The sequence below is a fragment of the Opisthocomus hoazin genome, chromosome 34, assembly GCF_030867145.1.
Source record: "Opisthocomus hoazin isolate bOpiHoa1 chromosome 34, bOpiHoa1.hap1, whole genome shotgun sequence".
NCBI lineage: Eukaryota > Metazoa > Chordata > Aves > Opisthocomiformes > Opisthocomidae > Opisthocomus > Opisthocomus hoazin.
Genome location: NC_134447.1, coordinates 3,256,104 through 3,326,534, shown reverse-complemented (window position 1 = coordinate 3,326,534; position 70,431 = coordinate 3,256,104). Strand labels below are relative to the sequence as shown.

The following is a 70,431-nucleotide window of genomic DNA, read 5'->3' as shown; positions in this document are numbered from 1 at the left end:
CCCTCCGTGTCTGTCCTGTGTCCAGCCCCGGGCCCGCGGTGTTTCTGGCGGGTGTCTGGCGGAGGTGTGGAGCGCCCGCCTGCTCCCAGCTGTGCTGGGCACTGGGGTTTCCTTGCCACGGGCAGATCCGTTCGCAGCTGAGTTTTGGTTTTCCTCACAGGTGTCTTGTTCGGGGCTGGAGAGGAGGAGCCGGCCCGGGCTGTCTGCACTGTCGAGTCTTTACGTGTCACCAACTGCGGAGCCGGCGGGGATTTTTTTTTGTTAATAATGTTGTACAGGGGAATTCAGAAGTCTTATTTTTTTATGTGGTTTTAAATAAAAACAAACTACTTGATGTGATGGAGTCATTCTTGGTCAGAATCGAAAGTTGCCAGAGATCCTGGGCTCGCTCTGCAGATCCTGGGCTCGCTGCCACGGTCCTGGGCTCGCTGTGCCCCCCGAAGCACCCCCCTGTCCCTCGGCAGCGGGGGATGCAGAGGGAAGCAGCAGCCACAGGCCGGGTCAGGGCAGAGCAGCCGGGGCCAGGCCGGGCGCCAGGGACGAGCCGGTGCCACCCTCTGCCGTCACCCCGTCCCCCCGAACGCGCTCTTTTTGCAGCCAGGAGCCTGCTTTTGGCATTTTCCTGCCCTTGTTCGAGGGCTCCCGGCCCTCCCGACGGGCTCTCCGAGCCTCTCCCCGACCCCTCAGCGGGAGCCATCCGCCCGCCGAGCCAGGCACCAGCGCTGAGGGGCCGGCCAGAGCCCTGCGTGGCCGGGGCTGAGCTGGGGGGTGACAGCTGTCCCTTTCCCCATGTCCCCAGTGCCCGAGACGCCCCGAGGGACGCCCAGCTCCCCTCCTGCCATTGCCCGGCCCTTTGCAAATGGGGAAACTGAGGCGCCGCGTGAGGCACGGGCTCACGGGCCATGGCCACACCGGCCACCCGACTGTGACAGAGGCGGCTGCGAAGTCACCGGGGGCCATCGCACGCTTCCCCCGGGAGCAGCAGGTCCCCATGTCCCCACGACGCCGGTGACAGCGGGGCCTGTCCCGCTCGGCCAGCCCGGCGCCATCGAGGCCCGGCGGCTGCCGGCCACCCCCGCCGCGGGGCTTCTCCTCAGGGCGTGCGAGGGACGGCAGCGCCCGCGGCGTTCCCGCCTCACCCGCGAGGTTCGGGGGCAGGGGGGGTGACATCTGTGGTTTGGGGTTTTTTTTCCCCAGTTTAGTCAGGGGCTAACGGGGTCCAGACACCGGTTTGCCCGCGATGAAGTAGCGGCAGCGCGGGATGAGGCGGCGGTGAAGGAAGGGGTTAAAGGGATTTTAACAGAAGTGGCATTACCTAATAGTTGCAGTCCATTTAAAGAGAGTTGATAGTGCCTATCTATTGTCTAAATTAACTGAAGCAGAGACTCCACAGCCTCCCTGGGCAGCCTGGGCCAGGGCTCCGTCACCCTCAGAGGGAAGAAGTTCTTCCTCATGTTCAGACGGAACTTCCTGTGCCTCACTTTGTGCCCATTGCCCCTTGTCCTGTCGCTGGGCACCACTGAAAAGAGCTTGGCCCCATCCTCCTGACACCCACCCTGCAGATATTTATAAGCATTTATTAGGTCCCCTCGCAGCCTTCTCTTCTTCAGGCTGAACAAGCCCAGCTCCCTCAGCCTCTCCTCGTAGGAGAGATGTTCCAGTCCCCTCATCATCCTTTTAGCCCTCCTCTGGACTCTCTCCAGGAGCTCCTCATCTTTCTTGAACTGGGGAGCCCAGAACTGGACACAGTACTCCAGATGGGGCCTCACTAGGGCAGTGTAGAGGGGAAGGAGAACCTCCCTCGACCTGCTGGCCCACACTCTTCTTGATGCACCCCAGGATGCCACTGGCCTTCTTGGCAGCCAGGGCACGCTGCTGGGTCATGGTCAGCCTGTCGTCCACCAGGACACCCAGGTCCCTCTCCGCAGAGCTGCTCTCCAGCAGGGCCGCCCCAGCCTGTACTGGTGCCTGGGGTTGTTCCTCCCCAGCTGCAGGACCCTGCATTTGCCTTTGTTGAACCTCATCAGGTTCCTCTCTGGCCACCTCTCCAGCCTGTCCAGGTCTCGCTGAATGGCAGCACAGCCTGCTGGTGTATCCACCACTCCTCCCAGTTTGGTGTCATCAGCAAACTTGCTGAGGGTACACTCTAACTCTTCATCCGGGTCACTGATGAAGAAGTTAAACAAGGCCGGGCCCAGTGCTGACCCCTGGGGCACCCCACTGGTTACATGTTTGGTACAGAAGGGGAAGCGGACCTCCGCACAGCTGCGTTCGGGCGGGTTTTATAATGCTGACTTCTGCACAGCTGCGTTCGGGCGGGTTTTGCACAGAAGCAGCAGGAGAAGGTAAGCGGACCTGCACGCAATTGTGTTTGAGTGGTTTTTGTATGAATGCTAACTGTAATTGTGTTTGGGTGGTTTTTATACGAATGTTAACTGAAGTGATAATATTATAATTTGAATACCCGGGGATTTTATGTGAAAAGTTTTGCCTTTGTGCGTGTGTATGTGTGGCTGAGACACAGCACTGCGGTGAAGTGAGTGGGAGTCCCGATCTGCGGTTCCGTAACTCCGCGAGGAGCACGGCCAGAGACGGACAAAGTGCTTGGAATAATTATAAAGCCTGTAAATCTTCTGATGTGCAACTTGGGCTGCGGTAGTGCCTAATCACTCTCCTAAGTGACAGGGAGTGGGAACTGGTTAATTATTAAAGTGGCAGAGCAAAAGAAATCACTCCTTAGGTGGTTTGGGCTCAAACCTTGGGAGTATTTGAATGAGGGGGGGAACTGGATACAAAGGGGAGAAGAGAGATTTTATTGGAAAGGGGCATACGTGACTCCCGCCGGGTGGCAGGTAGCCTTAGATTGGGAACAACCTCCAGAAATCCTTACAAGTCCTGGGGTTGGGGGGCAAGCAGGAATAATTCCCTGCTTCGCACGTGGGCTAGCTCCTAGATTATATCAGAATTGGCACCAAGCTTGGGTCCTGTTGAAGTGTAAATCTTGTGATAAAAAGAGGTCCTGTGTATCTAGGAGGCGAGGAGCGCAGTGTCCTAAGTGCCTTCCCCGGACCCCACGGTTTTATAGCTGGGAAAGGTAGTGAAGCTGGTGCGTGGAAGGGAAAATTTGATTCCGGAAATTTGGGACGTGGGGGAGAAAGATTGGGAAGAAACTATAGTGAATTGTAAGAAGCGATTCGCGTGGAAACTTATTAAAAGAATAGCAAAAGGCAAGTTAAAGGGGCAATAAGTCGCGAAATGGGTAACAATCAGGGAGGAGTTTTGAAAAAGAGTCCTTTAGGCTGTGTGCTCACTCACCGGAAAGACATTGCTGGGACCGGAGGCACAGAAAGTAAAAGGACCCTTATCAAATATTGCAATTAATAGTGGCCTCTACATAAATTGGAAGATGGGGCCAAGTGGCCATTAAACGGGTCAATAGATTATAATACTCTCTTGCAATTAATGCTGTTTTGAAGGAGAGAAGGAAAACGGGATGAGGTTTCATACGCAGATACGGAAACCATCCGGAGTGGCAAAGGGACTGTGGAATGATACCACCACAGGACCCCACGGTACTCGCACTCGAGCAAGAAAATAATAAAGAACTCGGGGGAAAACTGAGGCGGTGTTGTTCGGCATGTAGCATTCGGCAAAGATGTACTAAAGCTGACAAAATTCACCAGGCACCAGAACAAGATCTGACTGACTTGTTTAAGCCTCCTCCTCAACCACAGGAACCGGATGCGAACTCGGATGAAATTCCCACTCCTTCAGACAGCCCTGTATCTTCCCGGACTAGGAAGAAATTCGCTACAATGGTCTTACAAGCACCTCTCCAAGAGGCAGTAGGACTTGATGGTGGAACTATGCTAATCAAAATACCTTTTTCCACCACCGATTTAGACGCCTGGAAAAAGGTAGCCCGGGAACATCGGGTCGACCCAGTGGGTGTCGCTAAACACTTTCAATTCATAATGAAACAACATAATCCAGATTGGAATGATATGCAATTACCATTAGAATATGTAACCGATACAGAGAAACAGTTAATTCTAAAAACTGCAGGTGATCTGGCTGAAGATCACTATAAGACTGCGGAAGGTGATGTTAAGGATTATTTCCCCCTCCAAGACCCAAAGTGGGATGCTAACAGGTCTGCTCATACGGAGAGACTGCAGGTATACCAAGAGTGGATTTTTAAAGGAATGGAAAGGGCCATTCCCAGAACTATAAAGCGGTCAGCTTTATATGCAGTTAAACAGGGTCCTTCCAAGTCCCCATCCCAATTCCTGGATCGACTGAGGGATGTAATGGGCCGCAACACACCGCTGGACCCTGGGTCAGAGGCAGGGATACAACAACTAGTCTCCCTATTTTTGGGTCAGTCTACGGGAGACATTAGGTGCAAACTCCAGAAGTTGCATCCTACAAAAAGGAGGAACTTGAAAGTCCTGCTGGATGAAGCATGGAGAGTGTTTAGCAATAGAGAAGAGGGATGCAGGCAAGGCCAGAGAATAGTGACAGTTGTTAGGGAAGAGGAAGGAAGAAGGCCTAGACAGGAATTGTCCCGGTTGGGTAAAGACCAACGTGCGCTGTGTAAAAGATTTGGTCATTGGAAAAGGGAATGTCCAAAAAATAAGGAAAAGGGACGAGGCCGCCAGATAGAAAAAATAGCCCATGTAAAGGAAGATTGACGGGGACCTGTGGAATCCACCCTAGCGGATCCACTGGTTATAATGAAGCTAGGGAAGGAACGAGAGGTAGAATTTTTGGTTGACATGGGGGCAACATACTCACTTTTGAATCAAGCCTTGATGCCCCTGGGGAGTGACTATATCGTGGTAAAAGGGGCAACTGGCCACAGTGAAAAGGCATACTTTTGTAAACCTTTGAAGTATAAATTAGGAAAACAATGGGGCATCCACAAATTCTTGTATATGCCCAACTCCCCAAAGGCACTTCTGGGAAGGGATTTGTTGGAACAACTGGGTGCAAAAATTACATTTGAAAAAGGAGGAATTACTCTGGAGGTAAAGGATCCACAATATATTCAGGTACTGAGTCTATTTCTAACCAGTCCTCCCACAGAAGGAAAAATTCCCGAGGAGATCCTAAACCAGGTGTACCCTGGGGTATGGGCCACTGATGTCCCTGGAAGAGCAAAGAATGCTCCACCCGTTGAAGTCAGACTCAAAGAAGGCCGGCAACTGGTAAGAGTTAAGCAATATCCCCTAAGACAGGAAGATAAAGAAGGAATCCAGCCAGAGATAGAAAGATTTTTACAATTAGGATTATTCAAAGAGTGCAAGTCGGATTTTAACACCCCTATACTACCTGTCTGTAAATCTGACGGGTCGTATCGGGTGGTCCAGGATTTGCAAGCCATAAACAAAATAACAGAGGACCTCTACCCAGTAGTAGCAAACCCATATACTTTGTTGACCGTATTGGCTCCCAAATTAACCTGGTTTACTGTTTTAGATTTGAAAGATGCCTTCTTTTGCCTCCCTCTCCATGAAGCCGGTCAGAAATTATTTGCATTTGAATGGGAGAACCCCAAAAGTGGTCGAAAGACTCAGCTCACTTGGACGGTGCTGCCACAAGGATTTAAGAACAGTCCTACCATCTTCGGTAATCAACTTGCAAAAGACTTGGAGTCCTGGGAAATCCCGTCTGAAGAAGGGAAATTGCTACAGTGTGGTTGTATCACTTGGACGGTGAGTCTACTAAATTTCTTGGGCTCCAAGGGTACCGGGTATCTAAAAAGAAGGCCCAGATAATGCAGCGTGAGGTGATTTACGTGGGCTATGAGATTAGTGCTGGACAAAGAACTCTGGGACAGGCCCGTAAAGAGGCAATATGCCAAACTCCGAGACCTCAGACAGTGACAGAGCTACGGACTTTCTTGGGAATGACCGGCTGGTGCCGGCTGTGGATTTATAATTATGGGCTACTTGTTAAACCACCGTATGCACTAACAGCTGCTGGACAAAATCACCTTGAATGGAACAAGGAGACCACGCAAGCCTTTGAACTACTGAAAAAGGCTCTGATGTCGGCCCTTGCCCTAGGGCTCCCAGATGTGAGTAAGCCGTTTTTCCTTTTCTCTCACGAAAAGCAGGGGATTGCTCTGGGGATATCAGCACAAGATCTGGGTCCGTATCGACGAGCAGTTGCCTATCTCTCCAAACAACTGGATGCAACTGCGAAGGGTTGGCCTGGATGCCTGCAAGCAGTTGCAGCTGTAATATTAAATATACAGGAAGCCCGAAAATTTACCTTGGGCCAGAAAATGACTGTCTTGGTGTCCCACACGGTATCCACAGTATTGGAAGCAAAAGGAGGACACTGGCTTTCTCCACAAAGATTCCTGAGATATCAGGCTATACTGGCAGAGCAGGATGATGTGGAGATTACAGTTACTAACAATGTCAATCCAGCTGCCTTTCTCAGTGGAAACACAGGAGAACCAGTGCATCATGACTGCTTGGAGACCACTGAAACAACCTATGCAAGTCGCCCGGATTTGAGAGACAGCCCTATGGAAAACGGAGAAAACTGCTTCACAGATGGAAGCAGCTATGTTCTGAGTGGCAGGAGACACGCGGGGCACGCTGTTACCACCAGTCAAGAAATCACAGAGTCAGGACCTTTGCCCATAAACACCTCCATGCAAAAGGCAGAGATAATTGCTTTAACCCGTGCCTTGGAATTGGCCCAAGGCAAAGTGGTGAATATCTACACAGACTCGAAGTGTGCCTTCGGAGCTGTGCATGCGCACGGAGCGATCTGGAAGGAAAGAGGACTATTGAACTCTCAAGGGAAAAACATCAAACATGCAGAAGAAATTCTGAAACTACTGGAGGCAGTTCAACTCCCCGAGAAAGTGGCAATCATGCATATTAAGGCGCACCAGAAAGTGAGCTCAGAATTCACAGAATCACAGAATCAGAGAATAGTTGGTGTTGGAAGGGACCTCTGTGGGTCATCTAGTCCAACCCCCCTGCCGAAGCAGGGTCACCTACAGTAGGCTGCACAGGATCTTGTCCAGGCGGGTCTTGAATATCTCCAGAGAAGGAGACTCTACAACCTCCCTGGGCAGCCTGGGCCAGGGCTCCGTCACCCTCAGAGAGAAGAAGTTCCTCCTCATGTTCAGACAGAACTTCCTGTGCCTCACTTTGTGCCCATTGCCCCTTGTCCTGTCACTGGGCACCACTGAAAAGAGCTTGGCCCCATCCTCCTGACACCCACCCTTCAGATATTTGTAGGCATTTATAAGGTCCCCTCGCAGCCTTCTCTTCTTCAGGCTGAACAAGCCCAGTTCCCTCAACCTCTCCTCGTAGTGGAGATGCTCCAGTCCCCTCCTCATCCTTGCAGCCCTCCGCTGGACTCTCTCCAGTAGCTCTTCATCCTTCTTGAACTGGGGAGCCCAGAACTGGACACAGTACTCCAGATGAGGCCTCACCAGGGCAGTGTAGAGGGGAAGGAGAACCTCCTTTGTCCTGCTGGCCACACTCTTCTTGATGCACCCCAGGATCCCATTGGCTTTCTTGGCAGCCAGGGCACACTGCTGGCTCATGGTTAACCTGTCATCCACCAGGACACCCAGGTCCCTCTCCGCAGAGCTGCTCTCCAGCAGGTCCACCCCAAGCCTGTACTGGTGCATGAGGTTGTTCCTCCCCAGGTGCAGGACCCTGCACTTGCCCTTGTTGAACCTCATCAAATTGGAAAAACGAAACGAGCTGGCGGACAGAGAGGCAAAACAGGTGGCTAAAACGGAGGGAAGAACTGAAGGGGCTTTAATCCCTGATGGACGAGTCTCCCTAGAAGGTAAGCCAGAATATACTAAGGAAGATCAGAAACTTATTACAGATTTAGAAGGGTCATAGAATGAGGAGGGGTGGGCTCAAACCCCATAGGGAAAACTAATCATTCCCTCCTGTCTGATATGGCATCTGGTAAGGGAAGAACATAGGAAAAGGCACTGGGGGACAGAGGCTCTGTATAAACATCTAATTAGAGAGATTGTGGCCAGAAACCTATACACCACGGTGAGACAGCTGACTCAGCAGTGCGATCTTTGCCTCCAGACTCATCCAAAAAATAACCCTAAACCAGAAATGGGTCAGACTGGAAAAGGTAATGGGCCTGGACAACAATGGCAAATTGATTTCACGGAACTCCCAAGAAAAGCGGGGTACCGATATCCACTGGTATTAACCGATACCTTTTCAGGTTGGCCGGAGGCATTCCCAACCAGGACAGCTAAAGCTCGGCAAGTAACTAAAGTATTAATACAAGAGATAATATCACATTTTGGGGTTCCAGCAACTATGTCTTCTGATAGGGGACCACATTTTGTTTCAAAAATACTACAACAAACTAGCCGTCACCTGGGTATAGATTGGCAACTCCACACCCCATACCGCCCTCAGTTGAGCGGCCAAGTGGAGAAAATGAACCACTTCATCAAGCAACAAATTGTGAAATTAGGGCAAGAAGCAAATTTGGCATGGCCTCAGTCCCTCCCTCTAGCCCTCCTGTGTATACGGACAAGGCCAAGGGCAAGGGAGGGACTGAGCCCCTTTGAGATCCTGTATGCACGACCCTACGGGATACAGAAGGGGATATCCACGCAAATTGGGGATGAAATTATGACTTCTTATTTGGTGGCATTGAGCAAACAATTAAGCAAAATCAGGAAACATGTGGTTGGAACCCGGGGGAGGGGTCTAGATGGACCTGTACTTAATATACACCCTGGAGATTATGTATATATAAAGTCTCTTGCAGAAAAAACTTCAGAGCCACAGTGGGAAGGACCATACCAAGTACTGCTCACCTCCTTCACGGCCATCAGGATCAAGGAACAGAACGCCTGGATTCATCACACCAGAATCAAAAGGGCACCTAAACAGCCACGGGCATCGCGAGAAATTGGACCCTTGAAGCTCAAAGTATCAAGGCATTGATAAAAATTGTATTTTTAGGATGGACATTACCTAGAGGGGAAGCCTGGAGCCAAAACACCTATTTACAAATAACTGAAAATATGTCAAGAATACTGAACTTATCCGATTGTTGGATATGCAATACTCTCCCTCGGGGTGGGCTACAACTCCCTTTAATAGGAATATCGACTAGAAATTGGGCCATTTACACTAATGGAATGAACAGGAATGGATCACGTGTGTATGGGAAGGGGAATACAAGAGAAGGACCAAGTTTTGACCTAGACCTCCCGCTCTCAGAAAAGGTAGTGATTTTGGGTCGTTGTTTAGGATTCGAAGACAAAACATGGATAGATATGAAAGACTGTCCTGCTGCCAAAGATTTAGGCACTTTTGATGCGGAAAGATTGAAACAGATTAAACTTGACTTCAAGTTTATACCTCATTCAAACACCAAGAAAGGAAAAAGGTAGGGAAGATGGTAGAGAACAGAACAAGGGTCCAAGATGCAACATGGGACCTGGATATTGGTGGCTTTGCGGTGACGGAAGGGCTAGAAAGAGCTTACCTTTAAGCTGGAAAGGACATTGTACTAGAGCGTACCTTACGCCTGGAGCAAGCATTCACAAAGGTACCTCCCCTCTTACGGGACTTTTAAGAACCCCCTGGATTCGTTTTAAGAGAGCGGAGAATCCGTTGGTAATTCGAGGCACCGGCTTTCATAGCTTTGTGCGATGGTTAATCCCCTCTTTGGGAGTAAGCGAGTTAGAGAAAGCTATAGTTAATATATCGGCTACTGTCGAAACTCCGGAAAATTTAACATTGGATGCCATACCAGGAATACAATTAGAAGTAGAATCTTTAAGCAAGGTGGTAAAGCAAAATCGAATGGGATTAGCTATGCTTTTAGCTGAGGAAGGAGGATTGTGCCTGGTTATTAATCAAACCTGTTGCACCTATGTAAACCAGAATAAAAGAATAGAAACAGATTTGAATGAAATCTGGGAAAAGACCAAGGTGTTACATCGTTGCCCAAGATGATACATCCTGGGGTTTCTCGGAAATATGGGAAAAACTCACCTCTTAGTTACCTAATTTAGGATGGCTGAGGCAATTATTTGTTACAATGGTTTGGATCATAATGCTAGGTATCATTTTGTGTATTTTGATTAGGTGTAGCCTTTGGTGTTGCAGGAGTACGGGAGATTCTTATAGTGAATGGAAAAGGAACCAACTACAATGAAAGCTGGAGTCCAATAAGTATTTTGAGAAGACGCTGAATAATGATGTACTATAATAGAATTAAGAGTAGTAAAAGAATTTACTAACTTCTTTGAAAAGGGGGAACTGAAGGAGGAAGGGGTTAAAAGGGATTTTAACAGAAGTGGCATTACCTAATAGTTGCTGTGCATTTAAAGAGAATTGATAGTGCCTATCTATTGTCTAAATTAACTGAAGCAGAGAGTCTGGCATCTCCATCCAAAGGGGTCAGTTCCTGATAGGGGCTGGGAGTCGCCTCGAACCGGTCAAGACCGGCCCTGCTGTGTGGATGGCAGCCAGGGGAGAACTGAGTTTGCGCAGAAACAAAGGGCCATCAGCGAACACCATGATGAAGAGGATGGGCCTTCATCTTGGGACCCCCGACGACCACCACCAGGAGGCACTGAGCAAGCGCAGCTGGGAGGAGTCTATGGAAATTACTTCTTGGAACTAATTATAATACGGAAATTATTTCTCGGAACTGATTTTGATATGCAACGAGGATAGATGCATATGTATAGGCGTATTGGGAAATCTAATGTATATGTAATATTCGATTGTATAAATTGAAGAGACACGTTGCTGCTCGGCGTGCACGACTTTGGTGGGACTGCCCCCCGTGCTGCCCAGCGCCGAATAAACATCCCTGCTTTACAGTCTGACAGATTGTGGAGTCTGCTTTCCACACGTCAACACTCTATTTTTATCCATAACACCCTGCAAAGTCTGGCCTACGTGCTCAGCTCAGCTCCAGACAGACCACAAGACCAGTGTGACAGTCCAGTGAATGTTAAACCAGAAGACAAACACTCACAGCAAGAGTATTTAGAAATTATGCCCGTTATGACACTGCCTAGACAAATCTGGTGAGGAGAATGCCCACCTGAAAAGAGGAATCCCCACCACAGAGTGAATGTCATTAAGATGTACAAAGATTGGAAAGAGGAAAAAAATTACATTAGAAACCCTCAACGTGAAACAGCAACAGCTTTAACTCATTTAAACCAGACACAGAAGATGTTTCTACAAACTTCTGATCCTACTTTTTAAGAACAAAAATGCACACTTTCGACAATTGTGATTAGCTGGAAGAAATCACACTAGGTAACCTGAAGGCCACTTTAAAGAGGATTTAATATCCAAGAAAGCGGGGAGGGGAATTTTGTCAGCCAGGAATCCATCAGCAAGCACTTGAATCTAAGGGAGCCGAGTTTTGTAACACTGAATGGGTATTTTTAATTATAAAACCACTCACTCTAAGCAGGAGAAGATTCTTCACACTATGCTAGCTACTAGCACTGAGCTGTTCACACATACACCCCCTTTTCAAAAAAACACACAAAACCCCAAAACAAACCCCCATCAAAAAATGAGTGCCACCAAGCCATATTTCAGATGGAAGGCAGGTGTGGGTCATCCTTCCAGAATTACAGGCACCTCAAAGAAATTGTCCTCCTGTGCCGTTCAGAGCATCCCAAAAGCAGACTGAGCTCCCCAACGCGTCTTGCATGACCGCAGTCCCTCCCCGGGAAGCCCACAGAGAAACACGACGCTTTTGAAACGTCCCAGTCCTCAGCACCTGAACGTTTTCAGAGCAAAAATGTGGACAAGACCAAGAGCCCCACTTGAGGCTCAGCAAAGCCGTATTTGATGCAGAGCCTGGGAAAACCAGAGCCAGTGGATGAACTCGGAGCTTTCACAGGCGGCCTCAGCATCAGTGCTGAGAGCAGCTTCCACACGCCAAGCACAGGCATGGAGAAACAGCTTGTCACGAGCAACCGGTCCTCTCCGAGGTCTCCAGACAGCTTGGCACCAGGGAGGGTTCCTTAAGCAAGCTGCTTGTTCGGGAGAGGGTCTAGGAGGAGGCTCTCCCACCATGGGCATTCTCAAGTCCAGTTCCTCAAGAACATGGCCTTGCTGCCCGCTCTCTTCCCCTACAGAGGCTGAACCAGCTGCCCAGTGGCTCGGGCCATCTCCGTTTTCAGCGGAGCCCAGCAGTCCGTAAGCATCCCAAGACGGCGCCTGTGTGGATCCTGCCCCGCTCGTACAGGCCCACGCTGGCCGGGCTGGTGTTTGAGGGCTCTGGACGGCACGCACACAGCGCCTACCAAAAAGCTCTGCTCAGCGCTACCAGATCATTTCTAGCTCAACTCAGCGGCACAAAGACAAACAGGGAGAGGCCACGGCCCCACGTGCAAAGGGAGCAGAACACACAGCAAAAGATGTCAGGGGCAACCCTGGAAGCAGCCACAGGCCGTCCACCACGACCTCCAGATCGGGGTCCCGCAGCTCAGCCCGCCACCCACACTGCTTTGAGAGCGCTGCGCCAGCGGCTCTTCCCATCTCCTGCCAGGGGAGAGAACAGGCACAGGCAGCAGAAATAACGGGGTCAAGAAAACTACAGATCACAGCCTTGCCTGCACCATCCTCACAAACACCTGGGGAGAGAAAGGGTCTCTTTTATCCCTACAAGAACATTGGTACAAAGACCAGAAGAGGCACCCCAGGGCACAGCCAGCGAGCCAGGGGCAGAGCAGAGGCACGGCAGGACAAAACGACGGTCACTCAGCTCCAGCGCAGGAGGCCGAAGTTCAAGTCCTGCCCAAGCTACAACAAAAGCTGTCATCGTTTTAGAATTGTGTATCGCGCACAAAATATTTCTGGCGCCTGTAACCCAGATAACCTAAGAGCAAACTTGTGAAGGCACAACTGCAACTCACGATTTTAATGCTGTTAGGGCATCCAGAAAGCTCTGAACACCTTCAGAGCAGGAGAGCTCTTCGAGTAAGAGAAATCTGCATAAATTGCAGACACACAGGGTTTCTTTTCGATTTTTTTTTCCTTTTCCTCACAGTAGAAAGATACTGTAGGTGGGTGAAGTGCTGCATGGAAAGGGCCCCTGGAGGTGTCTGTGCCACCACCCTCTCCCAGCCACTAATGCCATCTGGCCCCCAGGGCACCTCCCAGGGCTGCACCACCCTCCTGGGGAACAAGTTCTCCCCAACACCCACCCAGAGCACAGCGAAGCTGCACATTCTGCCTTTTGCCCCATCTTCTCCACTGTCTGCCACAACTGAGAGGAATCCGGCTCCATTGTCCTCGCAATGGCCCTTTAAGCACCTGCAAACCACCATCAGATCACTCCTCAGGCTCCACGAGCCCGGCCACCCCAACCTCTTGCCTTTACTTGTCCACAATAACAGGCATCGATTGGAAACAAATTCAGGGTAACAGTGCCCACAAATTAACAACAGCCCTTGGATTTCTACTTGTTTAAGGTAAATGCAGGTTAAGGGCTTTTCTGAGAAAATGCAGAAAAAGCTTCAATCCGCTTGCTGTTCTAAAACAGACAACACACAGCTGAAATGACAAATGAACTACACATCTCTCTTCACCTTCGCTACCTCCTTCTAACACGCAGACACTTTAGCATAGAGCGTACCTGTGAAGGAAGTATTCTGGCAATCGCCCCGCGACAGCGACGAGAAACTCCGAAACTGCAGCCAAGCTGCTCATTCGCAGCAGGTTTCTCCCCCTGCTTCTGGGAGGGTCTCCTAAGGAAGCCTGGCTTGCAGCCCGGCAGCCCTGAGGGCTCTTTCTCTCCGGTCCCACACACCTCTCTCCAGCTTCCACTCAACCCTCCTCAGGCACGGGCTCTCTCACCTGTTCCGTTTGCTGCCTTTTCGCTGCAGGATTTGTCTCTTCTGCCGATTTCCTCTTCAGAGGCAAGCGGTCTTCTGGAGAGACGCTGTCTTTCTTCCCCTCACACCCGTGAAGGTTTCTCCAGGTGGAGAGAACATCCAGCCAATACCTTGGCTCCTCAGTGACAAGGCTTTGAACCTCATGCTGCATTTTCCCTGGAAGAAAAAGCAGCTTCAGGTTCAGTAGTTCAGGCTCAGCATTTGGTTTTCCTGCAGACCGAGAACAGCTGTTAGCAGAGACCGTGTTCAGATTTCATCGATGTGTGAGCCCAGGAACCGCAGCAGCAGCCATCACAGGCACAGCTGAGCTCTCAGCGCCCACCTACCCCCCAGCAGAGACCCAGCCCTCCCTCTGGTTACGAGCTCTGCAGAACCAAGAGTAAATCGTGCAGGGGTCGAACTCTGCACAAGAATTCAGCAGCCCTAGAAACCAGCCCAGCCCTGAGAGTCACTCCCAGGGACGGAGGACCAACCTAACGCACCATCCTCCCCGAAAGCCCTTGGTCCAGGATGAGAGATGTGGGGCACTTTCCAGGGCTGAAACACAGACACGAACGGGAATCGCACTGATCCAGCCGGGGCCTCCCGCGCCCGCCCTGCCCGCAGCCCGGGGGGGCCGGGCCGCGCCTCCGCTCCCGGCCCCCGCCCGCGGGGCCGGCCCCGCAGCAGCGGAACAGCCGCTGCCCGCAGCCGGGTCTCCGCCGCTCCCCCGCCGCCCCGCGCTGGACAAGACCTTTCCCGGCCGCAGCCCGCCCCGCAGAGCCGCACACCCAGCCCCGCCGCCGAGGCGTTTCGGGCGGGCCCCTCCCGCAGCCCCGCAGCCCGCGGGGAGGGGGGCGGCGCGGCCCCGCGGCTCGGCCGAGCGGAGACGGCCCGGCCCTGGGGGGCCCTTCCCGCCCCGGCCCCGGCCCCGGCCCGACCCGCGGGACCCCCGCAGGCGGCGGCACCGCCCGCGCCGCGCCCGCCCGGCTCCGGGGCGCCCGGCGAACGGGGCCGCGCTCCCCGCCGCTCCGCTCCGCACCGCAACGGGCCGGGCGGGCCCCGGCGCCCGCGGCCCCCGCGCCGGGAGAGGCTCCGGCCCCCCCCGCCGCCATCTCGGCCCCCCCGCCGGGACCGGGCCTTGACGGGCGGCAGCGGCCCCGGGGCGCGGAGGCGGTGTCCGCACCCAGGCGGCGGGGGAGGGCGATCCGCAGGCACCTGCGGGGGTTTGACCGGGGGCAGGCGGGGGCTGGAAACCCGACGGGACAGCCGCTGGGACAGAGAAGGGGGGGACGGGCCGGCGGGGCGAGCACCGGCACAGCCGGCAGCAGCAGCTGAGCCCCGCGAGCGGCAGCAGGAGCAGCCTCCTGTACGGGGGGGGGGGGGGGGAAGCCCCCATCCCTGGGGCCAAACCCCCTCCGGCTGCTGCGGCAGAGCGGCCGAGGAACAAACTCAGCTCCCTCGGCCAGCGGGGGAGATGGGGGGAGGCTGCGCGCTGGCTCGCTCCTCCTCTCCTGTCCTTAGTGCACAAATTTCACTGCCTTCCCGGCACCCAGCTCCGCCTGAACTTCACCAGAGCTCTGTCACAGCAATTCAATATCTCGTTTTTGAGGCAGGAGGTGGTAATTTTTTTGTGCTGGGTTTTTTTTGTTTTTGACAGCCTTTCCCCCCCCACCCCTTTTTTCCTCCTCTCTACTTCCAGTGACAGAACTTAACAGATGTAAATTCTGAATAAATGCCCGAAGGTAATTCTTAGTTTCCTCCCACTGTTTTTGTTTCTGAACTTTTGCAGAGGCTCATTATTTAATAGCCACAAAACATACCGAGAAATTGAAAACCTAACCATTAAGTACAGGATTTTTACCATGATTTGTAACAGAAGTCAGTACTGAGCTTTGATCTACTGATAACACAAGCCAATGGTTCTCTAATCAAGCTAACAGATTCCCTTCTGAAAGTCACTCCTCAAATGCGACATCAGAAATGCTCCCTGGGCCCGCGGGCCTCTGACGGCACGCTGATTAACCCAGCAGGCTTGTCCGTGCTGCCAAACACCCACCGGACTCACGGCAGCACTGGGCCAGAGGCTTCACCTCCATCCGAACACCACAAGCTTTGAGTCAAGCTTCAGAACCCTCCACTCTTCAGTCTGCCAGCAAGAGACCCCGAGGGGGGGCAGAGTAACAGATACAGCGTTAGCACTGCGGAACAGACACCAATCTCAATACAAAAGTGCGGCAATTTCCAGGCACATTCACCTCATTGCTCACTCAAATCCCGCTGGAAGGTTACATTAGCATTTATTAAGCAAGTTCCATGGGGAGGGAAGGCCACGAGGCTCTGGGAGAACCCTGTACAATGTGAAAGCTGCGCAATCATACTACGTAAATATTCTACAAGTAAAAAGTCGGGGGGGGGGGGGTGTCCCCGCAAACCCACAATATCACATTTTTCTTACCACTATGAGCAGTCCACCATTTTGTTCCACTTCAGCTGTTTCCACAAGCAGTTCAATAGCTTTTCTCTTCCCAATTATTTTCACTACTCGGGCAATTAAATCTTTCTTTGGCTCACAAAGCCTGAGAGGAGGGGAAAAAAAAGATACACTTATTGTCAGCATAATTTCGTGAGTAAAACTGACCATGGAACTTCCATAATGAGTAGTTCATTCTGTGGGAGATAAAACTGTGCTAAAATGACAGAGTCCATACATTTCAATGTGTTTCAGTGGCTCCTTGAACCAGATTTCTTTTTCTAAAGCATGCATTTTAAAAATTTGTTTCCATTAAAATGCACTGAGTGATTATTATTTTCTATTGATGTGTGAAAGATTAAACCAAATGAGAAACTCTAAAGACCTGTATAAATCTCTGAAATTGAACTATAAAAGTCTGCTGTGCATTTAGCAGTTGACAGTACAGCACCTTTTATAGTTAAATCTACACTTGCTGTTGTCTGTAGCTAGTTGTTGAAGTTCTCCTGTATCGTGTGCCATTCAGACAAACATACAGAATAAAAATTAAACCATTCTGTTGACTGATCTATGACAACCTACAAAATGCAAACAAGAACAAAACACTGCAATATGACCGAGTTAAATTGGGTTCTTTTGTTAGCAACAACGTCCTCGTACAAAAGTTCTCATCCTCAGTCTGCATGAAGGGAGAGGCTCTCACAGCATCAATTCACTGTGCCGAAGCACATGCTCCCACTGGAAAACATCATCACCCCACACACCAACACCTCCTGTCCAGAGCAAGAGTTCAGATGCTAAAGTCTCATGTTCTCAGTGGCAAAGCTCCTCACTAAGCACAGTCCCGAGCACGACAGCTCAGTGGTTTTACACTTCAGGGACCAACAGGCCACCACCACCTCCTAAGTTTCTTGAAGACTGCTGTCTGGCCTCCTTGCTTCAGATGACATTGCCATGGTCTACAGCTGCATACATTACAGTGACTGCATAACAGAAGGGATCTGACCGCAGATGTGAACAACCAGCCTAGCTTCAACCGTATGATTGAAGTTACCTGAAATTAAATGTTAAAACTCACATTTTAGTGACAATTGTCCTCATCACAAAAGGATTACCCAACCCGCTCAACTTTACACTTTGTGTTTAATCTCACCGAGTTCAATGAATGATCAGGCACCAGCATGTACATGCTTTCTTAAATATTTATAGGATTGAGTTCTAAATTATGAATTATTGGAAGAGATGGAAACATTTCTCAAAGATGGAGAGAACTTTAAGATAACCAGGAGTCCTCAGAGAGCTGGTGAAATAGACCTTCTGTTAGTAGCAGCAGCAGCTTAAACAGTCAAATCCCCACCCCGCGCTCATTGTGGCCCTGCGCAACCCTCCCGTACGCTGCTTTAAACAAGCAGCTGTGCACTGCAACAGGAAAACAAGAGAAAGGGCAAAACATTGCAACAGACAGTCAGAAAACCCCTTTGATTTCAGTTCACTGTGTGGGCCACCACAACAAAAGGTCAGGAATCCAGGCACAGACGGTGCAGCACAGATCAAGCAACAGTGCTGTGATGCCTATAAACACAATCCTACTGATGCTATTCAGTGCCACTACTGCTATAAACAATCAGAAAAAAAGAGCCTTCTGCCCTATTTTGATGAAGCTCAATACAACAAAGAAGAGTTTATTACAAGAGACATACTCAAACTTTCCAAATCCATAAAGGAGAAGCTACCGAGAACTGATAACAGCATCAATAATTCAATAATGGTCTAATTGCTGTATTTCAGCATCTGGCAATACTATGTATCCCATGTAAGAAATCAACAATGATCAATAAACCCAGCTTTCATCTAAACATCAAACTTATGGTCAGTAAATCCTGTAACTGCTTTTCCCCTGTTTAACATCATTTTCTTCCCCTGAACCACCGAAAAAGGATTGTGTGGCTGTTTAAGTCAATCTAAGGAAGAACGACTGCAGTCAGGTGCCCTCTCTCACACCACCAGCGCTGCCAGTGCCAGCTCTAAGGAAACTGTACAGCAAATTGGGTAAGGAAACAAATCTCTCTCCAAACTAACTCCTTAAAAAAAGCAACAGGCTTTTGGACAGTTCAGTTTTCTGACTCAGCTCAGTGTACAACAACTCAATAGCAGGACTGTGAAAAAGAATTGGAGCGCGGCAAGCGCGCACACGGCTGGAGCTTGGTAACCCCAACAGCGGCTTCCATGACCTAGCACAGAACTGCAGCTCAGCTTCTCAACAGAGCAGAGGCAAGGCTGGATTTCAGTTCTGCTGTCTCATCCTGGTGCAGCCCTTCATTACTACAGCAGCAAAACATTTTGTTCAGACAAGCAGGTTCCACGTAAAGAACAGGGATTTCAGAAGCTGTGCTCTCCAAAACAGTACACAGGCCCAGTCACCTACAGTTCCAAAGGTTTATAACTTAGCCAGACTTTCATGGTGACCACTGCAGGTGTTCACTGGTGTCCAACTCCAAACACACATCTTTACTCACGGGGTGTTTCCTAAAAATGTCACTACTAAATCTGTATCGTGACAAACAATGTTTTTCCTTGCCACTGTTCTCAAATAACAAACTATCTGGTGGATCTTTAAAAAAAAAAAGAAATTAGAACAGTACTATTGGATGCTTCTACAAGGTACCAGCCCTAATGCTGCATTTTAATCCCAGATTTTGGAAATACACACAAGGCACTCACACTTTTTGTAATCTGGTAAGACACCTTACATATTTAGCAGAAAGAAAGCTTTTTTCCCCCAAGAGGGGGAAAACTACTACTCCATCAGCAGTTTACCAGTACTTAAGGAAGTGAAGATATGGGGTTACTAAACTTACCGATAAGCCATCTGCCACTTTTTCCTCTGAATCTTCTTCTGTTGTGTCATACCTTCCTTTATATTTCATTTCTTGTCTTTCACCCAGTCTATCTTTCACAGGCCGCTCCCGTTTGAGAAAGCCTTGCCCATTTTCCTCTTCCACTGGCAATGTTGTCTTGTCATCGTGCATGTATTCATCCAGTTCTTTACCTAAAGTGTCTGCCTCCTTTTGCTGAGCTTCCTTCATCAGCTTTTTAGCCAAGAAATAACTGTAAGTCTCAGGCTGCCTGCTTCTGTCAGTACTACCATCCATGCCTAGAATCCCAAGCTCAGTAGCCACTGCATCCCGATTCTGCTCCTGGAGCACCACACCCACCGAGAGCAGTTTGGTTTTGGTGCTTCTGGCCAAGCTGAAAAGGCTCAGATTTCGCAGGAGGAAAGCTGAAACATTTCTGCCGTTTTCCTTTCCACAAACAGCTGTCATCAGCAGATTCAGAAAAGCTTTCATCACTTGAATCCACACTTTTGGTTGTCCGATGAGTAACACTCGGTGCACGCAATAAAATGCTGCTCTGGAATGGTCTGCCGGAATCATGGCCATCATGTGATTGCTGAAATGAAGAAGTAAATGTCCATTAATTTAATCACTCCCGTAAACTAAAAGAGCTATGAAGTGAAGCCAGAGATTTGATTAGCTAGTAAACTTAATTTGGACTCATGCGATGGTTTGGGCAGTCCTCCACGAGCATCTTTTGGACTGCAGTCGACAGCAGCACGCTGTGAAACTTGTGTGTTTTGAATGCTTGTACACGAAAGGCAGCACGGCTGCTACAGAAAACACACAGTGACACGAGCCACTAATCTACTGAACACACCCTTTGCTGAATGAAATTACAATTATTACCAGACCAGAAAAGCTATTAAAATTCCCAAATCAGACAAAGACACAACATGCACAGCAGTTCTAGGAAAGATTAAAAAAACAAAACACCACGGCCACTTACCAGGAGGTTTTTCTAACAGCACAGACACTCATACTCTCTCCGGAGTCTAAAAGGGGTCAAGACTAGTGGCTTGCAACCACAGTAGCGTTCCCAGAGACTCAACCGAGAAGAAAAAATGATGAAAAACCACAAAAACCAAGCGCACAAAACTGGGATGCAGCTCAAACTTTGAAAAGCTAACGGTGTATTGGGATTCTGGTTCAATCCGGACAGCACATGAGCAGCTTTAAACCCAGAAGACATCACGGACTCACTACGGCTTCTCATTAATTAGGACAAAAACCCTAAAGGCTTCAACATGCCTTACAAAACAAAGTCCCACTGATATAAAAATATTCAAGAAATACTGTTTCCCGTGCACTGACAGATAAACTTCAACACGAAAGCCAGACCTGCTCAGCTGTACATAACCTACAAAAGCACCACGGGGAACTGAACCCCGAATTCTTCCTCCCAATTGCTGGAAACTTCTGGCCATGCTGTCTGTGCCGACCTGCGGGAAGCATTTTCTATACTCGCAATTCCAGCTTCTCCCCCACTAATCTGCTATCGTTACGTTACCTTATCCTCTGAACTTTAAAAATAAGATCTCTTCCTCCAGTTTCAGGTGAAATAAGAATCCTTTCTTCAACCGCACTGCTTTCACCGCCATTATGGCACCATTTCTTCTTCCTCCTATCAGCAAACAGAAAACAGAAATCTTCAACTCATTTTGCTGCATTACGGAGTACAAATTTTTAATTTAAAATGCATTCCGTAACGCTAAACACTAACAACTCCATGAATTTAAACAATCCCCCCACGCCTGCCGTCACTTATTTTGCCCTACACACCCCAGGACCGCACCGCAGATCAATCACCATAACTCGAGAGCCCCGCCAACCCTCGCCCCTGCGGCGCCCACCCCGAACCATCTCAGTTCGAAACCTTTTCCCGCCCACCCGCGCCGCAGACGCCCCGCGCCCCGCACGCCGGCGGGAACCGAACCCCCCGCGGCAGCGCGCGGGGCCGGAAGCCGCGGGGCAGCGCCCGTCGCCGCTCGCCGCCTTCCCGCGCTCCCGCGGCCGCCGGGCGCACCGGCGAGCGCTCCCCCCCCTCACCAAGCCCCGCGCCCGGCGGCAGCGAACGCCTCCCCCGCCCCGCCCCGCCCGCGGCCTCCCCAGGCGAACGGGCCCCGGAGGAACACGCCGGGCCCGGGGCACGGAGCCCCCGCCGGGGAAGGGCCCCCCGGCCCGGCCGCCCGGCCCTCGCCGGGACCCGCTCCCGCAGGCGCCGCGCACCGCCCCGGCTCGGCCGCCCTCGCTCCCCGCCGGGCCCTCCGGCCGCCAGCCGGGCCCTCTCGCCGCGCGGCTCCGGCCGGAGCCCGGGCCGCCCCTCCCTCACCCGCCGCGGGCCCCGGGGCAGCCGGCGCCGGGCAGCCGCGGGCCGAGGCGCAGCGCCCGCCGCCCGGTGCTATTCACGATGGCACCAGCGCTGCTCCCGCCCCCTCTTCCCGGTGCTGCGGTCTCCAGTGACCTGAACAACAGGCTTCAGCCTGCGGCCAGCCCTGCAGCGGTCAGGCAGCCGCGTCAGATGATGGTTTCAGCTTCCTTTCCAGCCGGAATTATTCGATTATATTCTATTTCGAATTTTTGTAAGGGGTTGCGGGAAGATCCTGGTGATTTCACTCTTAGCAATTTCTTGGACAGGGACAAGAGTCCTTAGACATCACACAATCATAGAACCTTTTGGGTTGGAAGGAGCCTTTAAAGCTCATCAAGTCCAAACTCCTGCAATGAGCGGGGACATCTTCAGCTGGAGAAGTTTGCTCAGAGCCCCGTCCAACCCAGCCTTAACGGGTCCATGTCCTTCTTGTGCTGGGGCTCCAGAGCTGGATGCAGGATTCCAGGTGAGGTCTCACCAGGGCAGAGTAGAGGGGCAGAATCCCCTCCCTCACCCTGCTGGCCACCCTTTTTTGATGCAGCCCAGGACACGGTTGGCCTTCTGGGCTGCCAGCGCACACTGCCAGATCACGTCCAGCTTTTCATCCATCAGGACCCCCAAGTCCTTCTCCACAGGGCTGCTCTCAATTCCTTCATCCCCCAGCCTGTGTTGATAGCGGGGACTTGCCCTGGCCCAGGTGCAGGACCTTGCAATTGGCCTTCTTGAACCTCATGAGGTTCACACAGGCCCACTTCTCCAGCTTGTCCAGGTCCCTCTGGACGGCATCCCGTCCTTGTGCCGTGTCAGCTGCACCACTCAGCTTGGTGTTGTCTGCAACCTTGCTCAGTGAGAACTCGATCTCTCTAAGCCATTGATGAAAATATTAAAAAGTGCCGGTCCCCGTGCAGACCCCTGAGGGACACCACTTGTCACCACTGTGCATCTGGACATCGAGCCATTGACCACCACCCTCTGGTTGCAGCCTTCCAACCAACTCCTTATCTACCTGAACGGTCTACCCGTCAAATCCATACCTCCCTGATTTAGAGAGAAGGATGTTGTGGGGGACCGTGTCGAAGGCTTTACAGAAACCCAGGTAGATGACATCCCCTTGTCCGCTGATGCAGTCGCTCCACCATAGAAAGACCAACCACTAGGTTGGTGAGGCAGGACTTGCCCTTGGTGAAGCCATGCTGGCTGTCTCAAATCACCTCCCTGACCCCACCTGCCTTAGCATAGCTGCTAGGAGGATCTGTTCCATGATCTTCCCAGGCACAGAGGCGAGGCCAACAGGTCAGTAGTTCCCAGGGTCCTCCTTTCTACCCTCTTCAAAAAAGGGCACCATGTTTCCCATCCTCCAGTCACCAGGGACTTCATGTGATTGTCATCACCTTGCAAATATGATGGAGAGTGGCTTGGTAACTACAGCAGCCAATTTCCTCAGGACTCTGGGATGCATCTCATCAGGTCCCATAGACTTATGTCTGTTCAGGTTCCTCAGGTAGTCACGAACCTTTCCTCAGAGTGGGGGGGGCTTTGCCCCTCCGGTCCCCGTCTTGCAGTCCATGGACTCGGGACAGGCAAGCAGAGAGGCTGCCAGTGAAGACTGAGCCAAAAAAAGTTGCTGAGTACCTCAGTCGTCTCCTCGTCTGTTGATACGGGGTCACCACTCTTGTTCATCAGGGGGGTACGCTTTCTTAACCTTCCTTTTCTGGCTGACGTACCTGTAGAAGCCCTTCTGGTTATTCTGTGCATCCCTTGCCAAGTTCAGCTCCAGCCACGCCCTGGCCCTCCTGACCCCGTCCCTGCACAACCGGGCAGCATCCCTATACTCTTCCCAAGACACCTGTCCCTGCTTCCACTGCCAGGGCAGTTCCCTCTTGCCCTTTGGTCTGACCAGACGGTCTCGGCTCAGCCATGCCGGTCCCTTCCCTTCTTTAAAACTTCTCTAGAGACGCTGACCCTGCCCCGCACGCCGGAGCTGCCAGGAGCTCGCCAGCCCCGCGGCACAGGTCCCCTCCAGACCCCGAGTGCCACGCCAGGAGCGCCGGGTCCAAAACCGACCCCCCCGAGCCGCAACACAAAGCCAAGCCTGGGCCGAGCGACCAGCGAAGAGCTCGGATGCTCGCCGGCACGTCCACCGCCTCGCCGCAAAGGCCCAGCCGAGGATGCCCGCGCATGGGCAACGGGGACGAGCTCCGGCCCAGCACGCGGCCCCCCGGCCACGCACCCGCCGCAGGCAGAGCGTGTACTGCATTTCTCTGTGGAAGAGCTTGGCCTTACGCACGGGAAGAGAGGGAAATTCAGTCTGCCAACACCAGCACAGGAGCCAAAAAAACACGGGAGAGACTTCCCCCTGCCATCCCCTTCCCGAGACTTTTTTCTTTTTTAAAAAAGGCTGCGGCGTGCAGCATTAACAACAGCTTCCACAACACCAGCTCAAGGCATCGCGTACTGTACAGCGTTCGGTATTTCTTACTATAAGACAATAAGGAATTATCGACAACTGATAAGACAAAATAAGCTATAAAAAGTAACAATGTACAATCAAGATGGATTTCTTTTTTTTCCTTTAAAGGAGGCTTCTCTGGGGTGTCGCGGTGCCTGTGCTGGGGGTCTCCCCTCGCTGCTGCCCTGCTCCTCCCCACCCTGTGTGGTGGGACCGGGGGCACCCAGGGGAGAAGGCAGAGGCGGTTTTGGGGGGAGCACCCTCCCAACCCACCGACGCCGCTCGGCAGAAGGGCCGGGAAGGGCCAGAAAAGACGGTCCCTGCCCCAAGCTCCATCAACACCCGAGATCACCATGTCCCAAGCTCACTCACACACACCTCCCTGAAACAAAAAACAACAGATATTGCATAGTTTTGCTGTCAGCAGTCTTCAAACAAAAAGGAGAACTTTGTTTTGCTTCCAGAGACAGTGACTGTCCTCGGCTGAAGACCTGGGGGGAGTCTCTTCCCCGGCTCACAGCAAGCTCCCAAAGCCTTCCCCTGTGCACGCCATGGGCCGAGGCTGCTTTTTCAGAGTATACAGCTCAAAGCATTCAGCTGGAAGGGAGAGGAGATCGCTAACGAAGGGGCACCCTCCCTCCCGGTGAGGCGCGGGGACGGCGGCGGGCGCAGCTCGGTGGCACGACGCGTGGTAGGCAGCGGGGCTTTGCCCCTCCGGCGTGGTGCCAGGGGGGGTTCGGACGAGCTGGAGGCCAGCCCGGCCCCCAGCACGGGCGCTGCTGGCTCACCCGGATGGATCCGGCCCCGCTCCGCAGAAACCAGCCAAGGGCCTCGTCCCAGTTCAGCACCCCCAGGCCCTCCCCCGCGAGCATTCCCTCCCTTCCCCAAAGCAAGCTCCGAGGAAAGCGTGACTCCATGCATGAACACACATGAACACAGATGCACACACATGAACACGCATGCCCAGCTCTCCCCAGCCACCCGTCCCACACTGCACTGCCCAGGCGCTGCCGCCGCGACCCCAAACCCTCCGGCCCCGCATCCCGAGCCCTTCCCAAGCTGCTCCCCAGTGTCGTGGCCCTCGGGTGCTGCCGCCAGCCCGGCCGCTCGCCCACCGGCACATCCTGGGGCACTCGGCACCCTCGGCACCCCCAGACCCTCCGGCCACGGCAGCCTCGGGGACAGCTCGAAGCCACGCCAGGTCACACTGCCCTGCAACAAGTCCCAGCGCTCTTTAGAGGGGGGTCCTTCCCTTCCCACAGAGCACCCCGCTATTCCCGCAGGGGTAATATTTTCTGGCTGCTCCAGCCCCCCTGGAGACCTCATCCTGCCCTGCACCTCCACCAGCCACTGGTGAGCCCCCCCCTCCACAAACAGGGGTGCAACGCCCGACCCAGCGCAAGAGCACGGCCCCAGGCGCCTGAGCATCTCCCCGGCTCTGACCTTACCCCCGGGGAGCCGCCGGCCAGAGCGCGGGGGGAAAGGAAGACATTTCTCCATGCCCTGCAGAAAAGCACAGCTAGCAGAGTTTAAAAACAATTAAAAAAGAAAAAAAAAAAAGAAAAAAAAGGGGTGAACAGCTTACTCTGAAAGCAGGCTGCCGAGGAGAGAGGGCGGCTCAGTGGGACGGGGAGCTGCTCCCTCGCTGGCACTGTCTCTCCCCGGCCCGAGCTGCTCCCTGCCCGCCGCAGCCCCTCGAAGCGCAGCCGGGGATGCCCCCGAGCACGGGACGGCGGGGGTCCCTGCGCCCGGGAGATGCCTCCCAGACCCCCGGGAGGGGGGGTTTGTGGGATCGACCCCAACATCGGAGAAAGACCCGCAGCTCCGAAGGGAGGGACGAGGTTAAAATGCAACTCCCGTTGTCGAAAACGCGACCGAGGGCCTTTTGTTCACAGCATGAAATGAGCTGAACTCGGCAAAGCGGCCGCGGATACAAAGAGTCCTTTGGTGTCAGGGAGGGAGGAAAAAATCTCAGAGGAGAAACCAAGAGTCGGGGAAACAAAAGTCCGTGTGTCAGTCAGATGTCCTGGGTGAAGCAACCTTAATGATTTAATACCTTAAAAAACAGATCTTCAAGAAACCCTCCCAACCCCAGACCTACAAGATCAGCAAAACCCTGGAAACCAGCCACAGGGACGAGTCCTGATCTTGTCACTAGCCAGAAATGGTGGGGGCTGGGGGGGGCGGGAAGAAAGAAGGAGGATGGGGGGGACGTGGGGTACAGCAGGTCCGAGGGGTGCAGCTCACGCTTGGTCAGCCACCACGACCACGGGGGCTACCAGGTGCTGCCCAGCAGCCACCGCCTTGACCAGGTTGCACTTCTGCCGCCGCTTGGCCACCAGCTTGGACTCAGGGGGGGGTAGAGCTGCATGGCCCGTGAGGTAGCACTGATGGTGACGGGCCGTGCTTCCTCCTCCGCCTCCTCTTCCTCATCCTTGTCGCACCATGTCAGCTGGCGGCTGACGGCGATGGCCTCTGCGGCGAAGGAGGTGAGCTCTTTGGCACTGCTCTTCCTGCGGGGAGAAAGCAGCTCAGGGTGGGATGCGGGGGGCTGCAGGGAGGTTGGGGGGCAAATATCGGGGTGTCCCCTCACGCGCATGCCACGCCAGATGGGTCAGGCACCAAAAACACGGCTCCAGCCCGAATTACGTGCTGCAACCGCTGCCCAGATGGCGAGAGCTGCAGCCGAGCAGAGCTGAGAGCAGCTCACTGGGGAGAGGAGCCAGGATTTGGGGGGCTGGAATGTGTCCCCCACCCCCACCCCAGGGCCACCCACGCTCACCTCTACAAGATGATGGGGGTCGGCAGGCTGTTATCCAGGGCACACTGCAACGAAACGCAGCCGGGTCAGAGCTGAGGACCCTGCAATGGGGTGTCCCCCCACCCCGGCATTGGGGAGTGGAGGGGGGGGAGGGGGGGTAGCAGCACTCACCCCCTGCACCCAGGGGTGCTCCAGGACCTGGGCCGCACTGAGCCGCTTCTTGGCATCTCGCACCAACAACCTGGAAATGAGATCTTTGGCCCCAGAGGAGATGTGCGCCCAGTCCTTGTCAGGAAACTCGTACTTCCCTTCCTGGATGCTCTTTAAGAGCATACGCTGGGTCGGGGGGGGAATAAAAAAGGGGTTGAGCTGGGAGGGGTGCTGCCAAACCAGCGGCGGGTTTCGGCACTGCTGGGGTCTGCCACGCACCTGGCACACGTAGCACGCCTGGCCGTCGTCCCAGCCGCAGTTGGAGCCGCAGCGGCCCACGAAGGGGGGGTACCCGCTCAGCATGAAGTACAGGAGGACGCCCAGGCTCCACAGGTCGCAGCGCTTGTCGTAGGTGGGTGCCTCCTCGTTCTTGTAAAAAGCGTCCACCACCTCCGGGGCCATGTACTCGGCGGAGCCGCACTGCGGGGAGAGGCGGGGGTGAGCCCCAAAGGACAGGGGAGCGATGGGGCAGAGCTGAGAGACAGGGACGGGGGGATGTCTGCCAGAACTAAGGGGCTACCCCCTCCAAAATGAGGGTGCAGACACGGCCGCTTCCCGGGTTTGGTCCTGGCAGGGCAGATCATCCCGGCCAGGTTTCCCATCGCCATGCGGGGGATGTCACAGCCCTGCCACCCCAAAAAAAATAAAACCCTAAAGGGGTGCAACACCCCCCCGGACCACCCCCAGCACTGCCGCCACCGGGCCGGCTCAGCGGGGCAGCGTCCGTCCCATCGCCCGGGACATGGCGGGCGGGCGGCGGGGACGGAGCCGGCTCTGCCTGTTCCCCTGCCTGACGCGGGCAGGGCCGCCGCAGCGGGCGCCGGATCCGGTGCCGGAGGAGTTAACGCTGGCGCGAGGCGAGAGCCAGCGGTCCCGTTCCCCCATGGTTCCCCCACGGCTGCCGGGGCTCTGGGGCTTTCCAGCGCACGTGACCCGACCCGCAGCCCGCACCGCCTCGTGACCAGGGGAGAGCAGAGCTGCAGCCAGCAGATAATCACCCCGTAACATAACGAGAGGCCTCCAAACGAGACGCCTCGCCGGCCTCGGCAGCTGATGCCACCGCAAGAAGAAGAAAAACACCCACGCAAGCCCAACCCGCAGCACCCTGCATGGGCTTCCACCCGGCAGGGACCACAGCACCCACCCCCCTCTGCCCCCGCTGCTGAGAACGGGAAACTCGGGACACCTCAGAAATTCAGGTCCTCCCCCTGGCGGAGGGGAAACGCGGAGGAACAAGGGGGGGGGGGTGTTTGGCCCCCCCCTCTGCTGTTGGGCACCCCGCGTGGGCCAGGGTCTGCCCCCCCCCAGCACGTGAGCACCCCAGAAACACCGTGAGCACCCCGAAAACAGCGGGGCACAGGGCAACACCTGCACGGGGGGGGGCCCTGCTGCTGGTGACAAGGGGAGCAGGGCTTTCTGCAGGTGGTGGCAGGCTTGGTATGTGCCCCCCCCCAAATGTGAGACAGTTCCTTGCAACACAGGGGCACCCCAGAAGCTTTCGGGGTGCCCACCCTGCAGGGGCTGCACCGCACGCAAGCAGCCCCAGCCCCCTCTCACCCACAACCGGAGTGGGGGGGATCACGGTGGCCCCCCCAGCCCCTCGCCTGACCCACTTCTCCCCGAAAGCGCAGCCTCTGCACAGCTGCCTCCGCCGGGGCCGGCTGTTGCTAAGGCTCACGGCAGCCCGGGCTCTGCGCCAGCCCCCCCTGCGCTGCCCAGCCCCCCCGCGTTACGGAACTGCATCTCGCCCGCCGCCGCCGAGGGGGGTCCCGCAGCGACGGGAGCAACGAGCAGCGGGGGGCTGCACGCAGCCCCAAAGCCTGGGGGGGCCCCTCCATGGACATTCCCCCCTCCATGGACATTCCACAACACCCACCCCCCCCCCAGGACCCCCCCCATCAACATTATACCCCCCCTGCCCCATGGTCTGCACGCTTACCGGCGAGAGCAGCTCCGGGGTGGAAATGGGGGAGCAATTCCCCTTCAGTTTGATGCCACTTGCCAGGCCGAAGTCACAGATCTTCACCGGGGAGACCTGGGGAGGGGGGGAGCAGCGGTCAGTGACCCCCCCCAGCAGCCCCCGGGTACCCTCAGCCCCGCGTTCGCGCCCCAGCTGCCGCAGCAGCATCCCCCGCGGGGAACCAGGGCCCCCCCAGCCCCGGCACCACCCCCTGCTCCCCGCTCACCTGGTCCAGGCGCTCGCACAGAATATTTCCCGGTTTTAGATCCCTGTGAGCAATTCCTGGGAGGGGGGAGAAGAGGCGATGAGTGGAAAAGCCTGCCCCCCCCCCCCCCCAAGATTTCCACAGCAGAAGGTCTGGGGGTGGCGCAGGGACCTCTCCCTCCCCACCCCAAATCACCGCCCGCGTCATGGCGAAGGGCACAAATTGCTGCTGGCCCCGAGTCCCGGCCAAACCGGAGGAGCAGACTCCGCACCGCGACAACACGACGCAGCCGGGCCTGACCCTGCGCGCCCGCGGCCGGCACCGGCCCCTGCTCCCCGGGCAGGGGGGGGGGCAGCACCCCCCGGCTGGGGGGGACACGGCTGCACCCCGGGGTGGCTCGGCTCACCTCTGCTGTGCAAAAAGTGCAGGGCGCTGGCGATGTCCCGCATCACCATGCTGGCCTCCAGCTCGTTCAAGCGGCTTCTCTGTTGGATGTGGGTCAGGATGGAGCCTGCGGCCGGGCGAGAGCGGAGTGGGGGCTCGTGGGTGTTGGGGGGGCTCCTGCCGCCCCCGCTCCCCCCGCCCCGGCACCACACTCACCTCCCCTCATCTTCTCAAGCACCAGGTAAAACCTCTCCTCCTCCTCGAAGAACTCAATCAGCTGCAGGATGTTCCTGCGGGGACAGCGGCGTCAGCCTGGCATCCCCCCAAAAAGATCGCGGGGTCCCCCCCTCCCCGCAGCCCCCCACCCCACACGGCTCCCCGGGGCAGGGCCAACGGAGGAGAAAATCGGGTTTCCAGCGACTGAAACCACGCGGCTGGGGCCCCCGGCCACATTCCAGTGGGGAGAGGGGCTTCCAGCGCCGGGCCCCGCTCCCTAATTGCTCGCAGACCCTCCTGGCTCGCTCGCCCCGCTCCAGAAACAGCCCCGCTCAGCAGCTCTCCGCGGCGGGACGGCGAACGCCGCGGCGGCAGCTCGGCTCGCCCCTCGGCACCGCTCCAACTCGGCCGCCGCGGCCCCGTCGTCATGGCAAGCGGCTCCACGTCGCCTCGGGATGCTCCCGGCGAGGCCACGCAGAGGGAGAGCCGCGCAGGAGGACGGCCTGCCTGCCGCCCATGGGTGTCTCGAGCGTCAGCCCGGTCTCAGCCCGCGTCCTGTGCCCACGGTGGGGGATGGGGACGGCGGCTGCCCTGCGGTACCTGTGTCCCTGGCACAGATTCAGCATCGCCACCTCCCGTAAGACCCCGCTGCAGACGTCGCCCTGGCGCTTCTCGATGATCTGCAAGGCAAAGCGGGCGAGACTCAGGGAGAGGCACCGCTGCTGGGGAGGGACCGGGGCCGGCAACCACCGCGCCCCAACCCACCCGGCGCTGGGGACCCCCGGGGCCGGGCAGAGGCAGGCGGGGGTTGCCCGAAGAGGTTAAGGCAGCAGAACAGGCTGTTCCCGGCAGCAGGGCCAAGCCGCTCCCTCCCGGGGCCCGCAGCCAAGGCGAGCTCTGCGGCCGAGCCCCGGCGCAGCCGCCCCGGCAGCGGAGCACGGCCCTTCGCCCCGCTGGGCGCTGGCACAGTGGGTGCCTGGTGGACGTGCCATGGGGTGAGCAGGGGGTCTCCACCCGCGGGGGAGAGCTGGGTGGTCTCACTGACCCCCAGCCCTTCGGGGCACACTGAACACCCAACCACCATGCAGCCCTCCCCCTGCCTCAGTTTCCCTCCTTGGGCACCCAAAAGCACCCCGGGGCAACAGGGGAAGCCAAGTGCCCCTTGCGTTTGGACACAGGGCCTGTCCCAGCCCCCCCACGCCGTGACTGGGAGCCTGTGGGGTGCAGGGATGCGGCACCACCATCCCCGACCCCAAAGCAGCTGGCTCATCCCCTGACCCCTCTATTGTTCACAGGGGCACGAAGACCTCCCTGGGGCGAGCGGGGGCTGGCCACCCTGCCGCACCACATGCCCCTGCTTGCCCCAAGTCCCTAGACGTGGCGCAAGCGTTAATTTAATCTCGTGTCTGCCCTAATTTACAGGGATAGGAGCGTGGCTAAGGGGGTTGACCAAGGTCCTGCAGCTGGGCGGTGGCAGAGGACAGCGTGCCACCTGCGTGGCCTGGCCCTGCCCCGCTCCTGCCCCTCTCCATCCCCTCTACCCCGTGAAACCGTCGTCCTGTGCCAGCTCCGCACAGCCAGGAGAGCCAGGAGCCCAGGATGTGGAGGGCAGAAGGGGAAACTGAGACAGGGGGTGGGCAGGAGCCGGCTCTGCAGCCCCAAGCCGCAGAGCTTTACCTTCACTGCGTACTCCTTGTTGGTGACGAGGTTAACGCAGGACTGGACTCTGCCTTGGGCCCCTTCTCCCAGCACCTCGTCATGCAGCCAGTAAACATCTGGCAGGAGAGAGGGCGCCTGAGCTGCCGGCCCCACCGCGGCACGGGACACCACGGCTGTCCCCGAGCCTGGGGACACCAGGAGGGCCCCAGCCCTGCCGCAGCCCGGGGGGGGGACCCCTGGGGTCCCTGGGCAGCCCCGCTCACCTTCGAACCTGCCGGAGAAGCTGTCGGTGGCTCTGCAGTGCTGCTTCTTGTTCCTTTTCTTGGTGTTGGGGATGTCGATGGGCTGACTCAAAGGCACATCTGCACCGGAGCAAAGCCACTGGCCTGAGTCACCCCCAGCCACCCTGCGCTCCCCCCAGCATCGCCACCCCTGGGGCAGCCCCCCAACGCCTTCGAGGGAATGCAGAGGGCCGACATCCCGAGGTCCAGGGCACTCGAAGACGGGCTCCAGGTCAAACGCCAGCTCGAAGGGGTTTTGTTCCTGCAAGGGCCAAGAACACGAGTGAGACGGCAGCTGCTGGACCAGCCGCCGCCGCCCGCCCGGTCCAGGCACGCCGCTGGCCTTGGCACACGCTCTGCTCGTGCAGGGCACCGGCTCACGGCACTGCTGCCAGAGGGATGCAGCAGAGCCGGAGGAAGAGGAGGAGGAGGAGGAGGAGGAGGAAGGGTTTGACCACGTCTCCTGCCGGGGATGTTGCCGCGGGGTCATGCCTCTGCGCCAGCAGCCCCAGGCCGGCACGCGGGCGATGATGAGAGGGACTGGGGCTGCGCGTACCAACCCAGCCCCGAACATCCACCCTGACCTGAACTACAGCGAGGGGGGGAGGACGAAGAGCCACAGGGCAGGACGGGCTCCGGAGCCACCGCACCGCGTCCTCCCACCTCCCCGCAAGGTCACGGGGGGCCGGAGCCCACTCAGCGCCGCTCCGGTGAGCGCCGTGCCCGTGGCTGCGTGATGCCCGTGACCTGGCAGGATCGGGCCCCGCTCCCAACCCTCCCTGCACCCCGCATGGGTGATGGGTGTGGGAACCACTGCCTCCCCCACCCCAAACCCAGCGCCTCCGCCCCCAGCACCCCAAAGGGGACATGGGGAACTTCAGCCCCCCCCGAGCCACCCCACCGCGGGACGGGGCAGTGCCGGGGGCACCCGGCCACGAGGCGAAAGGGCCCCGTCCTCCGCGGGGTTACGAAATCTGTTTGGGTGGAGGCAGCAGCTCCCGGCGGCGTTCCCCAACCCGCCCCGGTGCCCCGGTGCCCGGGCCGGCTGCCAGCCCCAGCGCGGCGCGGGAGCAGCCAGCCCCGGCCACCGCCACCAGAAACAGCCCGAAAGCGCCTGTTTGCTGCCGGGGCGGCTCTCGAGGGGCCGGGGGGTCCCCATCGCGGTGCGGGGATGCCACGAGCATCTCCCCCAACCAAGCACCACTCCTGATGCCTGAAAACGCTCCTGCGCAGCGTTTGGCCAGATTCCCCCCCCACCCCCCTAAAAAAAGACAGTATCAGGGTTTGCGGAGTGCGGTGTCACCCTCCAGCCCCCCCCAAGGCCCCCATGTCATGGCGGGGATGAGCGGCTCGGGCCCAAGTCCCTGCACCACGGGCAGGATGAGGCCTCCCGGGGGGGGGCACCAGGGGTGTACACGGGGGACAGGGGGCCCTGCCCGCTGCCGCAGCACCGGCACACAAAAGGTTTGGGGGATGGGACACACAGGGCAGACGCTGCGCGGCAGCTCCGGCAGCGCATCCGAGGTGTCCCCCGTGTCCCCCCCGTCCTGGTCCCCAACCACCCGGGGTGGGGGAACGTAGGGGGGGATGGAGGGGGGGATGGAGGGGGGGCCCAAACCCCAGCCAGAAGTCCTCAGAGCAGGATTAGGTGTCAGCTAAAATAAGCCGGGCAGGTTTCGGGTGAGGTCCCAGCATCCCTCGCAGCCCCGGGAGCCAAACTAAACAAAGCTCCCACGAAGGTGCCCGGCTGACGAGAGCCAGCGTTTGGGGGACCCAGACCCCCCCCCTCGCACCCCCCTCGCGTGACAGTGACCGGGAGGCACGGGGGTCCTGGTGCCCTGGCTGCAGACCCCCTGCCAGGATCTGGCCCTCGCACAACAGGTCCCAGGCTGGGCCCGGCAGCCCCCCACCCCCTGCTCGCAGACGTGCGGTGAATGAGTGCAGCTGGGGGGGGGGGGGAACATGCAGCCCACCCGCTGACCCACCCCACGGGGGACACCCGTGGGAGCTGCAGCGGGGTGAGCAAAGCCTTGCTGCGGGGGGGGGGGGGTGTGTGTGGGGTGTCTGACCCCCCCTCGGGGAGCACCCCGACCACCGGGCCGGCGGGACATGGGGGTCCTGCGGCCCGGGTTGGGTGGCATCACCCTGGGCGCTCCCCTCTCTCCTCGGGGGGGGGGGGAAGGGGGAGGTCGCTGATGTGTGTCCGTGCCCCCCCCCCCACTCCGGGCAGGGGATCCAACCGCCGCAGACCCGCACCCCAACCCCGCACCCTCCCATCCCCCCCCGGAGCACCCCAACCCCCTACCCCCTCCGGAGCATCACGGGGGCGGGGAGCACCCCCTTACCTTGAAGGAGCGGTGGAAACCGGGGATCTCAGATTCCTTCTGCACCATCTTGCTGCGGGCGGGGGGAAGGGAGAAAGAAGGGAGGGGTGCGGGGTAGGAAAAAGCCCAACCAACCAACCAACAAAAACAGGAAAATAAACCGGGAGGGGGGGGAGGGATGCAGAGGGGCGGGCAGAGCCATCGGGAGGGGGCCGAGGGTAGGCCGAGACCTGTGGAGAGAGGAGCCCGGGGGGGCGGGTATCAGGGGGCTGTGGCCCGCACGGGGCCCGCACGGAGCCCCCCTGGTCCCAAAACCCCCCCGGCGCTCACCGGCCCCGCAGAGCCGCCGCTGCCGGGGGTACCGCAGCCCGCTCCGCTCCGCATCGCTCCGCACCGCCGGGAGGGGACGTGCCCCCGCCCCCCCCCCCGCAGCTTTATGGCGGCGGCTCCGCCCCCCCCGCCCCGCCCCTGCTGTGTGACACCGCCCCCCCGCGGGGACACACCCCCACCCCACCCCCCACGCTGCGACCAGGGGCGGGGACCCCCACAGCCCCCCCCGGCTGCACCGGGCGGGGTGCGGGGAGCCCCACGGACACCCCCCGGGTTCCCCCCCCCCACAGCCCACACATGTCACGAGCGGGGCGGTGCTCAGCCGCGAGGCCTGCGCGCGGCATGGGGTCACAGCACAGCCCCCCCCACCGCGGCCCCACCCCGGCTGGGTGGCACCGTGGGAGCCTGTCACGGCGCGGGTGTCCCCCCCTCCCCTCCCCCCACCCCACGTATCGCTTGACGCCGACCCGGGCTCAGAACGCACGCGCCGAGCGGCGGCGCCTCGGCCAATGGCTGCGCATGACGTCACCGCCTGCACCGCCTATTGGCTGCTCGCCCCCTCCCGAGCCGCCATCGCCCCGCCCCCCCATGCCCCGCCCCTCCCGGGCACCGCGTCACGCTCCGCCCCCCTCCCCGCAGTTCGGGTGTGCCCCCCCCCCCCAAAGTGCCGGTGGGGCCAGAGCGGGGGGGTCGGGACCCCCCAAGCCCCCCCAAATCCCGCCCCCCTCGCAGCCGGTGCAATCAGCGCCCTGCTCTACATTAGCGCTGCTAACGAGGGCGCCCCAATTAGCGACACTCCTGCTAATGCACCCCAGGATGCCATTGGCCTTCTTGGCAGCCAGGGCACGCTGCTGGCTCATGGTCAGCCTGTCGTCCACCAGGACACCCAGGTCCCTCTCCGCAGAGCTGCTCTCCAGCAGGGCCGCCCCAGCCTGTACTGGTGCCTGGGGTTGTTCCTCCCCAGCTGCAGGACCCTGCATTTGCCTTTGTTGAACCTCATCAGGTTCCTCTCTGCCCACCTCTCCAGCCTGTCCAGGTCACGCTGAATGGCAGCACAGCCTGCTGGTGTACCCACCACTCCTCCCAGTTTGGTGTCATCAGCAAACTTGCTGAGGGTACACTCTAACTCTTCATCCAGGTCACTGATGAAAAAGTTAAACAAGGCTGGGCCCAGTACTGACCCCTGGGGCACACTGCTAGTTACCGGCCTCCAACCAGACTCAGCGCCGCTGATGACAACCCCCTGAACTCTGCCATTCAGCCAGTTCTCAGTCCACCTCACCGACCACTCGTCCAGCCCACACTGCCTGAGCTTCCCTAGGAGGATGTGATGGGAGACCGTGTCGAAAGCCTTGCTGAAGTCGAGGCAGACAACACCCACGGCTCTCCCCTCCTCTACCCAGCCAGTCGTGCCATCGTAGAAAGCTCCCTGCACGCTCCTGGCCTGTCTGCACACTCACTGCACGCTTAATGCACACTTACCGCGTGCTCCTTGCATGGTCACTGCTCACGCTCCACGCTCACGACTTGCTCCCTGTGCACGCCTGGCCTCTCTGCACACTCCCTGCACGCTCCCTGCACACTCAACTGAACCACGGAACCACGGAATGTTTGGGGGTTGCCACGGCGCTCTGTGAGTCACGGAATCACGGAATGTTCGGGGTTGGAAGGGACCTCTGTGGGTCACGGAATCACGGAATGTTTGGGGGTTGGAAGGGACCTCTGTGGGTCACGGAATCACGGAATGTTCGGGGTTGGAAGGGACCTCTGTGGGTCATCTAGTCCAACCCCCTGCCCAAGCAGGGTCACCCAGAGCAGGCTGCTCAGCATCACGTCCAGGCGGGTCTGGAATATCTCCAGAGAAGGAGACTCCACAGCCTCCCTGGGCAGCCTGGGCCAGGGCTCTGTCACCCTCAGAGGCAAGAAGTTCTTCCTCGTGTTCAGCTGGAGCTTCCTCTGCTCCAGTTTGTGCCCGTTGCCCCTTGTCCTATCGCTGGGCACCACTGAACGGAGTTGGGCCCTGTCCTCCTGACCCCCACCCTGCAGATATTTAGAGGCATTTCTAAGGTCCCCTCTCAGCCTTCTCTTCTCCAGGCTGAACAAGCCCAGCTCCCTCAGCCTTTCCTCGTAGGAGAGATGCTGCAGTCCCCTCATCATCCTCCTAACCCTCCTCTGGACTCTCTCCAGTAGCTCCTCATCTTTCTTGAACTGGGGAGCCCAGAACTGAACAGAGCACTCCAGATGAGGCCTAACTAGGGTGTAGAGGGGAAGGAGAACCTCCCTTGACCTGCTGGCCACACTCCTGCTGATGCACCCCAGGATGCCATTGGCCTTCTTGGCAGCCAGGGCACGCTGCTGGGTCATGGTCAGCCTGTCGTCCACCAAGACACCCAGGTCCCTCTCCGCAGAGCTGCTCTCCAGCAGGGCCGCCCCAGCCTGTACTGGTGCCTGGGGGAGTTTCACAAACCAAGACAGAATGTCTACAACAGAAAGGAAGACCAAAAAGTGAATGTCAAAAAGTGAAAAACCGACAGAGATTAAAGAAACAAAGGAAAAATATAGAACAATACAAGTAAGTACTAAGGAATGACACAAAACTCTTGAAGAAAACCAGATTTGAAATCCTCACACTTCACACAAACATTAAAATAAGGAAGGAGATTAAGGAAGTAAAGGGCAAAACTTATAACCCATGGCAGCAAAGTAAATCCGCTGCAGAAACGCAATGTAGAAAGCAAGGGCACTCTGGAAACCCTTCGACTTTGAAAGAAAACTTAACTAGGGAGGAAGATTAAGGAAGTGAAGGCAAAACCTAAAAACCTGAGGGCAGCACACTAAAACAGACATAGAAAGACAATGCAAAAATCTAGAGACCTAAAGCAAAACAAGCAATACCTACAAATATAGGCAATGATTTCAAAAACTTAGCCTTCAATAAGATCTCAGTAGGGAGGAGGATGAAGGAAGTGAAGGGACAAACGAAACAAAAGAGTGGCAGCAAACTAAAATGAGATGTAGAAAGACAATGTACAAAGCCAAGGTGTTCTGGAAAAACAACAAAAAGGTGACTAGAACAGAATGGAAGACGAAGACATGAATGTCAACAAGTGAAATACCAACAGAGATTAGGGAACAAAAGAAAAACTATAGGGAAATACAAGGACCACAAACTAAAAGACAGATTTCGAAAGAAAATCTGTAATACTAACGACCTAAGGAATGACACAAAACTCTTGAAGACAGCGATTTCAAAACGTTACACTTCAAATGAACCTTGAAATAGGGAGGAAGATTCAGGAAACCAAGGCAAAAACTAAAAACCGAGGGCAGCACACTAAGGCACACACGGCAAGGCTATGCAAAAAGCTAGAGATATACAGCAAAACTAGCAATACCTACAAATACAGGCAATGATTTCAAAAACTTAGCCTTGAATAAGATCTCAATAGGGACGAGGATGAAGGAAGTCAAGGGAAATACTAAACAAAAGAGTGGAAGCAGACTGAAACAGCTGTGGAAAGGCAATGTAAAAAGCCAGCATAAAGACACAAACCAAGACAGAATGACTACAGCAGAAAGGAAGACCAAGAAAAGAATGTCAAAAAGTGAAAATCCCACAGAGATTAAAGAAACAAAGGAAAAAAAAATAGAACAATACAAGTAAGTACTAAGGAATGACACAAAACTCTTGAAGAAAACCAGATTTGAAATCCTCAGACTTCACACAAACATTAAAATAAGGAAGGAAGATTAAGGAAGTAAAGGGCAAAACTTATAACCCATGGCAGCAAAGTAAATCCGCTGCAGAAACACAATGTAGAAAGCAAGGGCACTCTGGAAACCCTTCGACTTAGAAAGAAACTTAACCAGGGAGGAAGATTAAGGAAGTCAAGGTAAAAACTAAAAACCGAGGGCAGCACACTAAGGCACACATGGCAAGGCTATATGCAAAAAGATAAAGATCTACACCAAAACTAGCAATACCTACAAATACACACAATGATTTCAAAAACTTAGCCTTCAATAAGATCTCAATAGGGAGGAGGATGAAGGAAGTCAAGGGACAAACGAAACAAAAGAGTGGCAGCAGACTGAGACAGCTGTGGAAAGACAATGCAAAAAGCCAGCATAAAGACACAAACCAAGACAGAATGACTACAGCAGAAAGGAAGACCAAGAAATGAATGTCAAAAAGTGAAAAACCCACAGAGATTAAAAGAAAAACGAAAAAAATAATAGAACAATAAAGGTAAGCACTAAGGAATGACACAAAACTCTTGAAGACAACAATATGTGAAATCCTAAGACTTCATATGAACACTGAAATTGGGAGGAAGATTAAGGAAGGGCAAATCTAATAACCCATGGCAGCAAACTAAATCCGCTGCAGAAACGCAATGTAGAAAGCAAGGGCACTCTGGAAACCCTTCGACTTAGAAAACTTAATTAGGGAGGAAGATTAAGGAAGTCAAGGCAAAACCTAAAAACCTGAGGGCAGCACACGAACACAGACATAGCAAGGCTATGCAAAAAGCTAGAGATCTACAGCAAAACAAGCAATACCCACAAATACAGGCAATGATTTCAAAAACTTAGCCTTCAACAAGATCTCAGTAGGGAGGAGGATGAAGGAAGTGAAGGGACAAACGAAACAAAAGAGTGGCAGCAAACTAAAATGAGATATAGAAAGACAATGTAAAAGCCAAGGTTCTTAAGGTCCCAGTATTTAATGTCAATGTCTCTGTATTTCAAGGTCAGGACTGCAACAGTTCTGCTGTCTGTGGACACCAGTGAGAGATGACCTGCTTTTCATTCGTTCAGGCACTGCACCTACACTTAGTCACAGATCTGATTTTTTTTTTATGTTTTCCTCTCCAAGATGTAATAGACAACAGGGCACTCTTTAAGTGAAGTTAAATAGCAGTTCTACTGATTTAAATACAAAAAGTTTTCGCCTGTGGTACATTCATCCGCAAGAACTTTAACACCTCTTGATAGAAGGAATAATAAGAAACATGACACTTTACCAAACTAGCTGCAGTGGTATTTTCTAGTTTTAGTTTTAACAAAGCACCTGTGTGGAAGTTGCAAGCTCTCCTTATAGATTAGCAAACTTAGCAAGGACAAGACTGTGACAAGAGCAGGAGCTGCGACCAAGAACCAGCGAAAAGCAGCTTTGCAGTTTTGCAACGAGATAGAACGAACCGAGCATGCGCAGCGCCCCGGATGTAACTCACGGGCAAGTGAGGAAGACTACCGAAAGAGATGAAGTAACGACCTAAGACCACCAGAGACTACCCAGGAGCTCTAATACACCTGCTAAAGGAGAATTGGAATAGATTCATACGCTCTCAAAAACATAACGATTAATATGCATATTGTAGTTCTATTTAACCTGAAATTAAAGGGTGTTTGGCGCACACGTTTGGAGGAGAGATCCCCCATGTGCCCGGCGCCGTAATAAAGGACACCTGGTTAACAGCATACATTGTGCTGTTAGGTTATTACCGGATCTGTGAATCACTCTAACCAGCGTTTTCCCTTTTGACTAGAAAATGAAAATCCTCAACAGCAGATAGCCCTGAAATAAGCTTCAGTCAAATCTGGACCCAATACAGGGTGTGCGTTATGATATGCCACAGATCGGGACTTGACTCTTCAAAACAATCATGCACTAAGGAAAATTTTAGGTTGTTATGCAGAGTTTTAACTCGAGTCTTGGCAACCGCATTTGGGACATGAAAGGTATCAGCACTACAGTACTACGTGCAGTAGAGAAAACTGCTCTTGCAGTTCAATTCCAACACCGCATCCTCAAACAAACTGAAGCTGCTGTGTTTGAGCAACATGGGTGGAAATCTCACCTGCCACGCTGAAGTGACGCTGGGGCATTTCTTCACCTTGTAGTCTCTTTCCTCAGGCTTAGTGAATCTCTCCCAGAGTCTGAGGCAAAGCCCATGGATTTCTCCTGTTTGCAACAGGGGATGTCTGAGCCGTCACATGGTGGTTTGTTGTGGGGTACCACTTGTACCCTGGATTTGCCTTCATAAATGCATCCCTGTACTAGAAAGAAAAGGAAAACTTCCAGTCAGGTCACTCATGAGAATGCAGTATCCACAGGGCAACACAGTGCACTGCTTGTAATGGGATTTAAGACAGTAAAGAATCCTTAAATAGCTTGATTTTTAACAGTTTAATCACATGTTTAGAGTCTGACTGCCAACACAACCGAACAAAAGAAATACCATGATAGGAAGAGTTGTATTTCAAAAAGCGAGGTTTCTCTTTACCCACCTGAGGGTCTATCACCCAGAGCAGGCTGAAGTTCTGATCCTGCAAACTGCTCCCCACTGCTTCTCTGCTCACCTTGGCGAACAAGGACAGCTGTTCCCATTCTTTTGCAGGTACAATATTTCCAGTTTTACACTGCAGTTTCAATGAAATGAAGACATACATTTAGCAATACATGCAGAATGATGCTCCCAGAACAGGCAAAGAAAAAAAACCTATGACCAGGATCACCTCATTTTCAGCAACTTCGGATACATCATCCCCGTGTTCCCACCAAAATGTACCACGCTGCATCAAATCAACCAGGAAAAAAAATCTTCAGGTAACGCTGACCCACACACACGCTGTATCTTCAGAACCGGGCGTCTGTATGAAACTTGCACACTCAGGGCTGCGACCCCTCCCCCCTCACCCCTTTTCTCTCTCCCTCAGCCCGGGCTGGGAGCTCACCTCACCAGGGAAGGACACCAGGGAAGGACACCAGCCTCACCGAGGGACAGGGAGGGGAGAAGGGAGCAGAGAGAAAGGCAACACACAGGGAGGGGAGAAGGGAGCAGAGGGAAAGGCAACACACAGAGGAGCAGCTCTGCCTTCCCTTGCTCAGCCCACAGCCCGCTGGTGCCTGTGCCCGGGGGCTCCGTCTCCGTCCCCTGCCCCTCCCCAGCTCTGGGCTCCCCCCCGGGGCTGCCCCGGCCGGGCCCAGCTCCAGCGGGGAGCTCCCCCCCGCCCCCCTCGCGTGGCCAGCAGGCAGCACAGCCCCCAGTGCCCGCCCCACGGCCCCGCTCCCCTCACGGGCAGCCCCAGCCCTCACCTCAGCCGTGGCCTGCAGTGGATCCTGTCCCTGCCACACCAACATGGCCACCCAGCAGCCCCTGCCCCGGGCCTGCAGCTCCCAGCATGCCCCGGGAACCAACATGGCCACCCAGCAGCCCCTGCCCCGGGCCTGCAGCTCCCAGCATGCCCCGCGAACCAACATGGCCACCCAGCAGCCCCTGCCCCGGGCCTGCAGCTCCCAGCATGCCCCGGGAACCAACATGGCCACCCAGCAGCCCCTGCCCCGGGCCTGCAGCTCCCAGCATGCCCCGGGAACCAACATGGCCACCCAGCAGCCCCTGCCCCGGGCCTGCAGCTCCCAGCATGCCCCGGGAACCAACATGGCCAGCAGCAGCCCCTGCCCCAGGGCAGGCCCCAGGACTACAGCTCCCAGCATGCCCCGGGGCGCCCCCCCACACCCTGCCTTCCACCCTCTGGAAGCCTTTTCTTTCTTTCCTAACAGCTGAGCATTTAACTGACTAAATCTCAGAGGTACTCTTGTTTCTTCTCAACAAAGCAGCCATCTCCATCTGCTCACATCTGCCAAGCACACATCCAGGCAGCCCAGGAGAGCACGGGGTCCCATCTGCTCCCTGTCCCTCACACAGCAAGGAGGGTGACAGCCACCAGCCCCTGTGAGCTGGCAGCTCGCCAACAGCCACCGCGCGAAGGGACACAGCCCCTGCTCAGACACCATGGGCCTCTGGAATGGCTTTCCAGAAAGGTACCCAGGAGAGGGACAAAGAAGGACCGAGCTTCTGCAAGATCAGAGCAGAATGAGAAAGCCCAGAGTGTAACTTGGCAACACTCCAAAAGTGAGAAAAGACACCAAACTCTTCTGAGGATGTCACATCATCTTGGCAGACCAGTGCCCTTGCCCGCGTGCCGACAGGACCCACCAAAGTCGTACTCCTGAGATTTTCACCATCTGTGGTGGAAAGCCACTGGGTTTAACTGACGCCTCCAGCCCTTGGGACAGACAGACAGACAGATGAGAGGCTGTAAGGAAGAAAGAACCCCATGCTACGTCTACATCACCAAACGTCTCCAGGCACGTCAGACCTCAGCACGCTTCCCAGTTCCTCACAGCTCTACTTGGCTACAGCAGAAATAACTACTCCATAGCACTGCCCATGCCCGACAGCAGCCTGCTGCAAATTCCTTCCCGTAATTCCGCCCACTGAATGCAGCCGTGTGTGCACACAGACAGGACCCAGGAAGGAGTGGCACAGCCGGGAACGGGATTTTTGCCAAACTTGACAAAGACACCCTGTGAAAATGACAGCCCTTCTGTCTGAAAGAGCAACAGCAGCTTTAGTAGCGGGGTGGGGAGGAGGGGAAGCTGAAAGAGGTTCTGTAGCATTTTTCAGTACTTTCCCTTGGAACAGCTTGAATGAAATCAAGGTGCAATCATGCCTTGTGACTTTGGCCAATGAAATCCACTAAAACTTTGAGGAAATAGTTTATACTTTAAAAAAAAAAGCAACAACCAAACCAAACACCACAGTTGCATTTCTAGCAATTACTGGAACTCTGCTGACATAAATGTTGCACATTGCAAAGCTAAAGCACAGCCGCACAGAGCTGTTTGGTGGTTGGAATAACCACCAAATAACACAAGAAGAGGAGAACGTTTTGCAACTTCCAGCACTACAGCTGATTTTGATGGAGTCAAGAACTAAAGCAGCCACAACAGATGAAGGACATCATGTAACATCCATCATGTAACACATGCAAAAACTTCAGTTACTGCGACGCTGGTTCAAAACTGGGTGCAGGCATGACACATCCCTCCATTGCTGCTGAAACCAGAGCTCCATCACTGCTCCAGGGTTTCCACCGTGTTCCTACACACGCGCTCCTGCACCTACCCAGCTGATAAACGATCCAGGACCATAAACCCAACCAGAACGAACAAAGAAAAGCGTGAATTTTAGTGGAAGATTTCTGATTTCTCTTTCAGCTGAACATCAGATGCTTCCGAAAAGGAAACGCTGGGGCAGACAGCCCTGTCACAAGAAACTCACCTCCACAAGCAGGAACAGTGACGGCTGCTGGCAAGCTTCCGTCGGATGAGTCGCATCAGACTGGCGATTACTGGAGGAAACCTGGAACAGGGAGAGGGGAGAAAAACACCTCTGGGTTACTCCGACATCATCCTCTGAAGGAATTGTGTTACACGGGACGCACTCGTTAACTGTCACAGCACATGTCACTAGCAGTCACATGCCAGCTCCTCGTTTTATTTCATGTTCCTGATTTCTGCGCTGTGTTCCTGTGCACTGCGTGGTGAGGAAGAACTTCTTCCCTCTGAGGGTGACGGAGCCCTGTCCCAGGCTGCCCAGGGAGGCTGTGGAGTCTCCTTCTCTGGAGATATTCCAGCCCCGCCTGGACGCGGTGCTGTGCAGCCTGCTATGGGTGACCCTGCTTGGGCAGGGGGTTGGGCTGGGTGACCCACAGAGGTCCCTTCCAACCCCGAACATTCTGTGATTCTGTGATTCTGTGAGAGCCCCTGGAGAGCTGCGCAACACAGCCACTGGCTCCCAGCTGCCTCTGGCAAGCTTGGAGGAGGGCTGGGGCAACAGCTGCTTTGTCATCGTGGTGTTCCTGTTCCCTCAGGGTGGCCAGCAGATTGCCTGCAGCAAATCTTGTCCTCCTGAAGCGGCTGCTGTCCCTCCTCCAGCACATCGGCCAGCACGCAGCCAGCAGCAGGATGAGCGTCATCAGCCTGGCCATCCGCGTTGGGCCAAACCTGCTGAGCCCACCCAACGAGGAGCTGCTGCCGCTGGAGGCCATGCTGGAGGTGACGGAGAAGGTACGCTCTCTTGAAGCGGGACGGCTGCAGCCGGATGGTGATCAGAGCTGGGCTGTGGAGAGGTCCCTGGCTGCCCCCTCTCTCCAGCAGACGCTGGTGGGGTGGCTGCCTGGAAGAGCAGCCCCACAGCGACAGCCTGCTGCGTGGAAGCAAGGCTCAGGAGTGGGAGAGGCTGCCTGCCTGCCCCTGCGCTGAGAGCAAGGCTTTGCTGTGTGCAGGTGAAGACACTGGTGGAGTTTATGACCGAGAACTGCGGAGAAATCTTTGGGGAGGAGGTGGCTGACCTGTCTGGTCCCCCAGCTGAGCAGTCGCCCGCGCCCATGGGCACATCCACAGCGGTGGTGGGATCGGAAACGGCAGAGGTACGGCAGCTCCACCACCACTGGGACAATGTGTCTGGTGTGGGAGGGTGGTTCCTGATGAGTCCAAGTGGCTGCTGGGCCTCTTCCTGGCGTTCCATCCCTGCTGGGTTTCTGTGGGTTTGGTGTTTTTTTTTCTTTGGGGTGATACATTGTAGGTGAAACTGGAAAGGTTGTTCCTCAAATGTGTTAGGCGTGTGCTTAATCAAAGGAAATACCTCCAAATTTTCTACAGCAAGACCTATTTCCCAAGCAAAGCCTGTTTGCCAAACGGTCACTGACGACTCCCGGGCGCCCCTTGCCACCTGCTGACGCCGCCATTTCTGGTGTAGGCACCTGTCACTTCGCCTCCTGCCAGCCCAGGGACACCGCTCGACTCCCCGGTATGTGCGGAAGGACCAAAGAGCCTTTGGACGAAAGCAGGTAAAAGGAGTCAGCTCTGGTGAAATGCAGAACTGATTCCAGTGGGTCCTGGTTTCCCCTATCTAATCCCACTGTGGGATGGAAAGGTTTGCAGGCTCCCCCCAGGAACATGAACACTGAAGAAAAAGAAAGAGAAAAGAGGTGTGGGCAGAGGAGAGGGAATGCCAGCAAGAGAAGAAAATAAGCAAGAGAGAAAAAGACGGGGAGTGGAAAAAAGCAGGAGGGTCCAGCGAGTGCAGAAGCCCAGGTGTGTGCCGGGCTCATTTGCCCGTCTTTCCCAGCTCTGAGCGCTGCTCTGAGGCAGTGCAGCTCGGGCTGGTGCTGCGCAGGGTTTGGGAAGGACCCCACGGCAGCTCCCGGGGGCTCCCGACGGAGCCCCGCTGCCTGGCACAGGGGCACGGGGCCTCTCTGCGCACGCACAGCTCTGCGAGGGCATCGCCCGTGGGGACAAGGCGCCAGAGCCACCGCGCAGCCACTGCCGGCAGCAGCTCTGTCTGCTGGGCTGTCGACAGCTCCCTGTGCGCTGTGTTCCCAGAGACAGGGGAACCGAGCCGCGGCTGCTGCTGCCTCTGCGCGTTGATCCGTGCTCTCTGACCGTGTCGCTGCAGGTGCTGATTTCCTGCTCCTGGAGGAGCCCCTGTGACTGCCAGGCTCCCGCACTCGGTGTCCACAGTAAAAGGACGTTTTCTCTCTCCTGACTCTGCCTGCGGTGTGATGTTCTGGACGAGCTGGGGGTGTGCATATGCAATACAAATGTCACCAAAGGGCTGAAAAATACAGCTGTACTGAATCTGTGCAGATGGCCTGCTCCGGTATCTGTTGGAGCTGTGAATGACTCTTTGCTATTTTTTTTTCCAGGGACTTTTATTATTTTAATTAATGATTTCAGGGAACTGATCAAGTTTAGCCCTGTTGTTTTTGAACAGCAAAGTCAAGGCTGATTACCAGTGACCTGACATGGCTTGTAATATGCAACACATCTAATTAAAAACATATCAAATCAAGTTTCTTTCTGTTGTATGTTGTTTATTATTTGAAATCATGTCTTAATATTTTTATTAAAGGCAAAAGAAATAAGTTACTTGCTATCACCATCTGAAGTCATTCCATTACTAAGAGTAAGGCCATTCTAAAGTCAGTCAAACTGGAAATAACAGTACTGCTTTCAGTGCCACAGTAAGCCTTCAGATCGCAGGATGGACCTTCTGTGCCTCTGTTAAAACGCTCCCTCTCTCCTCCCCTTCGAGCTGCAGTCCATTTGGCGGGAGACTGGCCTCTAAACCCTGGAGACCTTGACTGTGAAAGCTGTCCTCTGCATGGGCGTGAGCGTGACCTTGAATGTTGAGACCTGTGTGACCTTGACCGAGAGCGATGCTTTAGACTCTTCCCTTTGCCTCTTCTTGGATACGGCGGCGATGGTGAGCGGGAACGAGAGTGGGAACGCCTTAATGATCGAGAGGAGGAGCACGAGCGGGCAGATCTCGACTTGGAGTAGGTATGTGATCTTCTGCAGCAAGGTGAAGTATTATACGGAGACTTGGACCTTAAAAAAAAAGAAAAAAAAAATAGAAGTTCATTCAAAACAGTCACTCTCGACAGTTTTTTTCCTCCCAAATTCGGTTAGGGTTTATTTTTCCTGTCTATATGCTCACGTCAAAGATTCACGCAGCTGCCGACATAATGCTACTGCAAATTGCAGAACCTGATGACGTGGGAAAGGTTCTGCTCACCAGACAGAACAGCTGCTGCTTGTTAGTGTGAAAACATGCAGGAAGGGTCAGTCTTTTCCACTCCCCTCTGGCGCATGAACTACCACAGCCACTGATTGATTCAAGGTGGTGTAGACTGGCCTTACTGGTACGTGAGCACGCACATTTTTAACGACTCCACCACTACTCGCAGTGCAAATCGTTTTTGTTGCAGTGAGATGCAGAAAGAGCAACTCTGAATGGCTACAGTGCAGTATCAAACATCAGGAAAACAGCATTTAGCCTGAAGTCAGTAAAGCTCCATTTTAAAATGCCAGCTCAGTCTGCTGAACTTCACTACTTCTTTGGCAGTCTGTGCGGGACGTAAAATACTTGCACTGCGCTCCTACAGACAGGACTACTTAACCAACACTTCCAGCCAGCTGTCCTAGCAAAATGCTGCACACACCGCTAGCTCTACCCAGGGACAGTGACCGCATTTCAACAAGAGTCGTATCAAAAAGCTTCTCAACTCGGCCTCTCGTACCAGGACTCAGTGCCACTGCTCTCGGAAAGAGACTGACAGCATCGCCAGCAGAGAGCTAGCCAGACTCCTGCCCCAGCGATTTTTGGGGGTAGAAAACGTCAGCTACCCTGAGTTTTTTCTTCACAAGTTTTTCTGTTCTGATTTTTTAAAGAATCATTTCCCATTATTCTGCGTATGCTCATTAGCATCACGCCTCCTGTCAAAGTCCTTCACCAATTCAAGAGATCCTCAAAAAGATTTCCTTGAAATAATCTTACTGCAAGCACAGATCCCCTTTGTTAAAGCCAATTCCAGTTAAGCCATTTAAAAATTAATTACCATCTGTATTCTCCACAACTATCTGTGCACACTTCTGTCACTATAAATCTGCTGTTGCATCAGTTACGTGTTACAGCCTCATTTCACAGGTTACAAGTAGTAATACACCGAATTTCTGTCCATACTCACAGTTCCCAGCCTGGTCTGGCACCTGCTGGGCGAATTGTACCGGCTCTCGTGGGATGACCTTTGGGAGCGGGGAGAGGAAACAGAACAAAATCCCATTCACTTTACCTGAAGATCATTGATAAAAGAAATTCTAAAGTAATACTGACTTACCAGTGGTGGGGATTGATTGCCTTTGGGGGCCCAGGAGACTCGGTAATGCTGCTTGTCTTAGGACAGCAACCTGATAGCCCTTGTGAAAAAATGCAAAGGGGTGGAAAATAAGCTCCACTACAATAGAGGAATCCCTGCATCTCTTGAAATCAACTTACCTCCTCTTCCAACAAACGGCTCACTGACAGAGAGGAAGATTCAGAACGTTCGGTGGCAGTCACCAGAGCAGGAGAAGATACAGCGGTATTGGCAGCACTACAAAAAAAACAAACAAACAACCAAATTTTTATGATTCACACAGGGTTTTGAAGAGCTACTTGAAATATAAAGTCCAAGGTGTGAAAAGCCTGACTACTGTAAACTGAAAAAAAAAAAAATCTACACCAGATATTTTCTTAAGCCAGTTGCGCATGAAAGCATTAGAATATGTAAAGCCCCCACGCTGCATCTCCGTTTTGGAAGATGCGATAACAGAAGCTTTCCGAGGAAAGGTTTGTGTGCTAGTTCAGGGGCTGCCTCAGAGCTTCTTTTGGATTGCGATCCTTTGCGTTCAACGGCACAGAGGAGCCTGACAGGCTTTGGACAGAGCGGCTATTTGCATTCCAGGCATCAGGTGGAAAAAGTTCCTCCTTCAGGGTAAACCTGCACTGAAGGACTGAGAAGGGCACCACACAAGCAACACTGCTAAGAAAATTCTTGCATGAGGCACACGTCCAGCATCTCAAAGTGTCCTCTCTCCGAGCAGAAGCGGCAGCCAGAACTCCCACAATTATCTGGACTGGCACTAGTGACACACAAACTGCTAGCGGGGGAGCTCAAGAAGAAGACTCTAACTGCAGCGTTTTGGTGTCTTTTCTGTTCAGGTTGATCTACAGATTTACTTACTGAAAGGGTCCAGGAGGTGCGACAGGCAGCAGTGGTGGTGGCTGCTGCTGCTGCTGCTGAATCTTCTGAAGGAACCTTGTGGTGTAGCCAGCTCCGGTTTTGAAGTTGTTGACAGCCTGGAGGCAGAAGAACATTTACAAAAAGGTAACAGAAAACTTGAGTACATAGACGCACAAAAGCCTCCAGAGAGTAAAATTCCTTGTGTATTCCTGTAAATGCTATCAATCCTAAAATACATCAACAGACAGATAGAGGAACGCATCCCACTAAACACTGATGTTAATCACTGGTAACCGCGAGTGTCTGCATTTCAGTACTTCAGTGTTAATACCGAGTTGAAAGGGAGGCAATCCTGTTAACCAAAAGCCTGACCTCAATTTGCCAGAGCATCTCTGAAGAGTTGTGAGCTGCTGTAACAACAAACGATGCATTTGAAAAGAACATTTAGCTTTATTCAATTTAGCCTTGCTGAAGGAGCTGTCAATTAATGTTTTCTTCCCTTTCAGCTTTTTGCAGACAGGCTTTGCTTACAAACAGTTTATTTAAAAGTCATCATGTTACCTGGCGTAGGAACTTGTTGGCAGCTAAATCATCAGGAGAAACGCCTGCCTGGTGACACGCTGGGCAGGTATGTTCCTCAGATGCCAGCAATGCTGTTCTAATACCTGTGAAAAATTAGAATCATCCAAATAGTTTTTAGCAAAGCTACGGAAATGCTGGGGGTTCTAATCAGCTGTAAAAACACCATACAGTTAATGAGTTACTATGGTCTTCAGTTCAGAGCATGAAGCTATAAAGGTTCCAGAGTGCAGAAGATTTCTAGTACGCAGCAAAGAACTGTACAGTTTTGGTATTTCACTGTTGTCACATCTGAAGATGCAGAGCAGGCTGTGCCTTGATGTTTTGACTGGTCTGTTTTCCCTTGTCTCGTACAGTGAGAAGTCACCCTCCTCAAGGTTAATGAAGAAAACACATCTCAAAAGACCATGAGTAGCTTTGCATTCTGAAGGGTTTAGCTAGCTTTCCCGTGGAGCAGAATGGTCATTAAATGCCCAGTGATCCGTTTGCTGCAGGCTGCAGAAAGTCACCAGAGCTGGCTATGTAACGTTCTACGAGAGAAAGGGCTGCGGACAGACTAAATGCATTGGGTATCTAACGCTGTCAGCACCTGCACAGGTGTGCACTCTTCTCATAGCCGTCCCTCCGCGCGTGAAGAGGATTCAACTGGACAGGTGAAAAGGGGAAGAAGCTTTCTGTCTTTTTTCCCCCTTTGTACAAGAAGAGTCCTTCCCGACTCAGGGTATCCCTAAGTATCAAACAGAACGGGTAACCAAGTAGTTTTGGTATCTCCTCTTTCCGCTTCAGAAGATCAGACGCGATGCACTGAGCTAACAAACAAGGCAGTAACACTCACACTCGTCACAGTAACTGCTGCCGCAGCAGGGAGTAACGGCTGCATCAGTCATTGCGTCTTTGCAGATGAGGCACAGCAGCTCATCCGGAAGGGCATCGGAGGAGGAGGAGGAGGAGGGCAGCTCCTCTGGCACAAAGGGAGGCTTCTCCTTCTTGCCTTGGGCGTAAGCTTCCCTGCGGGAAGGGGAGGGGGGGGGGGGCAGGGGGTAAGGAAACAGGAAAAAAGTTAAAGGCGGGTAAAGGAAAACTTCTCCAAGCTGTGGATTTTATCAAAGGAAGGTAATAGATGGAATTCTTCTCACTCCACATCAGCCTTCTGAAATGTAGGCATTCAGTTTCAACTACTTTTCTATAGCCACAAGACTAGAAGGGGGAGGGGGAACAATTTTCCTTCTGCAGAACTCTCCCATTTGTTGGATCCACTAAGAAATTAGCTCAGACAAGAAAAATGATTTTTTGACAGCTAGAGAGCAGGTGAAATGAATCCCACCTCTCTTTTTCCAGGGGGTAAGAGTAAATGCAGGCTCACAATAAAGTTAGTCTCCGAGTAATTACATTTTATAAACAAAGGAAGTCTGTGTTACAGCTTCCACCCAAGGAGATCCACGACAGAAAAGCAGAAGTGCTACCAAGTGCTTTTTAAAACAGCCACTCCTGTCAGTACACAGTAGTAGTATTTTCTTAGTTTAGAGCAAGAGGAGAACTTTTGTCTCTTTCACATGTGGGATTTGCTCAAAGTCAGAGGGGGCGGAAACCTCAGTGCAACAGCCACTTGTTAAATTTTGCAAGAAGCCTTTGAAACATAAACCAGAAGCAAAATGAGCTTTCCAAGAGAACGACTCCCACTGTCAACACTACTGAAATGTTTTGCAGAAATACAGAAATGCCATAAGCTGACCCAAGTTCCAGGGGCAGGATCCCGCGATTTTAATACTAGAAAGTATCACAGATTTTAAGGTGAAGATACGACGACAATGCTTCCTCCCTCGTAATCACAGATGCCGGCCAACATGGTTGCATTACCACTCAGACATTTACGCGTGGTTTTTCTCCTTTTGGTCAGTCCACTTAAGGCCATACGTACGCATTAATAATTGGTATTGCGTATTTTCCCGTCTTTGTCAGCATCGCGCCCTTTGTGTTGGGATCTTTCAGCTCAATCAGGAAACTCCTCGGAATTCCTGTGCTCCTTCTCATTCTGGGAGCAGGCACAAAATTTTTGTCCTGTTCAGAAAAGAAATGCAGACATATCTCATCTTAAGGCCCACACTTCAAATGACCTTTCAATGTTGATTTGAAGCAGCAAAAGCCTGTAATCCTCTCCTTTCACCTAGCGTAGGGGTTGCTCAGCTAAAATACTTCTTTTCCTAAATGAATATAGCCAGGATGTTCCGAAGGCTTGAGCAGTGGTTTGCACTCAGTCGACATTCTTTGGCTTAACTTCAGGTTCCTTAAGCGTGAAATATCCCTGAGCTCAGCATCCACGCAGGGGAGAGACACAAACCCGCTCCTCCTCCAAAGCGCAGCTCAGAGCCAGAGCTCAATTCCGTGCCCTGAATCAGTCACCGGAGAAACTTCTGTTCTCCGTCCCTATACGAGGGCTGGATTCACACCTCACGCGTGTACAGTCAGTGACTAACGTTCAGTGGCATGAAAACTCAAGCAGAGACTTGTGTAATTAAAACACGCAAATATTCAGTGGATGGGGTCAACAGAATCATCTTGGTTTTATACGGAACACTGGAAACCATGAACTGTCATTAAAAAGAGCTCAAACCAGAAAAATTTACAGTAATAGTGAAATAGATAAAAATAGGCATGAAAATTAACCAAGAAAGATCTGTGCTCATCTTTAATGTCTATGATCCAGAAGAAAGAAAATTTTGCTTTTATCATTCCAGGTTTCCCTTGAATTTTGAGGAGCTTTGCAACACTGCCCTAGAACCTCTGTACTTCACCCCAAGAGAAACAATTCTTAACAGGAGTCTTCGTGCATTTGCCCTGTGACTGCCAAGGTGAAAATATGAAAACCCGAGCAACACCAGAGGTCCCCTGTGGGATTTCTGGAAGAACAGGGACATATTGCGAGCAGCCCAGACACTCTGAATATGGACTTGATCGCTCTGCAGCAGCACAGGCCTCAAGGCCATCGAGAGGCCGGCTGTGGATAAACAGATGCCCCAAGGCTGGCTGCAGGTAAACAGACGTTCTATGAATAGTAACCAATCATAGTCAAGTTCTGCCTATATAATCCGGGTGTTCTATTAATAGACGCTCTATGAATAGTGACCAGTCACAACCGAGTGCTGTACCGAGTGCTGTCCATATAATAAAGATTCTCTGCTAATAAAGGTGACTGTTATGGATCATATTGATCGAGTCCTCGTTCCCACCGCAACAGTCCCCCACCACCTTACCCCACTTGTCGGGCAGTTCCTTCTATAGTGGCCTGGTTTTCCATAGTAACGGCAAGGGAACGATGATGGAGGTGGACCCACGGGTCTTTTCATGTAACTGGAGATTTTTGGGGAAAAAAAGAAAAAGGTATGCTTTGTCTCTCTTGCTAAAACAAACATCTCTACAACCTTTCCATAATCTCCAAAGAAAAGATTTGGCATTCTCAACACTTACTTGATGGGATCGTACTCCTGGCAAGACTGCACCATCATGGCCTTTATTTTATCCTCTTCGGAAGCATTGGCCGCAGCCAGGTTGGCAGTCTGTTGAGCAGACAGTTATTGGCACACACACTGGAAACACATTTCAGCCCACACAGCAAAGACAACATCACTCATCCCATCCTGCAAAGAACAGCACAGCGCTAGGTGGGGGGCATGAAGACAGCTGCTTCTACAAAAGAGAGTTGTCCTGGAGATGTTCTGGGGAGTCCTCACGCCACAGCATGGTCTTTGTGTACCTGTCAATCTACTTGACAGGAGCATTCTTGGGCACTCCAGTCCTTAGGCTCTGTTCGGGCCTTACAGAAGGACTTGTGTAACCAATCCAATTCTATTCCGAGTGGACTGAACCTGTGCGTAGAAAAACCTGTAGTATTCAGTGTTTTTAAACCGGTTTTTAAGCCCCAGACTATTTGAAGGAGAAGACATCCACTGCACATTTCACTGAGAAAGACGTATGCAAGTATCCTTATTTCCATTTTACGGCATTGAAAGGACACCCAGCTGAAGAGTCGGGGCAGTTGTTTCTGCTTGATGAAATTCAGCTTCAGACACGGAAGCATTAAAAACAATCAAGTTTTTTAAAGTCACTCAGCAAGACAAAAGATTCTTTTCAGTAGAAATTTGACCAAGCTCCCCCCCTGCTAACTTCTTGAACTACTGTAAGAAAAACATGCACTTTCTTCCAGTTGATTGTGCCCTTTTAATAGACAAATTGTAATAGAGCCCTATGCAGAACTAGATCTTCAAATCAGTGAAGCCAGCTGATTTGTTTTAAAGTCCTCTTTGTTCAAATATCTGAAGGGTGGGTGTCAGGAGGATGGGGCCAAGCTCTTTTCAGTGGTGCCCAGTGACAGGACAAGGGGCAATGGGCACAAAGTGAGGCACAGGAAGTTCCGTCTGAACACGAGGAAGAACTTCTTCCCTCTGAGGGTGACGGAGCCCTGGCCCAGGCTGCCCAGGGAGGCTGTGGAGTCTCCTTCTCTGGAGATATTCCAGCCCCGCCTGGACAAGGTCCTGTGCAGCCTTCTCTGGGTGACCCTGCTTCGGCAGGAGGGTTGGACGAGATGACCCACAGAGGTCCCTTCCAACCCCTACTATTCTGTGATTCCAGATACAAGCAGGCTCTAAGGGAGCGACTGTAAATGGTCTGGACCTTCAAGCACCTATCACTGAGATCAGTCACTCGTGGGTTTGGTTTTATACACGTTCATTCAGAAAAGTGCCCACTCGTTTCAGCGTTGTATTAAATGGTTGTTTCATACACACAATTTTTTCTGAACAGTAACATAATCCAGACCAACATCTTTGAAATCATTTCCATGAACTCTTACAGAAAACTTTATGGATACCTGACTAATTTGTTGGAACCCAAAGAGTTTCCAGAAGACATCCAAAACCCACAAAATATTTCTAGGAATAGACCACAATTCAAGTATGCCCTTTAATACACAGTAATAATAAACCAGAAAACTTTTGACTGTAACACACTGCCTCCATGCTAAGCCGGTCTGCACTGAAGAGGTCAAGTACGTAACAGTTTTGAGCTGCTTTATCTTATGTTCCTGCACTTTTTGGAAATATTTGCGTTTTCCAGAAAGCTGAAATGTGTACACCACTTGGGCAGTGTTTCACATTTTAGAGCCAAACTTCACAGGAGTTTACAGAACCACAGACAGGTTTCGCGACAGCGCTGTTGTCTGTGTTACAGAAACGCCTCCGTTTTGGTTCTTGCAAACCCCACTGAAATGTCCACAACTTACAGGAATTGAATTCTTCGCTGAGAATTGTGGTAGTTTCCAATGCAAAATTAATGAAAAGTGTTAGAAACGGTAAACGGCATCTGAGGTTCTTCTTCTTTGTGTCTTGAAGATGAGTAATAGTGCCACATCACGTTGAGTCTGACAAGGTGCTCACCTTCTACCTTCCCAAAGTGGGAGCTTCTCTTTAAAGGACAGTGTCAAAAGATACTCATATTTTAAGATTCAAATAAATATTTTAAACTATTATAAATGAAAGTAATGTTGTGTTCAGATTGAAACAGTGATCCAGCTATAGATCACAGTATAAGATTTTAAAATATGAAGGAAACTCTTTTGATTTTTAAGGATTTGACAAGAATATATATGTACCTTAATAAGCTGGGCCAGAGGAAGAGATGCAGAAGAGTCATCAACCTGTTCACAAAAAATGAAACACATTTTGAAGTTCTACAACCAAAACACAACAATAGTTAACCTCTGCTGTAGTCTGAAAGTCTGCACTATATCCTCTGAGCGTCACTGAAAGAGGCATTTCCAACTTGGTGTGATTTGTACTTGTTCCAAACAAAGTCCAAACCTTTGACAGCCTGAGAGTGCCGATGTGATGAAGGAGAAGAAACTAAAACAACCAAAGCCACTTGAGATCTACTCATTCCTCCAGAATATCTCGGAGAGAGACCCTTGCCAAATGCTCAACACTGCTTAAAAGTCAAAGGAGTAAGGCAGCTGTCAATATTCAGCTAAAAGGGATTTTAAAAAAATTAAGTTTATTTGAGAAGGAAGCGTCACTTCAGGAAACTTTTTTTCAGTGTAGTTTTTAAATGAATCGGTTAATGTCTCATCATTCATAAATGCACAAGGTTAGGCTTCTAAGCACACAGTAGCTGCCTGTCAAAACAAAGTCCAGGCATATCAGCCCTGAGACATGAACGCTGCCCCTCCTGCCAGTAAGTGTAAAAATGCCAAACTCACCGTACCCCACAAAACCCCAATAAAAGCACCAATCCGAAACATTAGCCATAAAAGTAACCCACCACTTTGTCTAGAAAAAAACAAACTGCTCGAAGTGTTGAAATAAATGTGTTTCCCATGACAGAGTAGCCTATAAAAACTGAGAAAACTGATTTCCTGTATTTTATTAGACCACGGGCCATACTGCCCAAATTGGTTTGGAAAGTGTGAGAATTTAATCTTATTCTCCTTGCTGTCAGACCAAAACCAGTTTTTAATGATGATGAAAGCATGGATTCAGAGCACAATCCTGGAATTTTTCTCTCCATTGCAACCACACTCCTCTCTCCCAGATACCTACTGGAGCAGCTGCAGGAATGAAGTCCTCAGGCCGCTTGAGGGCTGCGGTGTTTATTGAGAACTAACATCAAAGTGCAGTTTTTCCAAGGGTAACACTTATCTGGTTGTTTTTCCAGGATATTGAATTCCATTATGCCACCAGCAGCAGTACAGCTTACACTGGTAAAATGATGCCAGAAAGACACTCAAATCACATGCAGAACGGCAAAAAGAGACCGTCTTTCCATCTCAAGTCTGACCAGAGGATTCGACTTCCCTTCTCTTCAGAACATTTCGTACCTAGTTCTGTTAAAAAGGAAGCCTGATCGTGTATTTTGAAGCTTCACGCTCCACATGACACTGCTTTTTACATGTGGAAAGACAGGCCTATGTTCTCTCACGGAAGCACAACCATTATAATTCTGTGGTTTTTCAGAAGCAAACAAGAAATTAGGAAAGCTCTCTGTTGGAGTCTAGCATTGAACAGTCTCCTCTTGACCAGTAATTGAAACACAGCTGTTCATAAACTATTACCTAGTTTGCGTTTTTTGCCAGGAAGCAGTTGTTATGTGGCCTGCAGGATATGGTCTAATTTCTTAAAGGAGGTAATAGCACTCCTTTCTACTAAACAGTTCTCAAAATCAGAAAATAGGTAACTTGGGTACTATTTACTATGTTTGTCCAACAGCCATCTTCCAATGATCCCACAATCTTGTGCCTTTTTTCCCTTGAAATTTCTACTATAGTATTTCCTGCCAGTTCCTCCAATCAGTCAAGTAGAAAAAACATCTCTGCGAAAGCTGTATACAACCTTAAGAAAATACTGCAGAAGAATTTGAAAAAAAACCCAAACACCCAAAATCAACAGTCAATATATTAACTCCCATTTCCAACAGAAGGCTAAAAAGGAACTGACATAAAGCGAGTGGGAAGGGGCACAGAAAATAGGAGGAAAAGGCTAACCTCACTGCTGGAGGGCTACATTTAGATTACAGTGCTTTCCTAAAACCTGATAGCCTGACTGCACTCAAACTTCAGCCAGGAAGGATCACCGTTGTGCTTGACAGTGCTCAGACAATGGCCAGGACTCTCTGCATTTCTGCAGCCTCTGAGGACAAATACCACCTCGAGATCCTCGCAGTCTGAAATAGGAACACTAAATCAAAAAGTATCCACTTCCTCGCTCTGGCTGTAGTAACAGTGGGACAGCAGCGCACATTTGGAAGTGTAGAATGATAGCTAACAGAAGAGCAAGACAAGGAAGAAATGTTCAAAGTATAAGTTCTTGTGCATGCTCTTCTAAAAAACATCGTAACTCCTTTTAATTTTGCTGCTTTACTGTTCTACAGTAATTGACAAGCTGTCCAGTGACTTCTTCCTACCACACTAAGATGCAGGTTCTCCTTGGAAATGTGTACAGAAATATGTGTATTAAAAACAAACAAACAAACAAAAACCCCAAACCCCACACTTTAGACTAAGACCTGAGCTAACTTTAAGAATAAAGCTAGTTGTGTCTCCAGCACTAGCAGCACCTGAGGCTGCAGCGCTTTTACAGTGCAAGAGGGAGAGGGGACTTGTAAAGAGAGACGCACGGCTTGCACCTTGGCTTGACAACCCAAATCAGGGACAGTCAGAGCGAACAAGAAGGGCATGGTTTTGCTTTGTCCTTCACTACCTTTCATTAGTTCTATCTCACACTAAGTCTTCTCTCCCGCTCCAGGATTGTTTGGTTGTTTTTTTGTTGTTTTTTTCTGAGACGTCTCTGTTAGTTTATGGGAAAATGTTCCTTGGAAAGGTAATACGGACATGCCAGGGAACACACGAGGCTAAAAGAATGTGAACTTTATTTATGAGCTTGGGACTTGTCTTTATAGGCATGGCAGTAAACAAAGAGAAAAATACTGTTTTCAAGAAATAAAACCCCATCTGAATTATATCAAATACCATAAACGTGGTTTATGTAAATGCATGAAATTAACTACGAGGGCCAGTTCAACTTACTCAAAGTCACAATAGAGAGGCACTGATGTCCAAAAAGGAATTTGAACCCACCAGTGGTAGAATTGCAGAAGTCAGGTTTAGACTTGGTGTTTTTAGACCTACATACAAAAAGTTTTCCATATGAAGTTAATTGCATACCATTGCAAGGAAATCAGAGGCTGTATGCTTCAGAAAACATAGACCCAGAGTTCATGAGTTTCTGATTTAAATTATCCTAACAGCTAATCAAGTGATCAGATCCAGTGATCCAGGGTTAGTGTAATGCCTCACATGATTCTAGTGAAGAAAAAGCAGTCATACTTCAAATAAAGATGAAAAATACAAACCACCACATAGTAAGTTTTTTACCATAAGGGCTGTTTTGACATGCATAGTTACACATAGTCGTCGAGCCAAATGGCAAATCAAGGTCTAGACCATTACCAGTTCGATATTTCCTTGTGTTACTTGTTTCTATTTCAGCAGCAGAATGACAGTGCTTTGAAACCTGAAGAGCAATGCTGCCCCTTTTCCAAATATATCTTCAAAGCGGTGGCATACTAAAGAAAGGCTGAACCTTTGGGAAATTAAAGCAGCGTCCAACCCTGAAGTCACCCACACCCAAAAACGGACAGCAGGCAGAAGTTAGGAAAAAGGACAGGGCTCTTACCCACAAAAGCACCAGGCTCTAACCTGCTGCCAGAATTTGTACATTCTGCTTTATATGCTTTCATTTGCAGGCAAACTGTGAAACTAAACTGCTTCATCAGATAAAGTGGAAAGATTAGATGCAGAACGTGATAATCCCATTTACATTCACGCCAATCTATGAAAGACATTGATGTACTCAGCGGGGCCCAAACAATATCATTTCAATTACACAGGCTTAAGAACAAATACCCACTTTTTAAGGACGTGAAAAGAAATCATTTAGCTGCAAGAACTGGCCTCAAAACATATCAGGTAAGTTGGGGTTTGTATTTGTTTGAACCCCCAAGGTAGAAGTAAGAAACAGGACACCAGGTTTAACAATAATAGGTTCTCCATGGTTTTTGATAACATTGTCAAAAAACATTAGGCAAAAAAAAAGTATTTAAAAACAAAAGCTAAGTGATACAACGTGAAAATGGAAAAAAATACACTCCAAACAATTCTTCTTGCAAGAAACAAAAAGCACACAACAAGCTATGCAAGCGTTCATTTAACCAGCTACAGACAGACAGGTGTAGAACATGGCACCACGCTCAGCTGTGCAAACCTCGAACCTATGTGATCTAAAAACGATCCTGCATTATCTGTGCAACACAAAATCATACAGGAAGTATTCCAGCATATTCAATATGAAATACAATGCATCAGTAGGCACAAATACCAATATTCACATTAGAACTGTGCCAGTGATGGCATTCCTCAGCTTTTACTATGCTGAATCGAATACAGTGCATTTACAGCATATACCATGTTTTAAGGCAATGTGTGGAAAATTAGCACAAGGCTACACCGTTTAGAATTAAATGCAGTTTTACAGAAAAAAAGTGTGAGATTGGTTTTTTACGTACTGCTTTTGATGTTCCACTCCCTGGCTCAGTTCGACTTCTGGAAGAAGAAATAAAGGTGATCAGAAGTTAAAATAAAGCACTTGTACCCAGCTTAAAGCAGTGAAAGCAGATTACAGAACCTGAAAACCAAAACAATGTGTTCTGATAGTCTAGTGAATGTCGAAATGTATTTGTATCCAGAAACTGGTCTCTCTTGGGACATGCAGTGCAACTAAAACAAAACCCCTAAGTCACATGTCTACTTCATCACAAATTACTCTAAGAGTTCTAAACTTCTTGTTTGCACGGGTCACCAGCTGGCAAGCCTTGGTCTTTCCTCTATAGGCTTGTGTGCAAAAATACCCAGATTTGGGGCGTAAGAACACTTGCCATATCCCACCCCCCTCCCCCAAATGCAAGAACTAGTCAAACACTGAGAATCAGACTCTTTGGAGGATGGAGCAGATGGTAAGTTTACACTACAACGCAAATGCCTCTCTCTCTCTACTACAAAAGCAGTAAAAGCAAACACAGAGAATAAGGAATCTCTCCACACAGAGGAAACGGGATCTACAGCTTGGGTCTCAGAACAATCAAGCCCAAGAACAAACCCAACAGCATCATCTTAAAAGTTACCATTGTTGGAGTTTGAACCCCATGTCCAGCAGGCCTAAAAATGTCTGTCTGCTTTGGTGGACACAGGTTAAAATCCACCTCATTCCACCAAAACCTAACAGCAGCTTTAGCAGGAGAGGTACAACCTGAACGCCTCTGTGAACTGACGTCCATAAACCAAGTTAACACCCTGAAACCCCTAACCGAGCAGGCAATGCTTTACAGATACCTACGCAGCATGTGTTTTGCTGGTAGCTCTGAGTCCTCTGGCAGGGATTCTTCTGACAATAACTGATGAGTTCTTCGGAATCAGGGCATTATCATCAGTGTATTCTGAAAAAAACACGAATTCAGAAAAAAAACCTTTGTGAATTCATAGGAATGTATATTCGTATGTAATTACATAGCACTTCAGAGAATACCTTTACAGCTATGAAAGCAACATTTTATATGTAACATCACGCTTTTGTTGTCTCAAACACACTAACAGTACATTTCAAGTAATCTTTGGGTTTGATCATCAAACACAAGCAGCAAAATCTTTTTCTTTTTTTTAAAAGTAGTTTCAATGCCAACAACAAAAGGGTCTCAGAGGTCACAAAAAGAGAGTCTGCTAATGCATGAAGTTCTTTCCTGATGGAGATTCAGTTGCTTTTGCTTCTGGTAGGCTACAAAACCAGTAGATCTTTGGAGAAAAACAAGGTCTCCCCTGCAGAAACCAGATTGTAACATCTGACTGGCTTGCCCTGCAACAAAACAGGCGCTTGGCTAAAGCATGAAGCTCTGTGCCATTGCCTTCCAAGATGTTCACTAAAAGTGATTTCCTTCTGCTGCCAGTGCTCAGGACTGACAGAACAGAGAGGAGAGCCTGCCAACTCTGCTTCTGCGAGCTTAATCCGTCAACAGCCACACTTATCAGCTGGGCAGTGCTTCACATTTCAACGGAAACTGTTGGGGTTTAACGCAGCAGCCAGCAACGAGGTCCCGACAGCCGCTCGCTCACTCCTCCCCTTCCCCCCCAGTGTGATGGGGAGCAGAAATGGACAGAAGGGGAAACTCAGGGGCTGAGATAAAGACAGTTTAATAAGACAACAAAGGAAATACTACAGCTACTACTGCTACTGAATATGCAAAACAAACTCTATACAATACAATGTTCCCACCACCTAATGACCGATTCCCAGCCAGTTCCCCAGCAGCGATCACAGAACCTGGAACTTGCAGATTTCATGAATTTTGCAAAATTCCCGCTGAAGACCAAACTCCTGCAAAAGTTCGAACTCCCAGACAGGAGAGGATGCCAACTCATAGAAAAGCGAATTAAAGAAAAAGGATGCCTACCCCCCTGCTAGCCACCCTTACAAATTGAGCGTGCCATCCCTGGCATGGAATATTTCCGCTGCTCAGCTTGGGCTGGCTGTGCTCCCTCCCAGCTCCTGCGCACCTGCTCGTCAGCTGAGCATGGGAGACTGGAAAAGTCCCTGACTTCATAGCAATGACTGAAAACATCCGCATTGTCAGCACTGTTCTCCTACTAAATCCAAAGCACAGCAGCTACTGGGAGGAAGATTAACTCTATCCAAGCTAAAACCAGGACAGTAATGAAACTGCAGTGCTAGGATTTGAATCACAGAAATGTTGGGGCTTTTTTCAGCTTGCTTTCACAAGGAAGGCAGAATTGGCTCAAAGTAAAGCTGTCTCTCCCCTCTTAAGCTAATTGTCTAGTTTGAATTAACCAAAGGGATGTGAATTCTTTCGATTCACTTTTCGCAGAGCAGAGACACTCAAACTAAATCACTTGCAAAGACAGGCTTTAACAGCCTTTCGAAAACAGAGTGTGCCTGAAGCTCTCCATGCTTTGCCTTGGCTTTCACCACGCTAGTCTTCTGCAGAGGAGGGAAGCCTTGTGACCTTTTATATAAAGCCCAAACAAAAAAAAACACTACCTGTGACACTTCGACTGAATAAGCTTAAAATGCAAAGGCCTCTCCACGAGAACAGTGTTTATCTTGTTCTTACACAAGCTGGATAAGATTAAATCTTTTAAAGCACTGTCAGCAGCCATTCCCTGTAATCTGCCGACGGTCTTCAATATCAAAAGCCCTTACCCTGACAGACGAATCGGAACGATACTCTGAAAACCAAAGATGATGTATGTCTAGTCAAGCTCCGTCAGGGTGGTTTTACTCAGTGATCACACACAGAACAGGAATATTTCACAATTTACACTCCATTTTTCAGCATATTATTCCTACAGGCAGGAACCTCTCTCAGACCAAAACATACCTATCAGAAGACAGTATTTCAACAACGAAATGAAAATTTTACTTCTATTTCCAAATGATGGAATCCTTCTTCAGAAAACTGGGAAATCTTTGAGACAAAACTAATTTCCGATCTTAACCCCTACGGAGCTGAACAGCAAGCTTCCTCGGGACTTTGGAGCAGTTTCAAATCATAGGAGAAAGGACTACTAATGACAAAAACAGAAGCTTTTACAGAAGTGCTAGCCTGAAGCCAACAGCTGGAGCTCTTCTCAAAAGGAAAATCTCACCACCACACAGCCACTGTCAAGAAAGGCCTGCCCTGGGGCTGTGTGATGGAGCAGGAGCTCAAACAGCTGTCGGGCCCAGACAAACCACTGCCAGGAGATCGTGCCAGCTGCAGTTCTCAAAGCCCAAAGCAGCTGCTTCTACCTGCTGAACGGAGTCACACAGAGCACTCCTTTTGGTCCACACCACAAACCACTGGACTGAGATTCCAGAGACGGAGGATAAGCAACAGCGGCTCCACAAAAAGACAGGAGTTTGCTGTGCCTGTGCCGGACTGAGGATGGTGGTTGTTCTGCGGATGACTACAAAGGGTAGCACCTCTCCGAGAAAGAGACTGAATATATGAGGATAGCTGGATATGACTAAATATTTTAAAGCACTGTCAGCAGCCATTCCTTGTAATCTGCCTACTGGCATCTCCCAGCAGGAACCTGTTCCCCATGGGCAGCAGCATCCCCTGGCAGAGACTTGGCAACTCCCAGGACCTACAAAGTAGCGTCCCTCGGCCTCACCACACACCTCAACCTCTGCAAAGTGAGCAGTGACCTCCTGCGCAACAAGGCGACTTTTCACACGTGTCCAAGCAGAGCTCCAACAGAAATACTCAGCAAGCTGGAGGTAACAACATGGGTGATTCCTACTCCCTTTGAGCACAAAACTTGTTTTACTGCCAGTGACGGACAGTGAGTGGCTACTGGGCTTTTCTCAATCTGACCTGAGATTAAAACTAAGGATTCAATTCAGCAAGCTTGCAAAAGCAAAGGAAGATTTGGATGTTATAGTAAAGTCAGGAGCAGAAGAGACAGAACAGTCAGGAAAGAAGTATTTCAAGGAATGAGTGGAGGCAGGCAAGTTAACAGCTACTTTGACTGCTGCCTCATGATGACTTAGAAAGCTTAAATTAACAACTGCATTAGTATCCACAACCTTCTTCCTGCAAAAAAGTACAAACAACTCAAGCCACGCTCTGAAATTTATACTGCTTCACATTTAATGCACCACTTAAAAATTCCATTTTTCAATTCACCTATAATTCTAAAAATCTGCTAGTTTTAATAATTTGGGTCATATATACGGTATAAACAGGTTACTGAAAAAAGTTCCTACTTTCTTTTATGGCCTGCTTTAATCCACCATTTTGATGCTGACAGCATTGCAAAGGCATCTCTCTGAGCACTGTCTAGAGAAGTATTTTCACTCCGATAAAGGACAGAAGCTCAGCAGAAGTCATCAGAAGGCAAGCCTACATGCGAAACGACAAAGAAAAGCCTTTATTAGGCTTGGATGTCTTGCTCACCAGCTGTTACGTGACTGGGGAAGCGATCTGCAGAGTAAGAGATCAAAATGACTGCTGACATGCCAGACTGCCTCGACCAGAAAACAGGGTACTTCCCAAGAACACATTTTCTCCCTGCTGCTTAAAAATATGCTTTCTCCTCATCTCATTTTTCAACTCTGTTCTAATCAGCACCACTTGCACACTTTGTGACAAACCAGTCCTCTGTGTCGCTGGCACTGCCTCGAAACATCCTGATTAATAGACTGGACTGCTATTTCTGCATTTTCAGCTTCCACCAAAAGAGGATCCCAACCACAGTTGGTATCTCATCCTTGCTTGAATTAGCTAGTGCAGTAGGCCAGATGCTTCATGGAACTTTGATTTGCATTATGATTATACAGTACTGTGCTCCAAAAGAGCACCTGCATTGCTTTGAAAGGATGAGTCAATAAAATCTAACATACTTTCAGTCATTAATCTGATTACACAGACTGCCTGATGCCTTAATGCCTTATTGGCATGGCTTGCCACTTCAGCGTGTGACTGGGAAAGCGAAAGCCGAGCTGGACACCCCGTGGTAATGAACTAAAAGACACCTGCCCTAAGCCCCTGGCCAAGGGACACTGACCTCGCTGACCGCACAGCCCCGAGAGGTCCCAGCCCTGCTGGGGACAGAGCCCGAGCAGCTCCTTCCCAGACAGACCTTGCATGGGCTCCACTGAAACATCATGGTTTTGGAATGGGCACACGGCTTACCCTCAGTTCACCCAGGGAAACGGGGAACTCCAAACCCTTTAGGAAGGCTCCACACAGCAATGCTGCCTGGCAGCCCAGGAATTAATTGCACGCTGAGGCGTAACCAAAGAAATCCCCCACACTAGCACATCAACAAAACGGCACGGGGAAGGGCAAGCCTTAAAAGCTGCTGAAGTGTCTGCTCTGAAATGCTCAGTTTGCGCAGTCTTGAAGACAGCAGCTGTGAGGCCAAATGGTTTCACTCAGAGTTAGCACGAGGTTTTCTGAAGACATCACATCGTGGCACTACTACAGCTGTCAAGTGCGTGCTGCAACACTGAACTCCAGCAACGGCTGACTTCAAGAGACAGTCTGCCAAGAGCACTGTTCTTCCCTAAAACTATTCATCTAAGGCCAGTTCAGACGCCCATTTTGGTGTTACAGTTTGTTGATTTTGCCTGATAAGCAGAACAGCACATTCTCCAAGTGTTCTGAGTCAGAATGTTACAGAAACCTGAGTCACGGAGTTTGCAGTTCTTCCACAATAATGTGAAAACATCTGTTATGAAAGACAGGTCATGAAATTCACATCAAATTTAATAGAGGCAAGTTAAAATGCATCATTCCTGAGAACAGGCTTTTGGAAGGGAATTCTGCCTTTACAGAACACGCGTCTATAGGAAGCAGGGAAGAGGGCACGCCACCCCCCCACACCCCCCCTTTTTAAAACAGGTCCTGATTATCCCCACAGATATCCTCCCAAACCTTTTTAGCATTTTACCTAGAAGAATTCCAGGACACCAAAGCTTCTGTGAGCGCTAAATGTCGCCCATCAACCACATATTCCTCCATGCCTAGCTCTGCTCTAAAGCACGGATCCGAAGGCCGTCGTCAGAACAGCAACCCCAAACAAACAGCTCTGTGAGGCCTCAACACAAGTCACAGCTACCGGTCGTGGCTGAATGGCATTAACGCTGCCCACCCCGCGTATCCCCGGTGCCGCTGGCCCTCCTGATCCCCCACACGCTGGCGGGACGAGCCCCAGGCTGACTCACGCTACGCTGAGTTGAGCTGCAAAGAGCAGAGCGGGGCTCCCGCAGGCTGCAGCCCCATGCGGTGGTCTGCAACTCCACCAGCCGGGCGGTCCCCGAGGCCCCGTGCCCGCCGCCCCACTCACCTTCTTTGCTCTGGGCGTCGGTGATCTGCAGGTCGCAGTTGGATGCCTTCAGCTGCTCGCGGCCCATGATCTGGCGCTTGAGGTCATGCAGGGAGATGTGGAGGCCGTGGAAGCTGATGGTATCAAAGTCCAGTTTGGCAGAGAACTTGTAGTGCACGCCAGGCATGGCTGGGGCCAGGCGGTGCCTGCTCCGCGACGGCGTCTGCTGGTGGGCGGGAGGACGATGGGGAGAGGCCTCCACGGCCCCGGCTCAGCCTTGGCTCCCTCTCGTGCACCCAGCGCTGCCAGGCACGACCGCTGGCGACGGCACCAACAGAACCCCTGCCTCAGGGTTCCAGTGAGGGGTTTCCCGGCCGACAGCCGCAAGCACGTCACTGTGCACACAATGGCACACGGCAACCACCCCCCGCGCCTCATGTGACCCAGCACATTGTGACAAAAGGCCCCGTCACGCGGGCGGGGAGTCCCGCCCTCTTCCTCCTAACACCTCTGAGAGCCATATTACCTAAATATAATAAAAAAGGCTTGTTGTAGTCTGGCAGGGCTAACGAGGGAGCTTCCACGACTGCTGGCTTTACATCTTTCAATGCCTTTTGGGCTGCCAGAGTCCGGAAACCCTCCGCATTTCCTCTTTAACCAAGGGATAGAGGTTTTTGCTCTTTGTGTCTGTTTGTTTCTCCTGTTAATGGGGATTTGGAAGCCTAGGTTTTCACATGGTAGCCTGGCTTATAAGCCTGTGGCGGAATACGGATTATACGTATTCATTCCAGAAGTCGGCCATAGCCACAGTCCAAACTCCAGCAGCAGAGGCAAACAAGCCTGGCTGTTGGATATGCACCAAAGCCCACCCTCTACCAGAAACCACCTCTCCTTGCTATCTGTCCCCTTAAAGTCTCAGTGGGACCAGGACAGGTACTGCATTATGAATCTTCACTGAAGAAAGCAAGCATACCGCCCTTATGCCAGGAGGGGTTTGTCTGTAGTCTGAAAGGAGACACCTGCATTTGCCTGGAAAGCCAACCTATGGACCAGCTTACCCGCTCTGCAGGGCTGCGAATTGCAAATGCCAACAGACCCTTAAAATTAATAGAATGGATGGAAAGGTACAGTTCTGGTCTTAGGAGCACACAGATGAAAAGGGGAATCTTATGCCTGGCATGTTCCACAGATCTGTTCCTACGCCTAACGGCAACGGGTACTCCTCCACAGATTTTTCCAAAACCTTGCTATGCCCCAGATCCACTGAACGTGGAAGGGAGATGCTCCAGAAGCCCTTACACAAAACCTATTGTGATAAGCCATCTCGCCGTCGATTTCTTCCTGGATGGAGTTTATCAGGCCCTGCCGACCCTGAGACAACGTGGTTATTCACAGACAGATTAACTTGGTACTCTGCAAGAGTCCATACCCAAACTCGAGACACCAAGGCCTTAGTCAGTGTGCAGGTACAGTACTAACCCAGACACGAACCCCAGCGTGTCACTTCATCCCAAGTGCCACATTCACCGCACCTTCTTCCATCGCCTCGCGCCGATGAATTGTTTTCCAGGCTCTTCCATCCCGTCGCAGCTCAGGTAGCTGCACTCTGGCTCAGGGCTGACTGGGGAACTTCTCAGTGCTTGAACTTTGCTTCGGACTTGGTACGAGCACGAGACTTCACCCCTTTGGCTTGGCCCCCAGCAGAAGGCAGGCAGGCTGCAGGTCTGCAAGAGGTTGGATAGAACTGAGCTTGTACACCTACCAGAGATTAAAAACCAACCAAAGGAAAAGCCCAGAGACACTGCGTTAGAGAGTGGCAGAAAGAAACATCGTGGCTGGTCACTGTTTACGACACAGGGTTTGGAAGTCAGGAGACTGGAGCTCCCAGCAGACTCCACTGTTTGAATGGAAACACCCCTGAGCTTTTGATCCGGACAGAAATATCACAGACTGCCCCCATCTCAACTTTGCAGTTGCCTGAAGCTTTTGGTTGTCTATGCCCAGTTCTCTTCCACGCTAACAGAGTATGTTTAACCTGCAAAACAGCACTACAAACAGGCAGCCAAACGCCTCTTCTCTCCAAGATGTGAAAAGTGCAGGTAAAGACAGCACAGGTACCATGACCAGTCTTCTGGTCTGAGTCAGGTTTTAAAAAGCAAAGTCTTCTGCACCTCTGTTTTCCAGCTGCTGCCAACAGCTGCAGAAAGGGTCTGGTGCTGATCAGCTGGAGGATCGATGCTCACTGCCAAACTCCAGAAGAGGACATTACACCTCAGGCTGCAGACTCTGAGCCCAGCCTGAAGGACTGAGTGACCTGTCTCTGGCCATCGGGCTGACTGCAGCATTGCACATGCCCTGGCTTCTCAAGCTCTTCCCCAGCAGTCCCCTCCTGGCCACTCTGCTACAGGCTGCCATAGGGTCTCAGGGACCCATATTCAGGACCCACTCTGGCATCTCCCATCAAGAACGTTACTGAGATGCTCTCCCAGCACACTGTGCTCCTCTCACCTCTTCTGGTCTCTCTGCATTGTCCGTTTCTGATCTCCTGCCACAGGTTCTGACCTTCCCTCAGATTCACACTGCTCATAACAGTCCCTCGCTTCAAGGAAGTCAACAAAATGACCACATTCTCCAGGTCCTTGTCTCTCATGGGAACTTCAGTCGGACAGCCAATACAGAAAATGGCAGTGTGATCACAAAAGCATCAAGGCTTGCCCCAGAGGTAGGCAGGGTGAGATTTTCTGGTGTTCTGCAGGGAAGCACAGCACAAAGAAACCTGGTGAGGTTTAAGCATTTACAACTTTACTGGGCTTTAACAGGCTTCTGCTGCCTTCTGCAGACCTCTTGGCTGTTAACACGCCAAACTTCCCAGCCCCCTAGGATGTGAGATGGCTTGTTTTGGCTTGGACTAGGCTATCAGTTAACACCTGCACTGCTGAACCCTCGCTGACCTGAGTGTGCTCCTCACAGCTCTGTCCCCTGCACCCTGTGGGAAGGGAGGCTCAGAGTAAACAGTGCTGCACAGATACAGGCTGATGGCAGCACAATGGGAATATATATATGAGATTGGTGGGGAAAAGGTCGAGTATCGACACTGGGAAACATGATGCCAGTTCAGTGTCTGCAGCAGGATCCAGGCAGCTGCAGAACTTAGCAGTGACTCTCTTTGGAGACCATAAGGCAACGGGGACCCTCACTCCCACAACTGGCCCTCAATGACATCCCACTTCTCATATCCCTGCTCTCCCTTTCCCCTCCAGCTTTCCAGACTGTGGGAGTTGTCCTCTAAGGGTAAGACAAGAGAAAGTGCCCCTTGCTGAACCGCCACCATTTCCCCCACTGGAACCACCCCAGGTCTGCACACAAGGACATCGGGCAGTGGCAGCAGTTCACTCCCGTTCTGCTCCCTCCATACCCCTTTGACCACTTGAATGAAGTCTGCTCCCGGGATCTTCCTCCTGCCCACAACAGCCTCCCTAAAGAACTCGACTATCGGCCACTTCTGTTTGCACAGGAGGTTATGCATCACGATGAGATCCTGGGGTGCACAAAGAAGGGGGAGCCGTCCTTCCCCTAGGGCCATAGGTCCTCTCTGGTGGTGAACACTGGAAAAGATCAGAAAACACCCTGAGAGCACCCATACCCACAGTCACTGTGCCAGCAGGTGTGACACCATCTGGGGTAAAGCAGCGCAACTCTACTGACCTGCTCTTCTCTCTCCTGTCTTCCCTTTCTTCTGAGGGTTTCCGTCAGCAGGGTTTGCTCCTGAGTTCCTGCAGATGTAACCAGAAACCCTTCTGTTACGGCCTAGGAAATAACTCACCCAGCAGCTATTTTTCAGAAAGGGCTGCGGTTACTTGTCTGACACCAGCAATGCCCAGACAGAGCTTCTGATGTACCTCCTGAGCACAGGGATGCAGACAAGGGGCTGCTAACACTTAGAGTAACTCACATCATTTAAGAACACACAACAGGGACTTGAATGTGAAAATGAGCACAAAGGCAGGCGTCTTCTCACAATCACTACCTCTTTGTTTTTCATGTCCATATTTTCCTCACCATGAGGAGGAAACACAGACTCTGCAGGCCCTGCAGTCAAATACCGTTCTGGGGGACAGGCGAGAGAAGAAAGCAGAGAGACCTGAACAGGGAATTTTCAAATGGATGATGAATCAAGTAGAAGCAATGGCAAAGTGTAGTACCAATTTACAGAAATTTAAACTTGACGGAACTGAGTAGTAGAAGTGAGTATTACAGAGAAGTAGAGGGCAGCACTGCAATCAGAAGGGTAAGCAACGCAGACAGCTCTAACCGCAGTTTTTCACCTGATTGCCTTAAACAAAACAGGCTTGAGATCCCCATTGCTCATTTCACCCTGGAACAGTCTCATTCCTCCTCTGACAGCCACTGTGCACCTGGCTGAGGACTGACACAATCCACACAAGGAGTAACCAAAGCTAAACACCGTACTTTCCTGGGTGAAATCTCACTGTTATTGCAGGAACCAGGAAGTAAAAAATCCCTGACAGGCTGACTGGAGCATCCCGGCTGTTATAAATCCACCCACCCTCGGTACCCCCATTTCCCAAGAGCTGGCAGCACA

At 52.0% G+C, this 70,431-nt stretch overlaps 2 protein-coding genes across 2 annotated transcripts; both read right to left on the bottom strand.

Annotated features, from left to right (window-relative positions):
* Positions 1 to 26,574: 26,574 nt before the first annotated feature.
* On the bottom strand, positions 26,575 to 34,147 carry LOC142365271 (MAP kinase-interacting serine/threonine-protein kinase 2-like). The gene is made up of 13 exons (XM_075445921.1): positions 34,100 to 34,147; positions 31,978 to 32,016; positions 31,737 to 31,884; positions 31,492 to 31,589; positions 30,415 to 30,494; positions 29,815 to 29,888; positions 29,621 to 29,725; positions 29,236 to 29,291; positions 28,989 to 29,084; positions 27,269 to 27,469; positions 27,011 to 27,175; positions 26,861 to 26,904; positions 26,575 to 26,591 (listed from the first exon to the last, which is right to left on the bottom strand). The coding sequence occupies exons 1-12, from the start codon at positions 34,145 to 34,147 to the stop codon at positions 26,863 to 26,865; spliced, it is 1,152 nt and encodes a 383-aa protein (XP_075302036.1). The 3' UTR covers positions 26,575 to 26,591; positions 26,861 to 26,862.
* A 17,543-nt stretch (positions 34,148 to 51,690) lies between these two features.
* On the bottom strand, positions 51,691 to 66,015 carry LOC142365263 (E3 ubiquitin-protein ligase RBBP6-like). The gene is made up of 7 exons (XM_075445912.1): positions 65,850 to 66,015; positions 60,340 to 60,439; positions 59,513 to 59,549; positions 55,050 to 55,094; positions 52,871 to 52,959; positions 52,657 to 52,753; positions 51,691 to 51,792 (listed from the first exon to the last, which is right to left on the bottom strand). Exons 1-7 carry the CDS (start codon positions 66,013 to 66,015, stop codon positions 51,691 to 51,693), a joined length of 636 nt encoding a protein of 211 aa, XP_075302027.1.
* Between the last annotated feature and the right edge of the window lie 4,416 nt (positions 66,016 to 70,431).

What these genes read in the sequence shown, in the direction of transcription:
- LOC142365271 (XM_075445921.1), bottom strand. Translation starts at nt 34,147, where the DNA reads ATGGTGCAGAAGGAATCTGAGATCCCCGGTTTCCACCGCTCCTTCAAG. An exon ending in ACAAGGAGTACGCAGTGAAG is followed by an intron (nt 30,495 to 31,491) that starts GTAAAGCTCTGC and finishes TTTGCCTTGCAG; the next exon opens with ATCATCGAGAAGCGCCAGGG. An exon ending in AGCACCCCTGGGTGCAGGGG is followed by an intron (nt 26,905 to 27,010) that starts GTGAGTGCTGCT and finishes GTTTCGTTGCAG; the next exon opens with TGTGCCCTGGATAACAGCCT.
- LOC142365263 (XM_075445912.1), bottom strand. Translation starts at nt 66,015, where the DNA reads ATGCCTGGCGTGCACTACAAGTTCTCTGCCAAACTGGACTTTGATACC. An exon ending in GGAGTGGAACATCAAAAGCA is followed by an intron (nt 55,095 to 59,512) that starts GTACGTAAAAAA and finishes TTTTGTGAACAG; the next exon opens with GTTGATGACTCTTCTGCATC. An exon ending in CTCTGGCCCAGCTTATTAAG is followed by an intron (nt 52,960 to 55,049) that starts GTACATATATAT and finishes TCTGCTCAACAG; the next exon opens with ACTGCCAACCTGGCTGCGGC.